Genomic DNA, 71,278 nt, shown 5'->3' on the forward strand with positions numbered 1-71,278 from the left:
AACATATTTTCTTAAAAACTACTTCTTGAAAAGTATCTGTAGATATTTATAAAGAAAATGACTCATGTCGATAAGAAAAAGAAGTTACTTTTCCTTTTGGTGAAAAATGTTTTTCTTTCTTAAGCAAACACTTATATTTTCAATAATAACTTTCGTCATATTCAAATAAGATATCTATTTTTACTTCTTATATTGGGCAACGAATGATTTCCTATCACCCATCTTTAATATTTCTTTCCAAAAGATGGAATCTGCTAATAGGGATGGAGTTTCTTTCTGCTTCCTTTTACTTTATAGTTCACTTTTTCCATTGGACAAAAAGTGTATCACCCATCTTGGATATTTTCCTTCAAAAACACGGCATCTGCTTAATATTTTGAATAGCTAGCAATTGAGATTCATCCACAATAGCAAAAAGATGGGTGTAATTCCAACACAGTATGTCTGTTTCAAGTGAATATTTTAGTCTCCGATCATACAAAAAATATCTTCATAATTTCACAACATAGCACCATTTGGAATACTAAGAATTCTAATAAAGGAGGGGGAGAGATGAGAAAAACAGACAAAGCACCAAATGTATAGACAAGCATAAACCAGATTACAAGGGGGATCTCAAATCTGGCTTTGTGACCCATTAATCTCCTTATCATGTTATTGGGGTCACTGTAAATTTCTATTTTTAGTCTTTCGTGATGGCGACTCGTAGCAAAGTGTATCTTTACCCCCCAAGTTGGTGTAATTGTTTTGCCAAGATTTACAGTAACCAGAGAAGCACATCTAGTAATGCAGCCTCTCATCATTTTTATTAACACTCAGGCCCTCTATTCCTTTAAGGGCGGCCTCGAAATTCTTGTCCATTTTAGTGGAGGAGCTGCGCTTCTGATCTGATGACAAAATTGGTGAACTTCTCTGCGCAGCACTGGTAGTTTTACGGAGATGTCCTGGACTGGCATCTGTTTTCCGGGTGTGAGAGGGATCAGGTTCACCACCAGTGAACACTGGGTCACGACTGCTAGACACAGCTGGATGCCTTGATGATCCACTTGTTCGGAAAAAATTAGAACTGGATAACTGCAACAAGAGCTCAGTCAAAATTCTTTTATCTTCGCTGGTTGTCAATAGAATCACAAAACATGAGAATATATTAGCCTGTAATCTGCAAACTGTACTAGATTTTTTATCGCGCTAAATCCTGCTTCTACCATGTGGAATGAATTTTTTCTCAGGCAAGCAGTTATATTGACGAAAGAAAATGTCAAATGATGGAAGGTTTTGTGATGTCTACTAGGAAAAAGTGCAATGCAGATGAGAGATAAATACAAATAAGTAGTAACCAAGAAAAAACGACACAAAATTGATGATTTTGGTAAATTAAAATGCCACAAATTATGCCATCTATAGCTTAACAAAGTTGGTCGCACTCACAATCTTGTGCCGACTGGTAATTCTGTAAAAGTGTCACAATTTACTGTAAAACAACAAGAGCGACAGAGCGAGGACTCACCTCTTTACCCGTGGATAAATCATTGCCAACTGTCCCTTTTTGCTTAGCTAAGCTTCCAGAGTTGAAATGCAGCCCTGTGTTCCTATTACGTGTAAGATTTGCTGAAGAATAACCATTAGGCCGACCTTCTTCACCACCTGCATAATATGTCTAGCATGTAATTTGCAGGTCCCAAGGAAATAGCAAACTAGAAGATTGCATATTAGAATTACTTCCCTGAACAAAATTAACTAAGATTATGAACTAGTGAACACTTCACATGCTAATTGTACTTTTTCCATTAAAGGCTAGAGATAACATTTATTAGGAATGATCTGAGGATGAAATTCTATGGACAGTAAGTAGTAAACAGCAAAGAAACTTATACAAGCTTTGTTGGAAGTAATGTCCAGTTTCATTATAAGTCTACCATCGGCAAACCCCAAAGCTCTAACATGCACTGATTGCTCATAATTTTCTTTTATGCTTGAAGTAGAGATACATAAGAGACCCACCTGATTGCCTCTCAACATTAGCAAGAGCATGAGGCATCCCTGAACTTGGTCCAGCAGTACCACCCTGTACCAAAATTACCATTTCATTTCAACATTTTGAGGCCAATTAACACACAACTGATCTGCCTAAGTCACTCACAAGAGCACGAGATGGAGGATTGGCAAGTTGTGACTGCTGATATTTCAAAATAGTCCAGTCAAATACATAATCAAACTGAAAACCTGAAAAGACGAAAAAAGAGGAGAAAAAAGCAAAAATGAATAATACAGATTCTAGAAAAAAACATTAATTGAGCTTATACAGCTAGTATTATTGTATGGAAAGCAAGAAATAATCATACCTTCACGAATGAAAAGGTCACGAAAAATTCTCTTGAGATAAGCATAATCTGGTTTATCCTCAAATCTCAGTGATCGACAGTAGTGAAAATATGATGCAAACTCTGTAGGATAGCCACGACACAATGTCTAGAAAAGAAAAATTTGTGTCAGCATCATCATTAAAAATCATATCGCTAGCATAAGAAAAATGTTAAGAACATAAAATGCCTCTATTGATGTTGAAACTTTCTTCTCACTGATCCTCTCATACTTCTGTTTCTTTGTGCCTGCTTTCAGCCCCTGCCAAGGAAGACTACACATTTTGAAATCAGTAAATAGATATGTCAAGAAAGAAGAGTGAAAGCAAATTAAAAAAAAGGAGATATACATAAAGAGATTCTACCTTCCTCTTAAGAAATACATTAGAACATAACCCAGTGACTCCAAATCATCCCTTCGGCTTTGTTCTATAGGTTTGATAGCAACAAAGGAATCAAGGATAGCTTCAAGAATAAGCGCAATCCACATACACAAAATTGTACAAAAGTTTAAAAAACCAAAAGCTTACCTATGCCAAGGTGAGTATTCATGCTTGCATATCTGGCAGTTCCTGTCAAATTTTTGTTTTCTCTGTATTTGAAAATTAGAAGAATAAAATAAAATTACTCATTCATTATCTAGAGATAAATCATTTTCTTAGCTAACAAATCGCATGAGAAAAGAATCTCAAAAGTGTACTATAACGGAACTGAACACAAAAAATAAATACTACAACTTTGACAAGCTCAAAAATCAAATAACCTACCTCAATACAAACCAACCGCAATACTCTCCTCTCACTACTTAAATTTCAGTAAATAGTGTGTCTTTCGAATAAATAATGAAAACATCTCCATGGCAATTAGACATGGTGGCACTAGATTGATGAAGCCTTCTCCTTCCACCAGTAACTCAGAGAGAGAAAGAGAATCAATCAAGGGAACTTAGGAAAATGAACTCTAACCATAGGAAAAATTAACCAACATGCCTCGACGTCAAACTAGCTGAGGTTGACGATATTATGATTTGACTATTTTTACGCTGGCAGTCAACTTACTGTAACTCTCCTCCTTTATCTGGACTTGAGAAATAAGTTACCAAATTTTTCTCTAACGTCACTGCCTAACCGGAGTTAATGAAAAAAGAGATAACTAGAATACATTATAGAGGTATAGGACTTGAATGGAAGCCAGCATCTTGACCTATTATAATTTTTAAGAAATTCCGATAATATTCTTGTTTAAATAATTCATTCTCACTCTAGAAAATTAGAAAATGAATATAAGCAAGCATTTGAGCTGGAAAGACAGGAGAAAGATCCACAGCAGAAGCTATAAATGATGTAAGTTTCCTTTTTTAAGTTAATAATGTATATTTCATGTTTTGTCTGTGTAGGAGCTTACTCACCTATTTTATAACCTTTAGCATCTTCTTGATGCCTTTTTAAATGTAATTTCTTCCTTCATTAAAAACATAGTATATTTCATATTCTAAAATTCATAAGCCATTTCATCTGCTGCTTCTTGCCTCTTAAGTGGGAGTCAGTATTGTCAAAGGCAAAAAAGCCTAGAAAAGAGTCAAGATCTTCTAGGGTTTTAACTTTTAAGTACAAAGATCAAGTGAAGTGTGGGCTTGAGAAAGATGCCAATGAAGGAAAAAAATGTGTACTTCAAGAAAAATAGTTATAAATACAAATAATAATCATTTGGATGAAAAAGAATTGTTTATTTAGATGAACGGTGAAACTCTTTTACAAAAATATCACATTTTAACATCACTTATTTCACTTAGATATCAAATTTGATATCTAAGTGAAATCATGTTAGATAAGATGAAAAACCATTTTAAATTTCTGATGCAGTTCTAAGTTTCTAATGACTAATTTGCTTATACCAAATTTCTGATACCAATTTGTGATATACTAGTGATACCAACACATATAACGATCCTAGTAACTCTACATCACATTGTGTCAATACCAAGAAATCTAGGAGACCCAATGTAGCTGGTAATTTTGGACTCGCTTGGTGTTTGACTAGGATAGTATCTTATGATTTAAAGAGAGAAAAGAAACAAACTGAAATTCCCTATGTCTTTACTTACAACTCCCTCAAACCATAAGCACTTGTTTTACTTTTCTGTTTGGGATGTCTACCATCCGTTTTCTTTGAAAGTAATTTCTTGATTCATTTTACATGCCAAAAGAGGTTTTAACGGATAAATATATCATTCTTCTCAGTAGACCTTTAACCTCTACTTTGTTCTTCTACAACACAAAAGTCAAACTCTGGTCACAATAATTCCCTACAGATATTAAACAACTCTTATCTTGAACTCTACTGTTAATAAGTCTCACAAGTCAAAAAGGGACAAACTAATTGAAATACAGGAGTATCTCTGAAGGAGGAAGAAAGGATCATAGTGTTATAGAGTTGATGCAAACTAAAAGAATTCATCTTTTTTGTCCCTTCATAGAAAAATCTACAACAAGACAAAATAGAGCTCATACTTGTTATGAAACCATCCTCAATCCCATAGATAGAAGATTATCTTATCCTCTCTTGAAAAGTTCAAAGGAGCTTACCTATATGATTAATCAAAAAATAGATGGGGCGGGGTGTTTTTGGGAGCTTACCTATATGGAATATGCTGATGGGTGGTGGAGTCCCTATACTTCTTGGCCAGCCCAAAATCAATTACATAGACCTATATGTAAAAAATGGTAGTGATGAATCAATAATTTTCCTACCAGCAACAAGTGGATGTATAGCAACCAATAGCTTTGATCCCAATACCTGATTTGCACGTCTTCCTAATCCCATCAAGAAGTTGTCTGGTTTTATATCTCGATGAAGAAAAGATTTGGCATGTACAAATTCAACTCGATTTATCTGAAAATTGAGTACGACGAAAACAGGTTTATAGATAGTTAACGAAATAAATAACAAGTGCAAAACTTCACACCTACCATCTGGTCTGCAAGCATAAGAACAGTCTTTAAGGACAGCTTCCTACTGCAGAAATTGAAGAGATCTTCAAGACTAGGTCCCAGTAAATCCATCACAAGGACATTATAATCTCCTTCGACTCCAAACCATTTCAAATTGGGAATTCCAGCTATCAACGTCAAAAAAATTCCAACTGATAAGGACAAGGTATAAACATCGTGTAAAAGAAGCAATAGTAACCAACAAGAGAATGAGAAATTACTTCCTCCTTGTAGTATTTTATACAACTTTGATTCATATAATAGTTGAGGATGCTTTGTCTTCACATTTTCCTGAGTAATAGAAACAGCAAAAGTATTTTAATCGCAATGACAAAAATGTTCCACCAATCTTTGAACATAAATAGGATTTCTAGTGTTCCACAAGCTAATAACTATTTCAATATCATGTTAGGTTATTTAGATCCTTTCATTTGTTTCAGCTACTAAAAACCAGGGGGGTAAAAGAGCTGCCTGGGAATATCCATTTACTGTTGCTGGTGTAAATATTATATTCAGGATTATGCAGCTTCTAGATCTAAATGCAAGTGAGGAAAAAGTTAAAGTAATTCATACTAACAAATAATGAGAAATACTCCAACTTTTAACTAATAGCAGCTCGAATTCCTTACTTAAGCAATCAGGAAGCTACAAAAATACAGAATTATACTAACAGGTACGTGCTGAATGTTAAAAATTTGGAAAAAAGCAAATGAAAATTCAATATTTACCAGCTTAACTCCAACCTCTTCATTAGTCTGAACATTAGTCCCTGAAAATGACAAAATTATAATTATCCACAAATGAAAAACAAAACAAAAAAATTAATTACAAAGAGCAAAATTGAAGAATGTGTATACCGAGGTAGATCTCACCAAAGGAGCCGCTACCGATTTTCCGGCCCAAACGAAACTTATTACCAACACGAGGCTCCATTAATTAGAGGCTCGATGATTAATTAGGAAAATAATTAAACGAAAACCCAGTTATAAATAGGAAAACTTTGAATCAACAAATTAATCCACAAAAATGGATCCAAAGAAGAAAAAAGCTATTATTAGGTTTATCTTATGAAAGAAATTAATGGATAAAATATGATTTAATATATGCAGATTTCAGCTTTTTGTCTTGTTGTTCCCTCGGAGGTCATGGCGTTGGAGCAGGAGAAGAATCATCTTTTAATCTTTTACATTACTGCTTCAGCTTTGCTTTTGATCCAACTCTCTCTCTCTCTCTCTCTCTCTCTCTCTCTCTCTCTCTAATCTTCTTCTTCCTACTGCATTTTACGTTTTCCCTTTTTTTTCGCGGGTATTGAATTAAGACCCAACTCCGTTATTCCATTTTTAACCTGTCTTTGGTCAATTAATTTTGCCTTTAATCTCGAATTAGTTAGATAAATCCTTTATATTCAGCTTTATGTGGTGTATTCCATCTTACTTTGATAGTAATTAATGGGGAAAATCAGAAATAATGGAGTATAATTTATCCTTGGTTATTGAAAAATAGTTACAATTTTAAAAGTAAACGAAATGTAGTCACTTGTTCATGTAACGATAAAATATGTACAAAAATACCCCTTAAGAATCTGAAAAAATTTAAGCATATTGTGATGGAGTTCGAATTTTTTACATATGAGATTCCAATGTAATATGCTGGAATTTTATAATGTACTCGAGTTTCAACATAATATGCTACAAGTTTATACACAGTAGTTCCATAATCTAGCATATTATACTGGAACTTTCCGTTTCAGCTAGGATATTTTTGTCCAAGTAATAGTGATTATTTTTCAATAACTTTACAAACACCGGCTATTTTCGATTATAAGTCTGAAAACTCACTAGCCCATGCTAATTTCGCGTAATTAATTTGTATTAAAGGAATTCTAGAAAAGCATTTGACCAACACAAGATATAATGTATGCATAACAATTAAGCTTAATTCCTCCACTTGTTGTGGCACGTTTAAAATCAAAATTACATTTTTTTCTAAGTGTTTAACGGAAAAATTAGATAACGTTAGATTTGTGTGTGGTTCTAAGGATATGCGATACAATTCGATATAAATCGCGTAGAGAAATGGAAATATATGTATTGTTGGTTGTGAGAATGAAAATAATAAGCAAAAAAGAATGAATAAGTAAAACAAACATAAGGGGATAACTATCAATATAAGAAGTGATCTTCCTTTCTCCTGTTTTTCCTCCTCTCCCCTTTGGCTTACAAGGATCCCCCTTTTATAAAAGAGGGTTATTATAAAAAATAATAAAATATATAGTGGAAGGCCCATGGTGACTTGTCTCTTCTTCGATTCCCGCCAAGATTCTCTCTCTTGGTGCGGTTGCAACGGCTCTTGTCTGTGAGCTCGGTACTAGCTCGAACTCGTTACTGGGTCGGGCCCTTCGGTCTCGGATCGAGTTCGACCTTCGAGATGGACGTCGCGTATTTCCGACCTCGAAGCAGTGCCTTGCGGATCAATTCGGCCACAGGCTCGATAGGATTATCGAGCCGCCTCCTCGAGTGACCTTCGGGCTCGAGGTTCGTTAGTACCGACCTCAGAGCTCACTCCCAAAACTTCATTCCGGTTTTTTAACACTCGAACTCGATCGAACGTAGGAAGGCCGAAATCTATTTCGACCGTATACAGATAGTCCCCTCGTTTCTCGGAAAAGGATGTGGCGAGAAACGACATGATTTCCCAGCAGCTCGATCAGATATACACTGATGTTTTTATCGATCCCGACCATGATGTATGTAATGCTCGATCATCTTATGCGTCTTTACAGTCCCCGACTTTATCGAGGATACCCGAATTTTTTCTTCCCCTGTGGGAATTGTCAGTTACCTTCGGTCTTTGGTGACCGGAGAAGATCAATCAGTGATGAATGCGACGGAGCCCGCCTGTCTTTTCAGCGAGGCCCAACATGCTTTGAATCAGGTAACTTCTGATGGCGTTTTCGCCGCCTCTGTACAAAAAATTTGTAAATACAAATATTTCTTCTTTTTGAAGAGAAATGACCTTTCAAACTAAATAGATAGTTTGAATTTAAATCTCTGTTGCTTTCGGGCCTCGTGGGTAGTCCCCTTTGCTTTATCGGGCTCGAGCGTCCTTCAGCTTAAATAGTCAAGTGTTTATTCTAACTCGAAGAAATGAGTAGTTTTGCTCGAAATAATGTAGCCCGTAGGCGTAATAGTCGAGCGAGTGATTGCTCGAACTCGAAATAAAGGTAGCTCGTAGGCTTGGCAGTCAAATGAATGATTCGAACTTGATGCAATGTAGCCCGTAGGCATAATAGTCGAAGTAGCCCGTAGGCTTAATGGTCGAGTGAGTGATTGTTCGAACTCGAAATAAAGGTAGCCCTTAGGCTTGGCAGTCGAGCGAATGATTCAAACTCGATGCAATGTAGCCCATAGGCATAATAGTCGAAGTAGCCTGTAGGCTTAATGGTCGAGTGAATGATTGCTCGAACTCAAAATAAAGGTAGCCCTTAGGCTTAGCAGTCGAGTGAATGGTTCGAACTCGATGCAATGTAGCCCGTATGCATAGTAGTCAAAGTAGCCCGTAGGCTTGGCAGTCGAGCGAATGATTCGAACTCGATGCGATGTAGCCCGTAGGCGTAATAGTCGAAGTAGCCCGTAGGCTTAATGGTCGAGTGAGTGATTGCTCGAACTCGAAATAAAGGTAGCCCGTAGGCTTGGCAGTCGAGCGAATGATTCGAACTCGATGTGATGTAGCCCGTAGGCATAATAGTCAAAGTAGCCCGTAGGCTTAATGGTTGAGTGAGTGATTGCTCGAACTCGAAATAAAGATAGCCCGTAGGCTTGGCAGTCGAGCGAATCGTTCGAACTCGATGCAATGTAACCTGTAGGCATAATAGTCAAAGTAGCCCGTAGGCTTAATGGTCGAGTGAATGATTGCTCGATGCTGTTTGCATAATAAATCTTGAACATAGGATATTGGTAAATAAGAGAGCTTTCTTTGCAAGTCATTATACATGGGTTTGTGCTTTGCGTCAAGGCTCGGGCCAACTGTATAAGCATGGTTCGTTTTGACCATTTGGCCCTTACAACGTTTCCCGTTGAGACACTGTTTGTCATGAAATAACGAAGTAACTTCTTTCGCACCGAACTTGATAATCATCACAGATGCGTTCAATGATAAAGCCCCCATGTGTACGAGGTTGATTTTAAAGAGGCCTCGGATACTCAACAGTAGTATCGTTTCCGCTATATGGCTGGTATCGATCTCTGGTCGACTTTTGCTTTTTTGTAACGGACGTAGAAGTCAACTGGTCATCTTCGACTCTTATTTTGGATTGATATCGATTGTGCACATCGGTCCAAGTAATAGCTGAGTACTCAATCAGATTTTGCTTCAGCCGCCGTGAAGCCCTCGAGCTTCGCTCATTTAGACCTTGAGTGAAAGCTTGAACAACCCAATCGTCTGTGACTGGTGGCAGATCCATTCGTTCCGTTTGAAAACGAGCTACGAACTCCCTTAGCATCTCGTTATCCTTTTGTATTACCTTGAACATGTCCGACTTTTTGGTTTCGACCTTTATGGCTCCGGCATGTGCTTTTACGAAACAATCTGCAAGCATAACAAAAGAATCAATGGAGTTAGATGGTAAATTATGATACCATATCATTGCCCCCTTTGACAGAGTTTCACAGAATTTTTTCAATAATACAGATTCGATCTCATCATCTTTCAAATCATTGCCCTTGATGGCACACGTGTAAGAAGTGACGTGCTCGTTGGGGTTGGTCGTTCCGTTATATTTGGGTATTTCAGGCATACGGAATTTTTTGGGGATTGGTTTTGGGGCTGCACTCGAGGGAAAAGGCTTTTGAATGAATTTTTTCGAATCTAGCCCTTTTATCATTGGTGGAGCTCCCGGGATCTGATCGACCCTGGAATTATATGTTTCTACTTTTTTATCGTTGGCTTCGACTCGTTTTGTGAGTTCCTCGAGCAATTTAGTAATTTCGGGAGTAGTCCCCGATTCTTGCTCATTTGACTTCTCTATGGCTGGTTCCGTTCTGTGGGTTACTTCTCGAAGCGGATTGGGCTTCGGCCTGCTTTGTACCTGAGTTTGGCTCTGCAACTGAGCTATCGCTATTTGCTGGGCTTGCAACATCTCGAAGATCAACCGTAAGCTGACTCCGATCTCCTCCACATAATGGGTGTCTCGAGCTACGGATCGAGTACCGCCCTGAATGCTTCTTTCCGGTTCAAAACGCTGATTCGCCCCTAGAGCTATTTGTGAATTAACATCCAATGGTACTTCGGCTCGAATTTCGGGTGCTTCGATTCGAGCCTTATTTCCATCATCGAGTGGCCTTCCGGCCCCGGATGCTAAGTTGTTGGTTTCATGTTGAAGGCCGGCTTCGTGGTCGATAGGTGAAGCCATTGCTGATTTGAAGTTGCAAACTGGCGTGTACTTTAGATTTATATCAAACGATCACTGTTACCCTTAGCCCCACGGTGGGCGCCAAACTGTTTACCGAAAAAATCGGATAACGTTAGATTTGTGTATGGTTCTAAGGATATGCGATACAATTCGATATAAATCGCGTAGAGAAATGGAAGTATATGTATCGTTGGCTGTGAGAATGAAAATAATAAGCAAAAAAGAATGAATAAGTAAAACAAACATAAGGGGATAACTATCAATATAAGAAGGGATCTTTCTTTCTCCTGTTTTTCCTCCCCCATCCCTTTGGCTTACAAGGATCCCCCTTTTATAGAAGAGGGTTATTATAAAAAATAATAAAACATATAGTGGAAGGCCCATGATGACTTGTCTCTTCTTCGATTCCCGCCAAGATTCTCTCTCTTGGTGCGGTTGCAACGGCTCTTGTCTGTGAGCTCAGTACTAGCTCGAACTCGTTACTGGGTCAGGCCCTTCGGTCTCGGATCGAGTTCGACCTTCGAGATGGACGTCACGTATTTCCGACCTCGAAGCAGTGCCTTGCGGATCGATTCGGCCACGGGCTTGATAGGATTATCGAGCTGCCTCCTCGAGTGACCTTCGGGCTCGAGGTTCGTTAGTACCGACCTCAGAGCTCACTCCCAAAACCTCATTCCGGCTTTTTAACATTCGAACTCGATCAAACGTAGGAAGGCCGAAATCTATTTCGACCGTATACAGATAGTCCCCTCGTTTCTCGGAAAAGGATATGGTGAGAAACGATATGATTTTCCAGCAGCTCGATCAGATATACACTGATGTTTTTATCGATCCCGACCATGACGTATGTAATGCTCGATCATCTTATGCGACTTTACAGTCACCGACTTTATCGAGGATACCCGAATTCTTTCTTCCCCTGTGGGAATTGTCAGTTACCTTCGGTCCTTGGTGACTGGAGAAGATCAATTATTGATGAATGCGACAGGGCCCGCCTGTCTTTTCAACGAGGCCCAACATGCTTTGAATCGGGTAACTTCTGATGGCGTTTTCGCCGCCTCTATACAAAAAATTTGTAAATACAAATATTTCTTCTTTTTGAAGAGAAATGACCTTTCAAACTAAATAGATAGTTTGAATTTAAATCTCTGTTGCCTTCGGGCCTCGTGGGTAGTCCCCTTTGCTTTATCGGGCTCGAGCGTCCTTCAGCTTAAATAGTTAAGTGTTTATTCTAACTCGAAGAAATGAGTAGTTTTGCTCGAAATAATGTAGCCCGTAGGCGTAATAGTCAAGCGAGTGATTGCTCGAACTCGAAATAAAGGTAGCCCGTAGGCTTGGCAGTCAAATGAATGATTCGAACTTGATGCAATCTAGCCCGTAGGCATAATAGTCGAAGTAGCCCGTAGGCTTAATGGTCGAGTGAGTGATTATTCGAACTCGAAATAAAGGTAGCCCGTAGGCTTGGCAGTCGAGCGAATGATTCGAACTCGATGCGATGTAGCCCGTAGGCGTAATAGTCGAAGTAGCCCGTAGGCTTAATGGTCGAGTGAGTGATTGCTCGAACTCGAAATAAAGGTAGCCCTTAGGCTTGGCAGTCGAGTGAATGGTTCGAACTCGATGCAATGTAGCCCGTAGGCATAATAGTCAAAGTAGCCCGTAGGCTTGGCAGTCGAGCGAATGATTCGAACTCGATGCGATGTAGCCCGTAGGCATAATAGTCGAAGTAGCCTGTAGGCTTAATGGTCGAGTGAGTGATTGCTCGAACTCGAAATAAAGGTAGCCCGTAGGCTTGGCAGTCGAGCGAATGGTTTGAACTCGATGCAATGTAGCCCGTAGGCATAATAGTCAAAGTAGCCCGTAGGCTTAATGGTCGAGTGAGTGATTGCTCGAACTCGAAATAAAGGTAGCCCGTAGGCTTGGCAGTCGAGCGAATGATTCGAACTCGATGAAATGTAGCCCGTAGGCATAATAGTCGAAGTAGCCCGTAGGCTTAATGGTCGAGTGAGTAATTGCTCGAACTCGAAATAAAGGTAGCCCTTAGGCTTGGCAGTCGAGTGAATGGTTCGAACTCGATGCAATGTAGCCCGTAGGCATAATAGTCAAAGTAGCCCGTAGGCTTGGCAGTCGAGCGAATGATTCGAACTCGATGCGATGTAGCCCGTAGGCGTAATAGTCGAAGTAGCCGTAGGCTTAATGGTCGAGTGAGTGATTGCTCAAACTCGAAATAAAGGTAGCCCGTAGGCTTGGCAGTCGAGCGAATGGTTCGAACTCGATGCAATGTAGTCCGTAGGCATAATAGTCAAAGTAGCCCGTAGGCTTAATGGTCGAGTGAGTGATTGCTCGAACTCGAAATAAAGGTAGCCCGTAGGCTTGGCAGTCGAGCGAATGGTTCGAACTCGATGCAATGTAGTCCGTAGGCATAATAGTCAAAGTAGCCCGTAGGCTTAATGGTCGAGTGAATAATTGCTCGAACTCGAAATAAAGGTAGCCCGTAGGCTTGGCGGTCGAGCGAATAATTCGAACTCGATGTTGTTTGCATAATAAATCTTGAACATAGGATATCGGTAGAGAAGAGAGCTTTCTTTGCAAGTCATTATACATGGGTTCATGCTTTCCGTCAAGGCTCGGGCCAACTGTATAAGCATGGTTCGTTTTGACCATTTGGCCCTTACGACGTTTCCCGTTGAGACACTGTTTGTCATGAAATAACGAAGTAACTTCTTTCGCACCAAACTTGATAATCATCACATATGTGTTCAATGATAAAGCCCCCCTGTGTACGAGGTTGGTTTTAAAGAGGCCTCGGATACTCAGCAGTAGTATCGTTTTCGCTATATGGCTGGTATCGATCTCTGGTCGACTTTTGCTTTTTTGTAACGGACCTAGAAGTCAACTGGTCATCTTCGACTCTTATTTTGGATTGATATCGATTGTGCACATTGGCCCAAGTAATAGCTGGGTACTCAATCAGATTTTGCTTCAGCCGCCGTGAAGCCCTCGAGCTCCGCTCATTTAGACCTTGAGTGAAAGTTTGAACAACCCAATCGTCTGTGACTGGTGGCAGATCCATTCGTTCTGTTTGAAAACGAGCTATGAACTCCCTTAGCATCTCGTTATCCTTTTGTATTACCTTGAACAGGTCCGACTTTCTGGTTTCAACCTTTATGGCTCCGGCATGTGCTTTTACGAAACAATCTGCAAGCATAGCAAAAGAATCAATGGAGTTAGATGGTAAATTATGATACCATATCATTGCCCCCTTTGACAGGGTTTCACCGAATTTTTTCAATAATACAGATTCGATCTCATCATCTTCCAAATCATTGTCCTTGATGGCACACGTGTAAGAAGTGACGTGCTCGTTGGGGTCGGTCGTTCCGTTATATTTGGGTATTTTGGGCATACAGAATTTTTTGGGGATTGATTTTGGGGCTACACTCGAGGGAAAAGGTTTTTGAATGAATTTTTTCGAATCTAGACCTTTTATCATTGGTGGAGCTCCCGGGATTTGGTCGACCCTGGAATTATATGTCTCTATTTTTTTATCGTTGGCTTCGACTCGTTTTGTGAGTTCCTCGAGCAATTTAATAATTTCGGGAGTAGTCCCCGATTCTTGCTCATTTGACTTCTCTATGGCTGGTTCCGTTCTGTGGGTTACTTCTCGAAGCGGATTGGGCTCCGGCCTGCTTTGTACCTGAGTTTGGCTCTGCAACTGAGCTATCGCTATTTGTTGGGCTTGTAACATCTCGAAGATTAACCGTAAGCTGACTCCGATCTCCTCCACGTTATGGGTGTCTCGAGCTGCGGATCGAGTACCGCCCTGAATGCTTCTTTCCGGTTCGGAACGCTGATTCGCCTCTAGAGCTATTTGTGAATTGACTTCCAATGGTACTTCGGCTCGAATTTCGGGTGCTTCGATTCTAGCCTCAGTGCCATCATCGAGTGGCCTTCCGGCCCCGGGTGCCAAGTTATTGGTTTCATCTTGAAGGCCGGCTTCGTGGTCGATAGGTGAAGCCATTGCTGATTTGAAGTTGCAAACTGGCGTGTACTTTAGATTTATATCAAACGATCACTGTTACCCTTAGCCCCACAGTGGGCACTAAATTGTTTACCGAAAAAATCGGATAACGTTAGATTTGTGTATGGTTCTAAGGATATGCGATACAATTCGATATAAATCGCGTAGAGAAATGGAAGTATATATATCGTTGGCTGTGAGAATGAAAATAATAAGCAAAAAAGAATGAATAAGTAAAACAAACATAAGGGGATAACTATCAATATAAGAAGTGATCTTCCTTTCTCCTGTTTTTTCTCCCCCCTCCCTTTGGCTTACAAGGATCCCCCTTTTATAGAAGAGGGTTATTATAAAAAATAATAAAACATATAGTGGAAGGCCCATGATGACTTGTCTCTTCTTCGATTCCCGCCAAGATTCTCTCTCTTGGTGCGGTTGCAACGGCTCTTGTCTGTGAGCTCGGTACTAGCTCGAACTCGTTACTGGGTCGGGCCCTTCGGTCTCGGACCGAGTTCGACCTTCAAGATGGACGTCGCGTATTTTCGACCTCGAAGCAGTGCCTTGCGGATCGATTCGGCCACGGGCTCGATAGGATTATCGAGCCGCCTCCTCGAGTGACCTTCAGGCTCGAGGTTCGTTAGTACCGACCTCAGAGCTCACTCCCAAAACCTCATTCCGGCATTTTAACACTCGAACTCGATCGAACGTAGGAAGGCCGAAATCTATTTCGACCGTATATAGTAAGTCAACATCAATTCCAATTGATTATATGTCATTTAATTGGATTTCATGTATTTATATGTACATCATCCTCTTTACCGTTTTAAATTATTATAATATTGCATAATTTTTATATATAATCAAATGTATCGTATGATTTCTATTTTCTTATCTATATATACTATGCTACTTGAGATTGACAACAACCACTTCAATCCCAAATTAGTTTAGCGTATCATTTGATGCGTAAAACTCTCAAAATCAGATGCTCTATTTGCTAGTAACTTCTTCAAAATTGAAAGGAGAAATGGAAATATAAAATAGATTTGATAGTAGCCAACCGCAACCAAACCAATGTAACGGATTAGGTAGTTTGGTCTTGAATTAGTATTTGGCTCACTCTACTAAGTTTAATGTGAAAGTTGTTAAGATTTTTAGGTAAAGATCACTCAACTGAATTAAGTTAAACACACGTTTGCAGTGCTCAATTAGTCATCGAGGTAATCTTGACAACAACTTCATAAATTATTGACTTCGAAAATGTTTAAAGGATGACTAATCTTTTGATAATGATGTCATTAGAAGTAGAATAAAATTATAAAGAGGCCACATATTCGTATGAATTATTTCGATGATTATAACAAAAAACATATGGGGAGCCTTGGCAATAATGGTAAGAGTTGCCGCTGCGTAATCAGGAGGTCACGAGTTCAAGTCATGAAAATAACCTTTTGCAGAGATACAAAGTAAGATTGCATACAATAGATCCAAGTGGCCTGACCCTTTTCGGGACCCGCACACAGCGGAGACTTAGTGCTTCAGGCTGCCCTTTATCCTTTTTCTATTAATATAACATTTCAATGAAAGATTGTATACAATATATCTAATGTGGAATGGCCCTTCCCGGGACCCCACACATAGCGGTAACTTTGTACATCGGACTGTCCTTTATTCATTTTGTATTAGTATAACATTTCAATAAAAGATTGCATATAATAAATCCAATGTGGTCTGGACCTTTCCGAAACCCCGCTCATTGCGGGAACTTAGTACATCGGGCTGCTCTTTATCCTTTTTCAATTGTAACATTTCAATGAAACTAGTCCACAGGTAAGCAAAACCAAAATAAGAAACCAAGAGAAATGTGTCTTAGCTATTTCTCAAAACTATACATGGATGTATAAGTATTGTAATTTGTACACTGCAGCCAAAGTATTTCGTAACTAATGAATGACCTCATTTGTCGATCACTATACTGGACAATAAAAGAATCTTACAAATCAAATTAGAAGGGCCAGGGGGGGAAAATTGCAAAATGGCCAACCTCCATTTCTGTTAGTAATCAAAATCGGGGAAAGGAAGAAGATAAAGCAATGCACACAGTTATGCTTATGTTTACTCGATCTGTGCATTCTTTTTCTGCAGCCTTCCTTTCAAATTCCTAATTTTGGCATCTACTCGTGCTGTGAAACCGATATTTGTCTTCTGTCTTGCTCTAGTTTGCTGTCTCTTCCACATACGCTCATCTTTAACGTCTTTCTTATAATATTTGATTTCTTGAATAATGTGATGATCCATCGGATGGAACGATCTCTGGAAAGCTATGTGGGCAAGGTAAGGCAAAATGCAGGCTAAAGTTACTACGAGGGTGGTACACCAATAGATTGGCGCTGGACCTAACTCTTCCTGCAGGATTCTGAAGGCATATTTAGCATAATCTGGTAATACCATACCGTAGAGTACAAGAGATAGGTACCAAACAGCTATGCTCCCCCAAATAAAAACATGTTGTATCCATGTGAAATGACTCATTGTGAGCGCGATCTGGCAGTTGACGGCCCAGATGATGCAGGTAAACATTGAAGTACCAAGAATAGTCAAATCAGCAGTCTGGCCTTCAGCGCAGAATGCTTGATCATAGAAGAACATAATGTTGAGGAAGAAAATTACGAGGGAGGTGTAGACACCGTTGCCAAGCCACCCAATTATTCTATACCAGTCAAAGAACAAGTTTTTGGGTCCTTGCTGGTACAGTGCAGGAAACTGCAAGAGGGCATTAAGGTTCTATAAAATTACGGACCTACACCATTACTTTTTAATTTGATAGGAATTCCAAGAGAAAGTTATTGGCGGAGGACTCACCTGTAAGCAAATTTCAGAAGACACGTCCTGCTCGAATACTCCGAGTGCAATTACAGGCAGTGAGGTAAGAAGCACATTGAACAGAATCATATACATATCATTATAGACCGACTGTCCAGAAAATCCAGCGAAAACCTCAAAGTAAAAAAGTGTGAGGCCAAAAGCTATATTCTTATAGAAGAAGTAGCATATCTGCACACAGAAGATAATGGTGCATATTAGATGAAATTTGTAAAAGGATCAAAGAAATGTAGTGCTTAATTGTTTTCTTGTATCTGATGAGGACATTTTATATTATCAGGCCACAGATGTATTTCATGTTCTATGCATAAAACGAAACAGATATATACACAATTACCATCTGAGCAATTCGTTTGTAGCACCAGTGCCCATGTACAACGAGAAGTCGCTCCAAGAACCGAAACTGTGCAACAGCAAAATCACTAGCCATCACTGCCTGCAAGAAGCTGATAACCATTTAAGCGGAGCTACAGCAAGAGGATATATACTCGGCAACATGGAAACGTGGCCTTAATTCATTCCTCAAGAATCAAGAATGATGTAAGCATCCTTTTAAACTATTCAAGTAACCTTTTTGTTTTGATAAGTGAAACATTTTTTCTAGAACCTTTTTCTTTTTAATAAGTGAGATGTTTTTTCTCAATAACCTTTCTTTTTGATAAGTGAAATGTTTGAGTAAACTGTTGTTAACTTCTAATTACAACATTGATCTACTAAGGCAAATGAATCGAGTATGATCTTCTGTCCAAGAAGAATGTAAAGTTGCTTTTAATAGACTAATACGCCAAAAGACCCGCTAAACCCATCACCAACCTGCATTCCTTCTGCACCGCTAATGCCAACACCAATGTCTGCTTCTTGAATCATCCCAACATCATTTGCACCATCACCAATTCCTAGAGTGATTTTTCCAGTTCCCTCCTTCACTAACCTGGTTACCTGAAAAAATATGAATAAGCTCAACTTACGAAGGATAGTCGGGATACAATTGAAAAGGCAAATCAAGTTTGACATTATCTTACCAAAGCCTTCTGCTTAGGAGAGACACGGCAGCAAATGACTGAAGCACAATCAACAGCTAAATTCAAAAATTGATGCTTCGTATCATCCTCCAATGCAAAAGATAGTGTTTTCCCGTCAATTATCAAGGCAAATGCGGCATGGGGATCCTTTTCAAGCTTGACCATCTGGGAAGCATTTGTGATTTGCTTCACAATGTTCTCCTTTATAGCCTGATCATGACAAATAAATGGAAGCTGTCATTAATCATAATAAATTTCGAGAAGAACTTAAACTGTTTGTTTTCAACAAACCTACCTGTTTAGAATCTTGGGCCACTGAGTCTGCATTCATTGTTGTTATGCATATCTGTTTCATTCCTTGTCGAAGCAAACTACACGCATACCTGAAAGAAAGGAGGTATTTCCCATTAGCAGTTGTCGTCCACCGGCTAAATAATATGAAATGGTGGATGCCATTTCTCTGTTTTGAGAGACAGACCCTATGTTTATGGCTGTTTCCATCTTATCACCTGTCAAAACCCAGATCTTGAGACCAGCTTGCGCCAGTTTATCAATGCACTGAGGAACCTGGTCAAACATATAGAATGAAATAGTTGAAAGGACAGTGAATTGGAAATGCACATTTTTCATTTTCTAGTAAGTAATTAAAGGAACATACTCCCTTCTGTAGTTTATCCTCCACAGCCGTAGCACCAACAAGGATCAAATCCTTTTCCATCATATCAGATACGCGTTCAAGAATAACATCTCTATCCCCACCAATTGAAGTTTTTGCTTTAGTAAACTCTTCATTCCAAGTTGAGTACTCTGCCTCATCGAGCTTCTTGTAGGCAAGCACAAGGGTACGCAAACCTGCTTCCCCATATTCGTTCAAATGCTTTGTCATAGCTTCCTCAAACCTCCTTCCATTCTTTGCTAATCTATCATAGATGATGCTGCATAATCCAAAATAGACAACATTTCACTTGAAATTTAACCAAGAAAGGGCTACATTGATAAACTTAACAAATAGCAAAAGCAAGGGAAATTCATCAATTATAATATTTCCTACTTCATGCAGAAAATGGACCAAGCTCTTAGAAGATCTCTAATCCCATTTCCAGCTGACAAATAGGGTCGGGTAGAAAAGAAAAAGCCGAGAGGATTAACACTTCAGAAAGAAAATAGTTTCACCCTCATGCATACAAGAAGTGAGGATATAGGGGCAAATTTTGAGTAATTCATAAAAAATGTATTTACTATGTATCAAAAAGCTTTTGCCTATTTCCCTTTTTGGGATGTCTTAGACTACTTTCCTCTGACAAGAGTGGGTTGCTCTAGTGGTGAGCACCCTCCACTTCCAACCAAAAGGTTACGAGTTCGAGTCATCCCAAGAGCAAGGTGGGGAGTTCTTGGAGGGAGGGAGCCGAGAGTCTATCGGAAACAAACTCTCTACCTCAGGGTAGAGGTAAGGTCTTCGTACAAACTACACTCCTCAGACCCCACTAGTGGGATTATACTGGGTTGTTGTTGTTGTTGTTTTAGACTACTTTCCTCTGACAGAAATTTTTAGTACATTCTAAATACCACAAGAAGTTGTATATGATACAGGTCTATCCTCAATTATATTCATTTATAGCACAAAACTCAAATTTAGATCCAATGCTTCTCAAACCAACATTAAACAACTCATAGTTTCGACTCTTTTCTTGTTAATGATACCCAGTCAAAAAAGAGACAAATAAATAGGGGTGAAGGGAGTTGCTTGGAATTTACAGACGTGCCGACTGTATTTTTTATAGCAGAAGGGCTCTTGAATCACCAACTTTGAGGGATGCAGCAGCTAAAATTGAGAATAACAAAGGGTAGCAAAAGAAAAACCTGTCTGCTCCTTTACACAAGAGAAGAATCTGGCCACTCTCATCCCGAACGATGACAGACATTCGTTTCCGCTTGCTGGTGAAGTCCAAAAGATTAAGAACTTTGTATTCCCTGGAGTAAATGGAACAAAATGTAAGTGTACTACAAGGGTAATGCAATTCTTGGAAGCAACTTGAGAGAATTTGAGACTTGATCTTACCTTTCAACTGGATCTTGAAAAGAAGGGTATCTTTCTCTTACAAAAACACTCGCATGAGTTCTTTTGCAAAACTCAAAACCGAATTCTCTTGCTGCAACAAGAAATGATACTTCGTCTGGAGACTCTGATTCATAACTAAAGCTTCCGGTCTCCTCATTTGGCTCAGGAATAGCAGCATGACAAATTGCAAGTATCTTAAAGAATAGCAAGATGACATCTGCATTTGGCTCTTTCATCCAACTTCCCTTCATAAGGCGGCTATCCTCAAAGCTGAACCCCTTTATTGCAGGTTTAAGGTTGCTTCCATCTTTAGAGGTGACAACCGTCTCTAACTGGACTTCCGATGCACCAAAACCATTCCCACCATCAGGTTTCTGTGAAAGTTCAAGATCTTTCCCGCCCATGTCCTCCGCCAACTGCTTTGCAGCCGCAAGTTCAACATCACTAGCACGTGTTCCATAAGGATTACCGGCAATAGAGCATTTTAGGAAGTCCATTTGGTTGCACGTCAAAGTGCCCGTTTTGTCCGAGAGGATTGTATCAACCTGCCCAAGCTCCTCATTTAAGTTTGAAGTACGAGCTTGAGCAGGAGTTCCTGACTCATCATCGTACAAACTGATATCCTGGTTTATGAACGATGCCTGTAGGACCTTCACGACTTCAGTGGAAACATAGAGGGATATAGGAATTAAATAACCATACAAAATAAGTGCAGTGAACAAATGCAGAAGGCCAGACAACTCAGGCTTGCTTAGATCAGTCGAATTATTGGAATTGTCCTTAGGTTGCAGATACCACCATTTTGGCAGGTCGATTTTTACGTTTATGGCAAAGCCAATGGAACTGACAAATGATATCAAGAGAAGAAGGGCAAAAAGGAGGTAAATAATCTTGTCCATCTGTAATTCAACCCTGCTCCTCTTTGAAGGAGACTTTGTAGAATTCTGCATAACTTTGCTATCATGACCAGTGAATATTGCGACTCCATAGACATAAGCAGTATTCCTAAGCTTTGAATCCCGGAGGAGAATCTGACTAGGATCAAGAGGATAAACCTGACGATCATATTCAAGGTTGCCAACAAAAGTGTAAAGGCTAGGATTAGGATCTTCACATTTTATGGTCGCGCTGAATTCCTTGAAAGTCTCATCTTCATCCAAAGGTAAGGTAACCTCCAAAGCTCTTCTTACCTTCAAGTTTGTCTCTCCGTCCAAGTTCATAGTTTCCACATAACAAATTCCATCTTCGTAACTAGATGATAAAAGAAGTAAATCAGCTGGAAAAAAATGATCCTTTTTCACTTTCACGACATCTCCAACCCGGATCTTCATCCATGGCGTATCTTCAAACACACCATCAATCTTGTGTACACTAGCTTTTCGACGATTTACATTCATATCTTGTATGAATCGCTTTGAATCTTCCAATCCTTCTTTCGCCATACTCAAACCAACAACAAAGACCAAAGGAGCAACCGTACTAAATGGATCAAATGGAGAAAGATCCGTTGTGAGTGTTAGAATTGCACACATGAGAAAATACAAGTTAGCAACACGCCTGAATTGCTCGAATAGGGCCTTAGGTAGGAACGTGATGACATTGTACTTTGTGGTAGATACGAAATTGGAGCGATACTTGAGAGGTTTCTTTTCATGGAGTTGAGGTTTGTTGCAATGGACTACTCTTGAAGAAGTTGTGCCTAAATCACGAGGACCCTCTTCCTCAGACGTAGGTGGCCGCTTACGACAACCAAATGTGTAAATACTACTCTTGCGAATCTTTGCTCTTATCCTGCCACCCGCCATTCTTTTCCCCTCTAGCCAATGCACACATCAGTTGTATCACCACATTATAATATTCAACAACACACAGCTATAGGTTGCCTTCTCCAAGACAATTGAACGGCATTCTCAAGCAGAGCATCATAGCAAGAGGAATAAGTGACAATTCACGTTAAACAACGTCGAGATTTAACCTGAAAATACCCAAAAACCAGACATTTTGGCATCAACATATCTGAATAAAATTTGAGCCCATAGAGCAATTAAAATAAAATCGACCAACCCACAAACATTAACACGGAAAAGAAAAGATTGAGAGCTGAATATTCACAAACCAACAATATAGGTACGTAATGCCACCACATATTATATAGCAAGAAATTAAAAGAGAATCAAGAAGAGAGAAAATCACAAATGACAAAATTCAGCTATTGTAGAGAGCATTTATAACATGCACAAACACAAGGTATTGACCCACAAAAAGAAACATCCACAATTACACATTCCAAGAAGGGGTTGGAGGGAAATACATTGTGTTAACATGCACGTCTAATTCGTGAAAAAATACACAGAAAACAAGAAAAATGGAAAGGAAGAAAACAAAAACTTACCTGAAGCAGGGAAAGGTGTCAAGAAAGAAAGAAAATGGAGATTAGAAAGAGAGACAGAGGAAGAAATGGAGCTTCTGATTCAACAACGTGTGAATGTAGGAGAGAGAGAGAGAGAGAGAGAGAGAGAGAGAGAGAGAGAAGAACGATATTTTTAACGAATGAGAAGAAAAGCTAAGTCCTCTCCGTCCTAAGTCCTCGAGCAATGTCAGTATTTTACGGGGCCTCTCTCTTTCTTTCTACTACTACTATTCACTTTTCTTTTTATTTTCTTTACATTTATATTTATAAATTATAAATGTGATGCCTATATTCATTTGTTACTTCTTTTAATTTGGATCCTCTCCTATCTGCCTAACTCCGTGTTTATTGTGAGTGGAAATCTCTACAACGGAATACGAAATGGATAAATGTGGTTGATTTTACTTTTCAAAACTAAACTAAGTATTGTTGTAACGCTAATTTACCCGAATTGCAAAATTCAAGCAAACGTCTATTTTTACTGGCTCTACTTTAGATAGATTTTTATATCAAAATCATCATCACCCTCTCAATTTCAGTGGTTCACTCCATTAGTCAGCAAGTAGTAATCACAAGTATTTGTTGTTTTCCCTCTGTCATTTTCTCTTCTTTCCTTTTCTTGTTTCCCCTCAAGTGTCACTTTCCTCTTTTCCTTGAAGAATGGTCTGTACTAATTGCATAATTAAGCTTTAGCATATTCTACTAGTTTATTCTCAACTTAGGATAATATTGAGACTGTGAATTGATTAATCTCCTTTAGAGTTTGTCGAAGAATTGAGATTGAATTTGACCAAAGTTTTGTCAATTTCATCTTAAGAGATAACATACATGAGAGACATGACCACCTCACTCTCTTGAAAACAACAAACATGGCAACTCTCAAATAAGAAAGAGAAATGTTTTTTTTGGCACAACTGTTTTAAAGAAATACATGACCTAAGACACGATTTGTTTATGATTTATTAGACTTTGAGCGAGGTAAAGGAAATGGATGACAGAAACACAAATTAATATGCTGATCCAAAATGCATAATGACTGGCCTCCACTTACAAGAATAGTTTAAACCGGAAAAATAAGCAGCAGAATATTTGAAATGGTAGTATAAAATTGAACGATACTCTATAGATAAGCAACATATCACCATCCCAAAGAAAAATGACTACAAATATAATCATAAAGAATTATGCCAAAAATAATCGCTCTCGCTGACTTAGAGTTTATTCATCTGAGAAGTGATCTTGTCAAATGCTCGCGTGCTGTTGCCAACGCTTGAGTTATCGTCTGAAAATTGCAACACACATTAACATACACGTTTTAAAATACTATATTAAAAGTACTCCAAGTAAACAGGTTTAACTTTTTTTTGGGGGGTGGGGGGGGTGGGGGGCTTGCGGCGTAGTTGTTGTAAAACTAACTATTATCTAACAAGAAAATGAATTTACTATGAACATTGCCAAAACAATTGCTTTTCTTTATAAGCTAAACAAGGCACGCCAGAGCATTTTGGGACAATCCAGGAGAGTTCTAACTACAAACCTTGACTAGAAAACATGGAGTGCAAAATGGTTCTAGCTAAGCTTAGAGTATGAGATGTCTTAAGCCTGTTATTTTACCTGTTCTATAACACATGAAATTCCAACGGACTTTTATATGAAGCCAAAGAAAGGTAAAACAATTCTACACATGAGAGAATTCTACCACAAAGTATGATTCGGCAATAGAAAGAATGTGTTGCTTACCTGTTCAGACAAGGGTGCTCCATCATCCATAGTATGACTGGAAACTTTTCCAGCAATAATATTACCATCAGTTTCAAGAACCATCCTGCAGCATACATTCGAAACACCAATACCTTTTAGTAAAACTGTCGCTTATAAAAGTTGGACGATAAGGCGAAAATGCAAAGTGGTTAATAGGATGAATATGGTATTGAACCTTAACAGTAATAGTAGTTAATTATCTATCTCATAAAAGCAAGCAGATATCTCTAGACCAATAGAAGTATCCTCTAACAAGGGAGCTAGATTGCAATGAGGTATCAGCATTTGAAGAAAAATTCTTTCGGTGCACCTATGAAATGAATGTTCAATTTACCCGAAATATTAAAACCTGCTCTTCCATCATGACAAATAAGAAGATGAGAATTAAAAAAAGGGCAAACTAATTCTTGGGTTATGGCACATTGGAGCAAATTTTCCTGGTCACAACAACATAAATTGAATCTACTCTGATGTACAGCAAACTAGTTGTTATACTTCTACATCCTCCAACTAGCAGCAATGGGTTCAGCTTTCACATGAAATATTCTGTCTGTTCGATCTCCATAACACCCAAAAGCTGATGAAAAGAGCATGGCAATTAAGTCTAAAAAGCATGGTGCTCTACCTTTTCCAGTTCTCTACTTGTTTTAAGCTTTTTCTTTAGATAGAAGGAGGAAGGCAGGAAATGCAAAACTACTGAGGGCAACCATATCCATGGCCAAGTTAAAAAAGCAGCATGTTGCAATACTGTCAATTCACTCCATATTGGCGCTTTTAAATATGTGATAAGGCATTATTTAGTTTTTGTAAGAGGATTGCAATGTTGTTTTTCCATGGCCTCACAGTCAATAAAATGCCTCCATAATGCAAGCCACTGGTCAATAGTACAAGAGTATGGATAGACAATGCTAAACTATGAACTTATTATCTTTCTTTTTTTTGTTTGATAACCCAGAAATCCTTCGTGCAGTGGCGGTTCATAACTATGAATTTGTTATCTATCTATACACAAATGAAGACCAAATGCCCTAGAGTAACTACCAGTCTCTCCTGTAAGAAGTCTGTATATATGTGCTCAGAGGGTTCTCTTCTAACATGCAAAGCCCAAGGCTAAATTCTTATTTGCATTTAATTTTTCACTACACTCACCTCCCAAATCATTGCGCCAATTATCTCTTGTTTTTATATTCTTTTGGCTTGAACAAGTAATTAATTTATAATTCCACTTTGAATTAGAGCATATCTGAATTGAAAGATTAGTTCAATTACACATGCATCTAATATGCCACAAGTTCTAGCATCTATTAAAATGTAAGGGGTCGTTTGGCAGGAGGTATAAGAATAGTGTTGAATAGGATGTATTAGCAATGCTGGTATTAATTATGCTGAGATTATATCTTATCCACTGTTTGGTTGGGTGCATTAAAACATTGCATATTTTCTAAAAAAGTTACTGTTTACAAAAATACCCTCCAAATTCTTTAACTTTATACACTTTGAGGGATTTGAAGGGCAATTATATCTTTAACCATGCTAATGCAAGTATTAAAAACTCTTGCATTGCTAATAACATGGTTTGCTATGTATTAGTTATACATAGGATGATACCAAATATGATGTATTAGTTATACATAAGTTGAAAAAAAGTAACAAACAAAGGATTAGTAATATGCAAAGCTAATGCTTGCATTGTTTTTTCTAATACCTCCTACCAAACGACCCCTAAGTATTCTTTGATCTTGGAAAGAATAGCATGACAATTTCCTTAGTAGCAACAGAACACTAAACAAAGAAGGCGAAGGAAGGATGAACAAATAAAAAATGGAAAGTGAAAACCAAAGACAGTAACATGCGAGAATACAACTAATAGAGAGCCAACGACTTACCCTCCATCCACAATCTCGTCAAGGCATAAAAGAATGAGATCTAAGTTCTCAAGTGCCTCCCTCTGTTCAACGTTATTCCTGAAATCATTGCACGGTGAATTAGGCAGCAAATTTGCACAGATCAAAAGACCACAATCCTAAAGTCCAGGAAACTTTCAGTGCCTTCACTATCAATACCTTAGGAGAAGAGTAACTGCATCAAAGAAACCCTGAAGAACAGTGGCTAGAACTAGTTCATTTTCATCATCACCTCCAGTCACAAAGAAGTGGAGGTCTTGCACAAACTTATAAACAATAATGTTGTTTTCTAACATTGTTATTTCAGCTGCAGATCAAAACTTGAAAGATAAGATCAAACAAATTAAATTTAGAGGGTCCTAACTACAAGGGATTCATATTTGACCCAATATCCAGAGTATTTTAACCTAGAATATCAAACAAAAGTAAAAATCAAACCTTTTAGTCAAGCAAAACAGGCCACTAAGCAATCCACTAAATGTTTTTAAAAAAAAGCAGCCCGGTGCACAAATAATGTTGCTAATCTTAGAATTTAGATCCCATAAATTTCAAATACTAGCTCCACTTTTGGAGGTAGCTGTCCTAGCATACCGAACCCATAAAGTTCAAATCTTGGATCCGCCTCCTTCCTATATAGGACAGCAAAATGCAAGCGTATTTTGCGGAGGCATGCTAACTATTTCAGATAAGAACATCAAAGATCATGCAAGCAAAAACAGGTCAATAAGCAAATACCTTCAGTGCGAGCATTAGTCTTTTGAGTCTTGGTAAAAATGGACTTTTCAAAGGCAATCTTGGCGCTGTTTGTAGGCCAATCATCGGAGTAATATTTAACAGCTACACGCTTTCCTTCCGAATCCAAAAGAAGTATGTTCTTTACCACAGGACAAGAATCCTATACAATCGAATAATCATCATCACTCACAGCAGGCAAGTTCCTAGCTCATTAACTCAACAGGTACTAAATAACACATGACAGAAATAGTCCCAAGTCCATGCCTATATGTATGTGCGAGATCTAATTTATGAAAATCAAATGGCTATGACTAATTAAACCCAAGATTAATTACAATCGCAACCATTGATACGTAAAATAGAAATTTAGAGATTAATTACAATCGCAACCCAAGATTAGATCATTATACAATTGAGCACTGAAAGCTCAGATCCTGCGAAAACTGTAATTTTTTTGTTGAAAAAATCCTGTTTTTGGAGAATTAAAATCGTGCGCCAAATAAAGGTGCGAGAGATAAAGAGAAAGAAGAACGTACATAGTTTAGAGCCATTGATGAAAGAACGATTCACTACGGAAAATTTTTTCTTCGATTTGCAGTGATAGAGTAGCTGTTCGCTTCAGATTTGGAAACTTATGGGGGTTAGAATAAGTATTTTTTTGGTGAGGATATAATTGGGCCGTTTAGACGGAAACAAATTGGGCCCTTAATGAAGGACGACGATCCTTTTGAGACTAAGATAAAGCCCAGCCCAATAGTCTATAGGGAATCAACCTTTTTTTGTGTGTGCATAATTTACAATAATTTCCGAGAAAGAGGAGAGATCGTAGAAGAAATATAAGTTAAAAAAGGGAGAGGGAAAAGAAAAGATACGTAGGTTATAGTAGGTTTTTTAAAATTTGGCTATAATGCCAATATTTTTGGGGAGAAATTCAAAAATAGTCAGATTTACAAGTGGTCATTCAAAAATAGCCACAGTTTCAAAAGTAATCGAATTTTAGCCACTTTTCATGTAAAGATAAATTTGAACGAAAACACTTTTAAGAATCCGGAAAATACTCCAGCATAATATATTGGAATTCCAGCATAATATTATTGAAACTCTAATATACTATACTGGAGTTCCAGCATAAGTATACTGGACTTCCAGCATAATATACTGGAGTTCTAGTATAATATACCGGTCCAGCATAATATGATGGAAGTTCATACACAGGTGCACCGATCTCCAGTATATTATGCTGGAACTTTCCGTATTGCAGCAAAATGGTGGCTATTTTTCAATGACTTTGCAAACACTGGCTATTTTGAATGACCAGTCCGAAAATTGGCTAGCCCGTGCTATTTTTACATATTTTTGGGCTGCCTTTGCCAACATAATTTAAGGCCCATAATTTTTCAATTCCTCTTGTATGTTCGGTGTCAATTTCCCGTCTGATATGATGTATGCTTTTATTTCATTTTTGTTTTTCAATTAAAGATAATTACTAGTAGTAACAAGTAAAGGACCACTAATTCATTTTTTCTTTTTTATTTCACTATTTTCGTCTCTTGTCTCTCATTTTGCTAGTTGATGAATCATGTCGATTAGACTATCCCGTTATGTTTGACCTGGTTGCCACTTAACGAGTCAACTCATATAAAAAAAAAATTATGTTTTACCTTATTTTTGCTATTTTGAATTCTAATTATATTAATTTATCCGTGTAAAAGATGTATAGTATATAGTTAGTAATATGCACGAAAGATTTAACTGGACAACAACAATAGTGATCAAGAAGTTATTGGAATTATAACTGATTCGAGTTACAACTTATTGGCCGCTGAACTCTTTTCAGCTCAGGACCAAATAAAACAAGATGCTAAGTATATGTATTGGTTAGCCGATATTCCAGTATTAGATCCAAAATTAATTGAGCGAACTTTAGTAAATAAAACGGTTTAAATCACTTTATAATAATTAATAAGCATATCGCGTGTGTAATAAAAGTTTATAGAGGTTGTAATAATTAATAAGCAAATGGATTTGAAAATTAAAGTTGTGTTTGAACATAAATACATTTTGGATTTTTTTCTGGATGTTCATAAGTGATTTGAAATGAAAATATTGAAAATGTTATAAAATAAAAGCAACTTAGTAAAACATGAACAAGACATGTTGTTATGAAATAAAAGCAATTTAGTAAAACATGAATAAGAAATAGAGATAGAGAGAAGGAAGGGATTTTCTTCTTCAATTGTGTGTATTTTCCTATCTATTACAAGGCCTTTATATAGGCATGAAAAGTAAAGAAAAATATGTCATTGAATATGTCATTAAGCATAGAAATATGTCATTGAATATGTCATTAAGCATTTGAGAAGATCATGGAGGAAGAGTAGACATCCACCATAATTTGATTTTTCTTATAACACTCCCCCTTGGATGTCCATAGATAATGTACCTCGTTAAAACCTTATTAGAAAAAAAAACCTATGGGAAAAAAAATCCTAGTGAGAGAAAAAGAGTACACATATTTAGAAATACGCCTTTTGGTTGCCTCGTTAAAAACCTTACAAGGAAAACCCAGTGGGACAAAACCTTGTAAGGAAAAAAGAGTACAACGCGTATTAACTCCCCCTGATGAGAGCATCAATTCACATCCTTGAGCCTTCGCATCCCAATCTTGTACACTAGTTTCTTGAAGGTTGACGTCGGTAGAGATTTGGTGAACAAATCAGCCATATTATCACTTGAACGGATCTGTTGCACATTGATATCACCATTCTTTTGAAGATCATGTGTAAAAAATAACTTTGGTGAAATGTGCTTTGTCCTATCCCATTTTATGAATCCTCCCTTCAACTGGGATATGCATGCTGCATTGTCTTCATACAAAATTGTGGGTGGTTTGTCACACTTCAAACCATATTTGTCTCGAATAAGGTGTATTATAGACCTCAACCATACACATTCTCGAGTTGCTTCATGAATAGCAATTATCTCATCATGATTAGATGAAGCAGTCACGATTGATTGCTTAGTCGATCTCCAAGATATGGCAGTGCCTCCATATGTAAACACATAGCCTGTTTGAGATCGAACCTTTTGTGGGTCATATAAATACCCAGCATCGGCATAACCAACAAGATCGGGACTGCAATCATTTTCATAAAATAATCCCATACCGATAGTCCCTTTTAGATACCGCAATATATGTTTGATTCCATTCCAATGTCTCCTTGTAGGAGCAGAGCTATATCTTGTTAAGACATTAACTGAAAAAGTTATGTCAGACCTTGTAATGTTAGAAAGATACATTAGTGCACCAATTGCACTAAGATATGGTACGTCGGGACCAAGAAGCTCTTCATTCTTTTCATAAGGTCGGAATGGATGTGCTTTATCCATATAAAATCGCTTTAAAATTATTTTAGTGTATGTTGATTGATGGACAAAAATTTCATCTTTCATATACTCAATTTGTAGACCAAGACAAAATTTTGTCTTTTCAAGATTTCATTACAAATTCTTTCTTTAGATAGTCTGCTACTTTAGGAAGCTCTACTGCTTTAGGAAGCTCCCTAGGAGTTCCAATGATGTTTAAATCATCAACATACATGGTGATTATAACAAATTTAGATCCAGATATTTTTATAAAGATACAAGGACAAATTGAATCATTCTTGTACCCTTCTTTCAACAGGTACTCACTCAGGCAATTATACCACATGTGCCCTAATTGTTTCAATCCAAACAATCCGTATAAATTTTTTTGAAGCTTTATTTAATAAATTACTTGGAAACCTTAATATGCTTCAGAATAATTTAAATCCTTCAATGATTTCCATTATACGCATATCACGTTTTTCTTGTATTGCCAGATTAAAACCTGAAATGGCGACATCCACCACAGGAGAACATGTCTCTATATAATCAATGCCAGGATATTTGCAAATCTTCTTGTGACACAAGTCGTCTTTATGTCTATCGACTTGATCTTCTTCTTTTTTTCACACAAGAACACATTTATACCTCAACTGGCTTTATACTTTCAGGTGTTGGGACTATCCGTCCAACTTCATATTTTTTATGTGAAATCAATTTTCATTGTGTATTTTTCATTTGGCCAATTATTTATCTATCCAAATTTCATGATAGATTTGAGCTCAAGATCCTCGTCAATATTAATAATATTGAGCGCTACATTATATTAACAATATCGTCGACGATCATTTAATATCGGTTCTACTATTATTCAATAAAGACATAACTTATTGAGATCTCTTTATCTTATTATTTTGAGGTACCTGAGCCTCTCCCATGAGGTCTTATGAAGTGTTATGTCGTAGTGCTCTTCTAGAGCACTTGCCTCCTTATTATGACCATCTTGAACATTTGCTCCTCTCCTTCTTCAAGGAGTTTTATCTTTGGAACCGATTAGTCTATTATGCTTTATGCATGCCATGGACTCTATTCATTATGGACTTTATTTTATTTGGAGCATTAGCAGTTGAATATGACATTTAGCTTTGGGTCAGCAAATACGCCCGGTAATATTTTGCAAATGAATTATCACTTGAACTTCAAGTTCACATTTTCTCGTACGAGGATCTCGATGTACTCATAATAATTTATTACATGCATTACTTTTTCAGCTGCCCATTTTCTCCCCCTATTGTTGGGATCACCAACACATATCCCTAGCCTTATTTGGGGATCCATCTTTGTGCACTGTGGTGGAACAATTAAATCATATAGCACATTCATATTTCTAGATGGAAATTATTTGGTTCCTGACCCTGAACCGATTGTGATAAGGAGAACTTATCATAACTTGGCTAGATGCTTATAAGTGCTGTTGTATATTAAATAATACATCAAATACCAAATTTTATTTTTAGCAATTTTGTTCTCATAACCAATGGTTTAGATATAATTGGAGGCATACAATTTCTACTAAACCAACTTGGATTTAAACCAATATTATCAAGATAAATCATCATAATTTATATTCTGGAACTGTGCTCTAATAATTTGAGCAATCAATCTTGCAAAAGCCAAACTACAAGTTGATAACAAATTCATATGTGACCATAAAATAGATGCATCTATGAAAATCATATAATAGTAAACGGTCCACATGGAAGGTGACTGGGCCCATATATTTATCACCTTTTATTCGTTCTAGAAATCAAGGGATTCAATCCCTAACCTTAACTGGTATATCATGAGAATAAGCAGCACAAGAGAATTCTTGAAGAATCTTATATTTATTCAATATATGCCAATGTAATTCTCAATTAATTTTTTCGCATCATAATTGAACCGAAATGGTCAACCGGTCATGCCAACTAATATTTATTTCAGTAAACCTCTAGTTTACTTGTGGCTTGTGATTGCATCATCATGCTTATACTTGTGTAGTACAAATAAAAGAAAAATCAGGTAACCTTTCCTATTTACCCGGTATGATTATAGTAATATAAAGATATTCAATCTTCTTTTCATTTATAGTCTCAATATGCCAACCACTTTGGCTAATATATTTGTAAATCAAAATATTTGTTTTGAGACTTACTATAATATTAATGTTATGAACAATTTCATTCATCCGGGTAGTAACAAATTAGTTCTTTCAGAGCTCTTAACTATTTTTGTACTACAAGATCTTTTGTCACACCATCCATATAATGAATGTCTCCTTCACAAAGAGAATCATATCATAATAATTGTAATGTTCAAAATCATCACAAGCAAAATAATTTTTTTTGCTTTAATTTTGCTTTTAATAACTTTCATAAGGCATGGCAAAATATATTTTGGCGTATCATATGCATGCGACCAATGATATATTTATGTAACTACACAATAATATTCATTATCTTTCTTTGTCTCAAACCTCCCTTAGAGGTGAGTTGTAGTATTTATCCAACTATGCACAAGTACATTATTATGCATAATCTTTATCATATATATATATTTTCACATTCACTTTCAGGAATGAGTATGCAATCTCAATGTTTATCACAAGTCACATTCTCTTCAAAGAATTTCTCCCTTTTTATAATTACCATAGTGATAACTATTATTATTTTGGCCTTTCGCACGCCCACATTCATTGGTCAACCACTTGTCTTTATTTAGACTTATCATGCACTGCTATCACATTCACTTCAAGAATGGAGCAAATCAAGTGGGACAAGCTTCATGCTTTTTCATGAAAATTACATTATTTTTTCTTTAGTTATTATTATTATCAATATGGTGCATTAGGACTCAAACCCAATGCCTTACCCATATAAAGGCATGCTAGGCCATAATGCGTTGGAACTTGAATCCAATGTCTTTTCATCAACATAGTGCGTTGGGACATGAGCCCATTGTATTACCCTCAAACTTTGGCATAATGGGCCAAAATTCACTAGGACTCGCACTCGAGCCTTTAAAATATTATTACTTCATAATTATAGGCATAAGTAAATTAACTTTCAAGAAGACATATATAACTATTTCAATCTTGAAACAGTTCCTCTGCAACAAAAATGCTAGTTAGGATATATGTCATTTTGTTTTCAAATGATACAATCACTTTTATATTTTAATAAATTAATTAGGGGAAAGGTGCAGATAACCTATAACCACTTATATTTCAAAGACTATAAGAACTTCACCAAAAAAATTCAATACGGAGGAATGAGCCTTATGTTTCCAGCAAAAATATTTAAGGCTTAATGCATAACTGTGACTATTATAAATTATAACTATAATGAGTTTATATTGATTGTATATTCGAATGCTAAATTTGCAAGGTACTGTAAAATCGCCTACATATTTGATAATTTTGCTTTCAATGAAATACATCATGTGATGGTAAAAATATTATTACTAAATTACCTTAATAATTATCTATCATAGTATGTAAAAAGGTCAGAACATATATATACGTTAGAATATTATCTTTGTCCTATAAGAGATGTAGCAAATAAAGACATACCTTTCCAGTTCTTTATTTCACTGGATACAATTGAAAAAAATATTTTACTAAACACTGCACATAAAGTTAATGCAAAGATATGAAAATATGAATGGGTTTAGATGGATGTAAAACTTATCTTTGTATTATCATCCAAGACATTTTTCATTGTACTTGATCTCATTGCCTGCTTATAACTTACATAGTCTTGACATAGAAGATTATGAAATGAGCAATTCGTGCTGATAACGTGTTATAAAATAAAAGCAACTTAGTAAAACATGAACAAGACATGTTGTTATGAAATAAAAGCAATTTAGTAAAACATGAATAAGAAATAGAGATAGAGAGAAGGAAGGGATTTTCTTCTTCAATTGTGTGTATTTTCCTATCTATTACAAGGCCTTTATATAAGCATGAAAAGTGAAGAAAAATATGTCATTGAATATGTCATTAAGCATAGAAATATGTTATTGAATATGTCATTAAGCATTTGAGAAGATCATGGAGGAAGAATAGACATCCACCATAATTTGATTTTTCTTATAACAGAAAAATAATTTTTTGGAGAGTTCCGAAATTCAATTTAAGTGAAATGTAAAATTTTCATGATAAAAAAAATGAAAATTTCCGAAGAAAAGTGAAATTATTTTTATGGCCAAACGGGTGCTAAAACTGAATAATAGCAATTAAATCAATCCTTAAACCAAGTGTGAGAACAGCAGTCTGGTGAAGATAAACTGTTGGGAGTAAATTTAAACCATTAATGAAAACTGCATTACTCTTTGTTTTCTACACAACTATTACTAACATCAACAAAATTTCTTAAAGCCACTATACACACTCACAAGTCGTAACTCATAACAACATAAAAATAATTCCAACTTGACATAGGACTAAATCCAAACTGATAGTAGCTTTCTTTTTTTGTACTAATTAGACGAATATTAGCCAGAATAAAAGATGGTCTAAGGAGTATAAAATTCAGGGCCACACTTGCATCTCCAGCCTTCTGGCTCATAATTAGTGTACTGAACTCCAACTCGACCTGTGTTGGTTGGCACTTGTATGGCTTCACAAGGCATACATCCATAGCATTTGTGTTCACAACTCGGCGGACTTGATCCTATCATTTTCTTCTCTTCTTTACTCATATCACTATATTCCTCTGTTTCTTTCACTTGTCCTTGTCCTTTATTGCTCATGTTTCCCTTTAAAAGAAAAGGCAGAAAAAACTTGTTAGTACATTTCAATGCATTAATCAAGAATATAAGAGAAAACTAGTCAAAGGATGTTAAAAGTTACCTCATTTGTACTCAGTTTGTTCTGCAAAGAATGGAGATTTGGTGCCAAAGGCCTGCTTCTAACACAGATTAAACAAAGTGCGAATATAATTAAGACAAAACTGAATAATTTACTCTTCATTTTCTATCCGCACACCAAATGTTTGTATAAATGAGGCAGTGAAGGTCCGAAAGAGAGAGACAGAGGGAGCAGACAAAAACAGAGGATTAGAATAATTGGAGTTTGATCATTTGGTTCACTTCAAAAGAAGTCCATATCATGATAGCTTTATAACAAGATGATAGTAAAAGATGAGAGACTCAAAATTCTCAAACTCCCATTTCCCAAAAAGCAATCCTTCCAAAGCTCCTTGGATTTTTCTAAGGCTTCTCTCTGAATTGTATTGGTAAAAACGAAATCTTTACTTCTCAAACAAGTGATTCTAGCAAAAAGCCTACAACTTTACAACTTTTTCTTTCAATTTTTATTCTTAAATTAATAGTGTAACAGTTGTACTAGTCTTATTTTGACAACTCAATTCACCTTATGATTAATCTATTTATTCCCCCTCATTTCTTTGTTCCTTTAAGTACACGTTGCTTCAAATCTTGAATAAAACTGGAAGTAACCTTTTTAGGTTCTGAGTTAAACCTGAATATACAGCAGCCTATAAAAATTGACAGGTTATTTAACAGGAAAAATTGTGGGTGCCTAGACTGCAGAGCCTCCTATTCCCCCTTTTGGTCATATTCTGAAACTGGACAAGAAAGAAAATCTTTCTTTAAATTCTTTTCTGTTTTTAATTCATGAAATTAGTACACCGTATCAATGTGTGATATATTCATAGCCAGTTTGGCAAGCTGAAAAAATACTTATTTTGAATTATTATTTTTTTCACATGTGTTTTTCTCAAAAATATTTTTGGTGAAAAACAATTTGTATTTGATTAATTAATTTGAAAAGTTATTCTGAGCAGCAATTAGTGTTTGACCAAATTTTTAAAAACTGTTTCTAAGTGTATTTTTCTCAAAAATATTTTTTGAGAGAAGTTACTTTTTTCTGTTTCTACTCAAAAACACTTTTTTTTTCTTTCATAAGCTTGGCCAAACACATAACCTTAAAAAAAAAAAAAAACTTTTTTCACTTTCAAAGAAGCTCGGCCAAACATGCTGTCAGTACAAACAAAAAAATTAAAATTTTGTGTTAGTGAACAAAACTTAAACAGAAATAAAATGTATGAATAGTTAACTAATTTCATGAATAGGCGAAGCACTATAACCAAAAAAGCTTCTTCTCGTTATTCAAACAGAAGAGCTTGATTTTCTATTGGACCAAAGAAATGAACCCCTCCATTGACTTTTTAGCATTAGCCTGGGCTAAATGTTAAACTATGTGAAGTAAGAGCAGCTGATAGCAGCATCAGCATTGAATAATGAGTTCTTCTTTTCAAGTGAAAAAAGTGCAATAAATAAGGAAAGAAGAATGAAGAGCCAATAATTAAACAAGCTTTTTATTTGTTCTTTTAACATTTGAGGTAAGAACTGCGAATTTAAACCTGGGAAGCAAGCACATATAAAAGGAAAGCTGATAGGTACAATTCAATGCACACTTTTAAATTTCTTTTGCCATAGTACTAGCTGATGAGTGGCAGTGAAATAGCATGTACAGACAAAATCAGGTAGTAGGATATACTCGTAGGTATTATTTTAGTACGTATTAGTAATTTGGTCAGTGTGGTATTGCAGGAAATGGTTATTAGTGAAAATGAGGTATTTTTGCGGGGGTTAAAAGTATGCAATGAGACAAAGTCACAAAGGTTAGTTAAACAACGTTGTGTATATTTCAGAGTGCTGGTTTCATTTTGGTACCTTTTTTTAAAATATATTTTTATTGACGTCAATCAGCGAATGATTTGATGATACACTGTGGTCTCTGTCATTCACTTCTCTGTTCAAGATTTTAGGTCTTCTTATACAGTTTGATAATATATTGGTCTTAAAATAAAATAATGCATTAAGGAGAAAAGAGGCTATACACCAAAAGACATTTCACTACTAATCCCCAGTTCATAATAAGTGATATTTTAGCATTTTTATTTAAGTTTCAAATAAGTGTCCTTTTACACAATCAAGAAGAAATTAATTTTATTTTTTTTAAATTTTTCCTTATTTACATATTTCAATGTGTTTGCCAAAAATTAAAAAGTCATTTATTATGGACAAGAGGGAGTAATATTTTGGTGCATCTAGTTCTTTTATCCAACTAGCTGGCCATCTCGTCCCATTCAAATTCTGTCTGAAATTTGTTGTTTTGATCTTTCTTTGTGCCTATTCTCACATAGGATCATTTGGTAGGAGATATAAGAATAGTGTTGAATAGGGTGTATTAGCAAGGCTGGTATTAGTAATGATGATATTAGTTATATTGAGATTATTTCTAACTTTGGACATTTTGAGGGATTTAAGGGGCAATTACGTTTTTAACCATGCTTATGCAAGTATTAAAAACCTTACCACTGCTAATACCATGGTTCGTTATGTATTAGTTATACATAAGATAATACCAAATAGGATGTATAACGTATTAGTTATACATAAGGTGAAAAAATATACCAAACAAGGGATTAGAAATGCACAAAGCTAATGCTTGCATTATTTTTTTTAATACCTCCTACCAAACGACCCCTTGTGCATTAAGCAACAAAACAGTGATGGTAAGAGGACATGTTGCGTCTAGTATAATTTTTTAAGAGCTTAAATTATATACATCGACAATATTAAAAAAATTATACCATCAAGTCACTCTTTTTTATTTTCAAGGTTATAAATCTCGTATTTTAAGGGGACTTACTTGTAAATACCTAGTCTAAAAAACTTATTATCTAATGTATTATTTAATTGTTTTTTAATTTTCGAGCCAAGAAGCTGGAGTAGCTCAGTTGGTTAGAGCGTGTGGCCGTTAACCATAAGGTCGAAGGTTCACCCCCTTTCTCTAGCGAAAATTTTGTTTGTTTTCCTCTTTTTCGGCTCTTCCTCTTGCAGTAGTTGTTGGGCTGGACTTTAGAAGATTCTGGGAAATAACCACAATTTCATAATGTTGAAATGGTCATGATAAGTGATAACTTGTACCAGTGGCAAGCAATGGATTTTTATTTTTGTGGCAAGCAATGGATGACGTAGTTTTATTACACTTTTAAATGACGACGATAATAATAACAACTTACTGTGACTTTTTGTCGCTCTTTTTAAATTACGTAACTTTTATATAAACTAGACCAACGATAAATGATTCCAAAATAGAGTCAAATGACGGAGTAGAAGTGGTAGTAGTAAAGTTAATGAAATTTAGGGGTATTATTACTTTTAGTCCGTACCACAAATTATTTATATTTGGTAGCCGAAAAAGTATATAAAAGTTGTATAATTTTTGTATAAAACATACATGATGTATATTATATATACAAATATATATATATATATATATATATATATTTTCCGACTATTATTTTAAGAACGGCTATACATTATCATTTTTCCTATAAGGAGAGCAAGCACATCACAGAAATTCACATTTGCGTGTTTCCTATTATATCCCACGAGATCATTTATGTCAAGTAGCACTATTTTTTCCTAATTGTCAGTTTCCTCACAATATTAATACATATATTTGATAAAAAAAAAAATCAACGAAATAGTATTGCGTAATACCGCTTCGTTATAAGTGCATCCGCCCCTGTACACCACTTGCCAGAAGAAGATCTTAAAGTTTTTTAGAAAACCTACATTGAAACAAAAAAGAAAAGTAAGTTCTTTATTCTATTATTCAAGCTTTTTAACCATTTGTTATTCGAAACTCACTTGACTCTACTAATCCAAATCTGCGATGCGTAGAGCCCACTTGAAAGAGGAAAAGAAACAAAATAGAAGTTTAGGGAATAAGAGAAAAGTTGGAAGAAATTAAAGTATAACATTCTTCCATTCATAGCAACCCAATGGAAGGATCAAACTTATTCAAAGGTCACGTACAATAAGCTGCAAAAATTGACCTTTTATTCTTCCAATTACAAGTCTCTCTCTCTAGCTCCTTTCTTGTCCAAGTAGTATATAGTATTGCATTGATAATGCTTTTTAGTTGCACTGTATGGTTCAATTAAGAAGAAATGCATATTGAACTAAGAGAAAGGAAAATGGAAGCACAAGAACCAAATCACAAGCCCATTTCAGAAGAAGCTCTACGTATCCTTGAGGAATTACGGTTATTTCTAATCTCTATCAATATATAGTAGTATTAGTTTTGTGATTCTCGTATCTGTATAAATTTTTTCATCATCTAATTTGAAGGTCATTTTATTAAAAACAATAAAAGAAAAAATAATACTCTATACTGCTATTAAAATAATAGTCGATATATATTTTATACACTTTTACAATTACGTATATAGTTTCGGCCGCATGCTAAAATTGATCTTTGTCAAAAATAATATAGGTGGAAGGCATTAGATTTTGCAGCTCTTAGACAAAGCTCTATGTCTTTTTTTGACATTGGAAAGACAGAGACAACGGTTTCACGCTGGGCACGGGCAAAGACCATGGCTTCAAAGGTATTCTTTCACTTAAGACTTCAATCATTGTTACAATAACTTACCCACACCTACCTTCTTTTATAATCATGGTATTATTAGGTTGGAAAAGGCTTGTTGAAGGATGAGAAAGCTCAAACATTATATATTAAGAACTGGTTAGAAGCTGTAAGTGAAATTAATGAGTTCTTATTCTGAAATTCATCTCTTATACTAATTTTCTTGACAACATTTCTTTTATGCAAATTAAATTCAGATTGACCCACGCCACCGCTATGGTCTCAACTTACATCGTTATTACGATGTATGGTACAATACCGAAAGCTCACAACCATTCTTCTACTGGTATAATATTGACACTATATATACAACCAAAAAATGTTCTCTTGATATTTCTACTAGCTGAATTATATTAACTGGCTGACTACTTATATATTTTTGCGTGCAATATTTCAAAAAATACAGGCTAGATATTGGTGAAGGAAAAGAAGTTAACGCCGAGAAATGTTCAAGGAGTGATCTACAGTCCCAATGCATCACGTATCTTGGACCAGTAAGCCTTTATTGTCAACTAGCTAGTATGATTATAAATCGGAGTCGTAGTCAGAATTTAAAGTTCATAAATTTTGAAATTAACATCAAACTCATAATTCATTTTAACTATTACATTCACAATTAACTATTTGTATATTATGAATTTCTTCGTAAAAATATAGAGTCTAAACAAAAGTTACTAGATTTATGAGAATCCTTAGCTAACATTCTAGCTCCGCCCTTGTGCTAAACATGATCTCATCGAGTACTTAATTACATTACCACATGAAAAACACATAGTGTATCTGTTACGGATACATTGGTCACAAAATTATGATAAATTTATGATGGAATTCATTAATGTTGACTAAATTTGTGACGAACAAAAGGATTCGTGACAATTGCATCGCAAATTGGTGAGAATGAGAGTCTATCAAAATTATGTCACAAATTTGTGACCGAGCTATATATGCATGTCATAAATTTGTGACGAACGAGGAGATTTTGTCACGAATTTATTAACAAGATATTTTCGTTTTATAAAAATAAAGTCTATATATCAGTGACCGTCACGAATTTGGGATGAAAATGGGAATTTTGTCACAAATTTTACTAAATTTATAAATTTTATTACTAATATCGTTGATTATAAAGTTCAATTTGTGCATTTAAATATGCAGAAAGAGAGGGAAGCATACGAAGTAACTCTGGAAATTGGAAAGCTAATTTATAAGAAAACAGGTTCTTCTGTCGACACTAATGTTGAGGGTACACAATGGATATTTGTGCTCAGCACCTCAAGGACGTTATACGTTGGACAAAAGCAAAAAGGCAATTTTCACCACTCAAGTTTTCTAGCTGGAGGTGCTTCTCTTGCATCTGGAAGATTGGTTGTCTCTAGTGGGGAGCTCGAGGTACGTTAGCGTAACGATTTAAATTTATCACTATCGATATTCGATATTGTGAAAATAGTCATTAATGCTTGCATTAGGGTAGTCTGTCTACATCACACTCCAAGTGTGCGACCATTCCCCCTACGTAAAAGCGAGATTTTTTTAAGCAACGGACTTTCTTTACTATCACTATCAACTGTAACAAGTCATGTACGCTCTTTCGCAGAATACCAATCTATGTTTGTTATCAAAAGTTTGTTGTAATAAGTTTTTAGTAGTTAACTTGGTGCATGATCAATCAGTTTAATTTCTGCTATATGCTTTAGAGCTTTTGATATCTTTCTTTCTTTAGATTATAACAACATAGGAAATAAATCCTATGTAAAGAAGAATGAAGTTCCAAAATGGTGTCAATAAAAAAAAGAGTAATCTTTATATAATTAGTCGGCCAGATTCATCATTTATTTTTTTAGACGGTAACGGTATACATAAATTATAAACTCATTATATATAATTATATACAGATTATACATGAATTATATATATATCGCTATTTTTAATTTAAGGAGTTGGTTGACTGTTTTTAGGTTAATTCTTAAAAAAAATATTGTGCTAGTTTTTGCAACATATACCAGTTTGTTGTTTATTAGTCCTTTCTGCTTCTTGACAGGCTATTTGGTCATACAGTGGTCATTATAGACCAACAGAAGAGCATTTTGAGGAATTAATAAGCTTTCTTAAGGAGCACCATGTTGACTTGAGCAATGTTAAGGTCAATAGTAATTGATATTCTGCTGAAACATTAATTTTGTTTTAAATTAGTTAATCTACAAAATATAAATTAATGTGAGGGATTAACTAACTGTAATCCTTTTTTTTCTTTATGTAGAAATACGCAATAGATGATGATATCCCTCCGGGGATCGCCACAACCGACAACGACAAGCTAAAAGTCTCAAGCTTTACAAATGAAACAAAAGATGATTGCACCAAAATTTCCACTAATGAAACCATTCCACGTGCTGCCTAGCCCAAGGATCAAATTAACTAAGTAGCTGCAAATAAAAAATATTTTTGACTAATCTAATTTAAAAAAGAAAAAGAAAAAGAAAAAGCATAAAATAAAAATTTTAATATAGGTCGCCAGTTGCAAAAGCGACCTACATTTTGGAAGTTCTGCAATGTTTTTTATTAGGTCGCCATTAATGTATCTCACCTTCTAGCTCCGCCCCTAATTACAGAGTTGCTGCAAAGAAAAATGCAAGCAACTTCGTGTAAACACAAGTAAATACGATAGTAACTTTGAATGTCTAAGAAAATAAATATTTTTGTTCCCCTTTTTAACACAGTTGGAGTATTTTTGTTGTTTTATCCCAAACATGTTTTGTTTTAAAAATAAAACAGAATAATCAAAACATAAAATAGTTCTCTCACAATAATCCAGACCTAAAATAAAGGCAAAAGAAGTAAAAAATAATAATTTAGTCCAAACGCCACCTTTACCTCTGTTTGCATATGTCTATGGAAATTTGAATCTAAGATGCAAATTCAAATCGAGTTCACTTCAAACTTTATTTCGGGACATGAATACTTGAAATGCCATTTTGAAATCTTGGAAATTTGAAATTCTCTAATAAATGATCAGATGTCACGCTAAAATAGAGCAAGATATAAAGAGGAAGGGACACCAGCTGATTCAAAAGACAAGTCTTTTTTTGAAGTTATTGCCCGGTGGAGATGTCGTTTGGACATTTGTCATTAACTTTCATTACTTTGAACTCTCAATATTTCACACAGCATTTTCTTACCTTCTTAAAAAATATTTTCATGCGCTATTTGGTTAATTCGAATTCTGATTGAAAAGTCGAACTTAATTAAATATTACCTATCAAAGTTGATTCTATTCTCAATACTCGAATTCAATACCTATAATTAAAGATAGAAGAATACTTATGGTGATAACATTTCCCTACCTTATCAATGCATCATACTTTCATTCAGTAAAAGGACAATAAACCAATAATCTTTTTATTTGAAGACTATTTGATCTTAACATTTACATTTTATTGAATGACATAAGAAACATGCAAAACTTTCATCATCACGAATATTTTTTGATACCTTATAGTATATAACTTATTCAGAAATATACTTTAATTTCTTAAATCCGATGTCCAATCTTCGAATAAAATAACTAGGCACGCGAAGCCAATTTACCAAATCACCCACGCCGTAGTGGTGGGCATAATACCAACCGAACCGAAAAAATCGGCCGAACCGAAAATTTCGATTTATTCGATTTTTCGGTTTATTCGGTCGGTTTGCGGTTTATAATTTTAAAAAGTTCGGTATTCGGTTTGGTGGTCGGTTTTAATTAGGGGCGAACATACAGTCATATGTATGGGTTCCCGGGAACCCAGTAGCTTTTGTGTAGATGCTGTATTTGTATTAAAAAATCTATTGAATATATAACAATAATTATATGGGAACCCAATTCCAAAATGCATTTCTAGTCTAATGGTCCTGGAATCCCGATGTGGCCCGCTTCCCTTCTTGGTGATGCAAGTTTGAGTCCACTTTAGTCTATTTTTTAAATAATAATAATAATAATAGATGACTAAAGTGAACCTAAAAAGAAACAACCATGTCAAAAAGTCCCCAAAAGTTGCTTTGTCCCAAATACCCAAATCAAAACATTGAAAAAAAAAGTTAGGGTTTCAAATATCTTGTTGAGACTTGAGCCTCTGGTTCTTCGTTCTTCTTCAATTTTGACTTTTCTTTTGTTGCCTATCAAAGACAAGCAGTGATCCATTGTAGGTCCTCTCTCTCTTTCATATTTTTTTTAATTACTATTTTCCTCTTATATTATATTATATGAAATAATATTTCTTAACTATTTTCCTCTTATATTCATCTGTAATATTTAGTTTGTGTCTTATGATTTGTAAGGGCATTTTAGTGAGACTCGATGTGATCAAGAGATTTTTTAAGCCGCAGACCTCTTCAGGTTCTACTTCTAGTTCTCCTTCGCTAAGCTCTCCTTCCTGTCCAGTGATTAATGATAATATCAATTCTTCCTAACCATCACACAAAGATATTATATTGGATCAGAATCTTCTTAAACCTGATCCTGGTGAAAGAAAATAAATTTCAGAATTTTTTCCTAATCTACATGACCGAGTGAGAAGACATTACATTCAAAAAGGGCCTTGTCGGTCTCGCAATTTTATTTTTTCAAAAATAAATTTTGGTGGAAAATTGCGTCATTTTAATCCGGAATGGTTTAATACTTCATATTCTGGATGGTTAGAATACAGTATTAAAGAAGATGCAGCATTTTGCTTATGTTGTTATTTGTTTAGAAATGAGATAGGAGAATATGGAAAAAAAGTAAGTGATTCTTTTACAAAAGATGATTTTAGGGCTTGGAATAAAGGTATAGAGAGGCTTAACGCACATATGGGTGAATTGAATAGTGTTCATAATCGGTATTTCAAGATGATGCTAGATTTATCGAATCAAGCACAATCTATTTTAACATCTTTTGATAAGCAATCCGAGAAAACTAAAGGTGAGTATCGGGTTCGCCTGAATGCCTCAATTGATGTTGCAAGGTATCTTTTGAAAGAAGGAATGTCTATTCGGGGTCACGATGAATGTGAAACTTCTACAAGAAGAGGCAACTTCTTGGATCTCTTAAAATGGTATGCAAATAAGAAGGATGATGTAAAGAAAGTTGTATTAGAAAATGCTCCAAAAAATGACATTATAATTTGTCCAAATATAGAAAAAGACATTGTGAGTTCTTGTGCGAAAGAAACACTGAAAGCAATTGTTGAAGACTTGAACGGAGATTACTTTGGGATATTGGTTGATGAGTCTAAGGATGTCTCTCATAAGAAACAAATGACGCTTATTTTGCATTATGTCAACAAAGAGGGTAAAGTTATTGAGCGATTCCTTAGCATTGTTCATGTTAAAGATACATCTGCAAAGTCATTAAAAGAAGCAATTTATTCTTTTCTTTTGGAACATTCATTGAGTAAATCTCAAATACGGAAACAAGGTTATGATGGAGCTAGTAACATGCGGAGAGGAATTAATGGTCTTAAAACTTTGATTATGAATGATACTCCTTCAGCATATTGCATACATTATTTTGCTCATCAATTGCAATTGACTCTTATAGTTGTTGCAAAAAAAATTATGAGGCCAAATAATTTTTAGATATTCTTGTAAATGTTTTAAATATTGTTTGGGGTTCTTTTAAGCGTAAGGAGATGCTTCGAGATGATCAAGCAGAAAAATTAGAGGAACTACTAGTGCTTGGTGAAGTTCATACAGGAAGCGGTTTAAATCAAGAATTTGGACTTCAAAGGGCAGGTGATACTCGGTGGGGTTCTCATTTTAAGACAATGCATAATTTTATTAGTTTATTCTCATCAATTGTTCATGTACTTGGAGTTCTTGCAATTGACGGTTCAAATTATCATGAGAGATCAATGGCAAAAAGTCTAGTGGATGACATAAGATCCTATGACTTTGTGTATATGTTATATTTAATGTTGAAAGTATTGGCACTTACATATGATTTAAATATGGCTTTGTAAAAAAAAGATCAAGATATTGTAAGTGCAATGAAGCTTGTTGGTTTCGCAAAGAGACAATTGCAAGATATGAGAGATTCTAGATGGAATTCTTTGATAAAAGACGTCTGTTTATTTTATGTCAAGCATGATATTGTGATCACCGAAATGGATATGAATTATGTTCGTGAAAAATCAAAGCATAAGAAATCAAGTGTTACATATTTTTATCATTTGCGTGTAGAGGTTTTCTATGCTATTATTGATTTGCAACTTTCGGAGCTTAACAATCATTTCAATGAAGTAAATACTAATCTACTTCTTGGTATGGCTAGTTTGAGTCCAGATAATTCTTTTGCAAATTATGATAAAGACAAGATTATAAAACTTGCTACACACTATCCGAATGAGTTCACTGATTCTATACTTTAGGATCTTACTTTTGAGCTTGACATCTATAATGACTATGTGCGAGAGGCGGGCAATGAATTCTCTAACTTGAAAAGATTTGGAGATCTTTCAGAGATATTGGTTAAAACAAATTTGCACATGATTTGGAGACTTGTTTATTTGCTTGTGAAGTTAAGTTTGATATTGCCTATCGCTACTGCAACGGTAGAAAGAGCTTTTTCTTCGATGAAGTACGTTAAAAATGACTTGCGAAGCAGAATTGGTGATGAATTTTTTAATGATTGTTTAGTTTGTTATATAGAGGATGAAGTATTTGAAAGTGTACCTAATGATGCGATCATTGATTGTTCTCAAAACATGACAAGTCGTCGAGTACAATTGTAATGATAATATTTATATTCAATTATTCATATGTTGTCTTTAAGTATTTTGTTATTTTCTAAATATATGTTGGATATTGATACTCGTTCCTTAATTCGGTTATTGTAATATATTGACTTAAAATTGCGGTAGGAATCCATATACTTCAATTTCTAGATCCGCCTCTGGTTTTAATGGTTCAGTTTTCGATTAAATCGAAAAATTAATCGGACCTCTGCAATAAGTAGCTGACGACGAGAAATCCAAAAGAAAAATACAAGTTGTAAAAAACCCAGAGCCATTTCACGTTGATTCCTCAGGGGCACGAAGTAAAGCAAATATTATAATGAAGAAATGATTGATTAATTATTTTATAGTAATAATGAAACAAATGAAAAAAAAATATTCAGTTCTCAATTATATGTAACAAATCATGTGCAAGTTGCTTTTATTCATTATTTGTGCATCTATTATTTTGAGGATTATTTTTGTGTTGTAGATGAATAATCTAGTTCACATGTTACATGGCGTGCTTTTATGCTATAGCAGCCCTTAATTTTTAAATACTAGTGTCGAGTTGACTTAAGAATAATGGGCAAATTACTAATGAAAATAGTCACTTTCACTTTAATATATATACAACATATTTTTCTTTCTCTATTTGAAATAGAGTGAATGGGCAGTTTGTTGTTCTACCCAATTTTTTCTAGCTATGTTTTTCGCTATTGACAGTAGAAGCACTTGCATCGGCTGCAAAAAGTAATCTATTTTCGTTATTTTGTACTATTTTTGTCATGGCTTGAAACCGAAAACCGAACCGAACATGAATAAACCGAACCGAAGTTATATGGTTCGGTTTTGGTTATTAAAATCACAAATCGAAAACCGAATTAACCGAATCAAAATTCTACAAAACCGAACCGAACCGACCGATGCCCACTCCTATCACGTTGCACCTATTGGATTTTATCTAATTAGATAAGAGGTGTGAATGAGAAATGAAGGGAAAAGATTTAGAGGAAAACGAAAAGTTTGAAGTTGTTTTCTTTACTAATGCAGTTTGTCCCTCATCGAAAATAGGAAAGAAAATCTTTGTGGTTATATAGAGAAACACATCTTCTAGTACTTTCTGTCCAACGAAATTTGTTTACTCTCTCCTCTCTCTTCTACATTAGGGGTGTTCATAAAAACTCGAAAAATCGAACCAAACCGAAAACCAAACCAAACCGACCAAAAAAACCGATACTTTTTAGGTTTGGTTTGATTTTGGTTTTGAATTTTAAAAATCGATTAAATTTGGTTTTGTTTTGGTTTTAATCAAAAAATAAACCAAAAAAACCCGAACTAACTCTCTCTCTCTCTCTCTCTCTCTCTCTCTCTCTCTCTCTCTATATATATATATATATATATATATATATATATATATATATATATATATATATATATATATATATATATATAAAGTTTCTAAAAACCGACTATAGAAGTAGCTATTTAAATTTATTATTACACCTATGTATATGTATATTTTTATATAAAGTTTCTAAAATTTTATGGTACATATTAGTCGTTTATATTTTTAGTCTAGTTTTTTGCTATTAAAATAATTTAATTCTTTGCCTTTACATTCTAGTTTGATTGGAAGTTTTCTTTTGCTAAGTACAAGAATTTATTTCATGTTAAAAATAATCGATTTTTAATTGAGTACTTAGATTATTCATCACTAGTTGATTCAATTATCGTCAATATATCTTGGTAAATGATAGATTTTTTAAACAACAATTGGTTTGATAATGTTATATTGAAAATGTAGTCTCTGGAATATCTGTTTGGTAGTGTATGTCTCATATTTAAGAAAAAATTCAAAAAATAACCGAAAAAACAGAAACCGACCAAAACCGATAAAAACGAATCGATAAAAAACTGACTTAATTGGTTTGGTTTGGTTTCAATATTTGAAGAACCGACTTACTCTGTTTGATTTCTTTTTAAAAAAAATCGATCCAAACCGAACCATGAACACCCTTGTTCGGCATTAAGTAAAGGCGTGGGGACTTACTTTGATTATTAATTGTACTTTACACGCAAATTTATATAAGGCATGTTTTAACTACCTTTTTTCCGGAAATTCCTTTCACTTTCCCACTAATATTCGTCGTATGTGTCAGCTTAAACTAAGGGGGGAGGGAGAAATGTCAGCTTATTACTACGTCGTTCCACTTTCCACTAACTATCCGTTACAACTTTCCTCTTTTTCCTTATCATTTTCGAATTTTAAAATTTAAAACCCAAGAACCTCCATATATCTGTAGTAATTAAAACTCCACAATCCCTTCGAATTCTCAAATCGCAACGTTTCTCTTTAATTTTTCAGACAGCGTTTTCTAAAACCCCTTTGTCCCTCTTTACTTCTCTGTCTGTTCTGTACTCCCTCAAATCAAAAGTACCAGTTCACCTTTTTTTCAAGGAACACAAAAACATGGGTGGTTCAGGGAAGTGGATTAAATCATTAATCAGCTCAAAAAAGAACCAATCCAACGATCCTGTAAGCTCGATCGCTCGCATCTATGAGTTGAATATTTCCTTACTCTGGTTCTATGATTTTCTTGACATTTTTTGTTAATTATAATTGCGTAGGAGAAAGGTGGTATCAAGAGTAGAAAATGGAAGCTGTGGAGGAGTGCTTCTGGAGGAATAGCTATGTCGTCCTCGAAAGGTGTAAAAGGTGGTGGCCATTTGGGAGATTCAGAAGGGTCAGAGTCTTCGTTCATGTCCGACACTACTTTGGCTGCTGCAATGGCTACTGTAGTCAGAGCTCCACACAAAGATTTTATTGTTGTGAAAAAAGAATGGGCTGCTATTCGAATTCAGGCTGCGTTTCGCGGTTTTCTGGTAATTTTTATGTTTTCCCTTTTTGCAATTATCTCCACACAAAGATTTGTTTGTTACTTAGATATGAACATGAAAACAAAAACAAGAACATACTCATTGTAATCCCACAAGTGGGGTATGAAGAGCTTAGATAGTACGCATACCTTTCCCTTGTAGAGAAGCTGTTTCGAATAGACCCTTGTCACGAGCAAAAAATGAGGAAAGAGCAGTAGCAACAACAAATAACGAGAACAAAATAAAATAAAACAAGGCGGAAGGAACAACATGAAGATAGAAATCTACAATATTAGAATACAAGACTGCCACTAATAGCACGGTAATTGTGCGGAAACCCGCACAACTACCTATTAACCTACGACCTTAATCTTTGACCTCCACACCTTCCTATTAAGAGTTATGTTCTAGGTGAGCTTAAAGCAAACTCATATCTTGCCTAATCAACTCGCCCCAATACTATATGAATATGAAAAGAAAAGTATTTTTTTTCATTAATCTAGATGAGTGTATAATCAGGAGCCAACTTTCTCTTTCAAAGATATGAAAAGAAAATGAATTTTTTTCATTTAAGTGTTGGGAACGACAAAGCACAACTTTGGAGAAAATGTTGCTGAAACCTGAAAACAGAACCAAGAAAAGTTGCAGTTCTAGAAACACATCTAGATGAGTGTATAATTAGGAGGCAACTGTCTGATAGGATGTTGATCGACAAAAGCTTACTCGTATTTGAATGATAATACTTCCATTGCCAAGACCAGAGGCGGACTCAGGATTTGAAGGTCGGGGGTGCACTTTTGGATTCAACCAAAATCTACTTTATATATAGGGTGCCCACTACATATACATGTATACATGAAATTTTGCCGAACTTTACGGGTGCCGGTGACCCCTCTCAGTATAACATATGTTTGCCTCTTGCCAAGACCAAAAAACTAGACCTAAAATGCATTACAAAGTTAATTCCTTATGGTTTTCATGCTCGTCTGAGATGAGCTTAAATAGAGCGACATGATTAATGTTGATTCATACAACCAAACCAAAGTTGCTTGGAATTGAGGCGTAATTATTGTTGTATGGTATTCTTGATCTCAAATTTTCAATGTAGAGACATTCCCATGCTATATCCTTGTAATTGTTTCCTCCCGCTTGACCTTTGGCGAATGGTTTATGCAGCTAATGAGTTTTTTTTTTTTGTACTGATCGAAAGGCAAGGCGTGCATTAAGGGCATTGAAAGCATTAGTTAGGCTACAAGCTATATTTCGTGGACGACAGGTGAGAAAGCAAGCTGCTATGACCCTCAAGTGCATGCAGGCTCTCGTTCGAGTTCAGGCCCGAATGAGAGCCCAATGCACTCAAACATCCCTTGAAGGAGATGCAATGAAAGGATCTCTTGCTGATAACTCTAGCCAAGCTGATCCAGTTAAGCAAGCTGAGGTATCACTAGTTTCACATACAAATTGGATTATTAGTGTTACATGAAAGTTTCTAACTTTGGCTTTCTCAGGGTGGATGGTGTGATAGCCCTGGCACAGTGGATGAAGTGAGGTCTAAGTTAAAAATGAGACAAGTCGGCGCAATAAAGAGAGAAAGGGCCATTGCATATGCACAACAGGTAATGTATTTGTTTTCTAAAACATCTTATATGACAGTGGTTTATAATTAGATGTAATTGTTGTCTAACTTATCTATTTCAGAAACTGAGAACAAACCCAAGCCCGAATTCAAGAGCAAGGAAAGTGGAAACCTTAAGTAAGATTAAGGCTAACGGGGATTCAAATTGGTTAGAGCGTTGGATGGCGAATAAGCCTTGGGAAAGTAGATTAGTTGACGAATTCCATACCGATGCATCGGGGATGACCCCAAGTTCTAGGAAGCATGAAGATTATGCGGTTGGATCAGAGCGAAGTTCAGTGAATATTAGACGAAATAATGTTTCTACCAGGATATCTGCAAGAGGACCAATGAGTTGTCAAATTGTCAATTCATCTTCTGAGCCTTATTCGGAGTATTATCCGTATGATGATAGTACGTCGTCTTATTCATCCTTGTCAACTTCTGAAGAAGGAAATAGCAAGAAGCCGAGTTACATGAATCTCACGAAGTCTATCAAGGCAAAGGTTAAGCAGAGAAACACCAATTGTTTGTCTCAAAGTATGCAAAGGATTTCAACTGATAGCTTACAATTCAATAGGAAATCAAGCCCACTTTCGAGGGTGATAGCAAGGAGAAGTGCTGATTGTGATCTTTATTCAGTTGACCTGTGTAAGGATCTCTACCCTCCCTCAAATGCATTCTGATCAACTAATTAAATTAGAAAAATGAGGGCAATCGATGTTATAGAAGGGGGTGTCGTTGGTAAATTTTCTTTGTTCATTTTACGCAACAGCTTGTTGTCTTGATAGTGAAGGAGTTTATTTTGTTTACAGAATATTAGTCTTAATCTATACACAGTCGCATTAAGTGAGTTTTTACTAGCTATGGTGAGAGACTCTAGAAGTTTGAGTAACAATGTCAAGAGTGATTTTCATGTATTATACTGTGTGATATTGAATGGTTGTTTTGGACAGTCTATTTGTCTCTGGTGTGATGTGAATAACTGTGTAAAGGTATTCAACAGTTGAGTCTATTCTATCTCTATTTCCGTATACGGTCGAAATAGATTTCGGCTTTCGTACGATCGATCGAGGTCAAAACGTAATAGATCGGAGTAAGACTTCGAGAGGGGTTCCGAAGATGGTACAAACAAGCTTCGAGCCCGATGGACTGATCAATGTCGAGCTCGATATTATTATCAAGCTCGAATCTAAATCGAACTATGATTCAAAGTAAAGTTATCGAGCTTATGATCCAGAGACCGACCAACACTGACTCAGAATCAATGCAAGGATCCGAGTCAGAATCGAGCTCAAGTCAAGATCGAGAGCTCGAGTCAAGACCGAAAACTCGAGTCAATATCGAGCTCATAGACAAGAGCCGTTGCAATCCCACTAGAGGAGAGAATCCTGGCAGGAATTATAGAAAAACTGATTTATCATGGGTCTCCCACTATGTATTTTTAATTATATCTAAAGTAAGATCCCTCTACTATAAAGGGGATGGTTATTTCTGTAAAGACCAAGTTTTTGCTTACATTGTAATTCAAGCACTATATTTTCCTACGCTGAAGAGTTGTTCTTTTAAGCATCATAAATTGATTCAACCTATTCAGTCCTAAAAATCTTCTTCTTTACAACCTTGTTTATTTTGTACTCTTTGCAATCCATGTTTGATATTTCTATTTATACCTACGGTTTGTATTAAGCTATATCACATATCCTTAGAACTACGTACAAATTTAACTCTATCCATTTTTTTGGGTAAACAGTTTGGCGCCCACCGTGGGGCTAAGGATAACAGTGTTTGTTTGATACAAATTTGCAATACACACCAGTTTACGCTCGTCTTTTGAGGGTGTCTTTGACTTCGAATCAGCAATGGCAAACCCTCGATTAATGGCCTTCAAGACGAAACCAATAACTTGATGCCCAGGGCCGGAAGGCCGCTTATCGATGTCGAGTCGAAGTACCTGAAGCTCGAGCCGAAGTACCGCTAGATGTCAACTCGCATGTGGCATTTGAGGCAAACCAACGTTCTGAGATTGAAAATAGTATTCATGGCGGCACTCGATCCGCAGCTCGAAACTCCCATAACGTGGAGGAGAACGGAGCCAGTTTGCGTATGATCTTTGAAATGTTGCAAGCCCAGCAGGTAGAGATAGCTCAGTTGCAGAGCCAAACCCAGCTACCGAGCAGACCAGAGCCCAGTCCACCTCGAGAAATTGCCCACCGAACGGAGCCAGCCGTAGTAAGGTCAAACAAGCAAGAATCAGGGACTACTCCCGAAATTGCTAAAATACTTGAGGAGCTCACAAAACGAATCGAAGCCAACTATAAGAAAGTAGAAACATATAATTCCAGGGTCGATCAAATCCCAGGGGCTCCGCCCATGATAAAAGGGTTGGATTCCAAGAAATTCGTACAAAAGCCTTTTTCCTTGAGTGCAGCCCCAAACCAATCCCCAAAATATTCCGTATGCCCGAAATCCCCAAATATAACGGAACGACCGACCCCAACGAGCATGTCACTTCTTACACGTGTGCTATCAAGGGCAATTATTTAGAAGACGACAAAATCGAATCTGTGTTAAAATAATTCGGAGAGACCCTCTCGAAGGGAGCAATGATTTGGTATCACAACCTACCACCAAATTCCATCAACTCGTTTGCCATGTTAGCAGATTCTGTTGTAAAAGCACACGCTGGCGCTATAAAAATCGCTACAAGGAAATCAGACCTTTTCAAGTTAAGACAAAAACATAACGAGATGCTGAGGGAGTTCCTATCTCGTTTTCAATTGGAACGGATGGATCTGCCACCAGTCACAGACGATTGGGCTGTTCAGGCTTTCACTCAAGGTTTGAACGAACGAAGTTCGACGGCTTCACGGCGGTTGAAGCATAACCTGATCGAATACCCAACCATCATGTGGGCCGACGTACACAATCGGTACCAATCAAAAATTAGGGTCGAAGATGATCAATTGGGGTCTGAACCCGCTGCTCGAAGGGACATTAATCGAGAACAAGGTCAGATCGGGGATCGATATCGACCATATAACGGAAACTGCAAAATCAGTGATTCGAGACATAACCTCGGACAAAATAACAAAAGAAATAATCGAGGTCAAGGGTCCCGAGGGCTGATGAACAAAGGTAGGTTCGACAGGCCTGCCGGATCTAGGGAAACGCCTCGGTTATCGAAGTATAACTTCAGCATCGATGCATCCGCCATCGTGTCAGCTATCGGACGCATCAAAGACACTAAATGGCCTCGACTCATGCAGATCGATCCTGCCCAGAGGAATCCCAATCAAATATGCGAATATCATGGCACCCACAGCCACAGAACGGAAAATTGCAGGCAACTTAGAGAGGAGGTAGCCCGGTTATTCAACAAAGGGCACCTTCGAGAATTTTTAAGCGACAGGGCGAAGAACCATTTCAAAAACAGGGATTTCGGCAAGCAGAACGAACAAGAAGAACCACAGCACGTCATTCACATGATCATCGGCGGTGTCGATACCCTTCAAGGGCCGGTGCTTAAGCGCACTAAGACATCGATTATGAGAGAAAAGCGATCTCGAACTCAGGATTACGCACCCATAGGAACTCTATCTTTCAATGATGAAGATGTAGAAGGAGTCATACAACCTTATAACGATGCATTGGTAATATTCGTACTTATGAATAAAACTAAAGTTAAGCGTGTGTTAATTGATCCAGGTAGCTCGGCCAACATCATTAGATTGAAAGTCGTAGAACAACTCGGTTTACAGGACCAGGTCGTACCTGCAACCCTGGTTCTAAACGGATTCAATATGGCATGTGAAACCACCAAGGGCGAGATAGTTCTACCGACAAGCGTGGCCGGGACCATCCAAGAAACGAAGTTCCACGTAATCGAAGGTGACATGAGGTACAATGCCCTTTTTGGAAGGCCATGGATCCGCAACATGAGAGCCGTACCTTCGACCCTACACAATGTCCTTAAATTTCCAACATCGAGAGGAGTCAAAACAGTATACGGAGAACAACTGGCCGCAAGAGAAATGTTTGCCATCGAGGAAGCGAATCCAATATCCCCGCCTTCGCAAGCAAAGAGATCGGGATCAAAAGGGGAACGAGATACCAAATAGCAATCACAGACATCGGCCTTAACCCGACCAGATAATCAGAAGATCGACGAAGATGATGATCAAAGGATCCCTCGATCCTTCGTGATTCCTAATGATTCCGACGCTACCAAATCAATGATTAAGGAATTGGAGCAAGTCACACCAATCGAGCACTGACCCGAATGGAAGGTACACCTGGGAATGGGATTGACCCCCGAACTCAGGAAAAAACTTATTCAATTTCTTATCGATAACATTGATTGCTTTGCCTGGTCCCATTTAGATATAACAGGGATCTCGCCGGACATAACGATGCATCGGTTAAGCTTGGATCCTAGGTTGAGACCGGTGAGGCAAAAGAGAAGACCCCAGTCTGATGTAAAGCACGCATTCATACAGGACGAGGTAACCAAAATTTTCAAGATAGGGTCTATTCGGGAGGTGAAATATCCCGAATGGTTAGCCAATGTAGTTGTAGTGCCTAAAAAAGGGAAAAAACTTAGAATGCGTGTAGACTATAAGGATACGAGATCCTTACTTTTCTCGATGCCTATTCCGGGTATAATCAAATCCAGATGAACCCGGAAGACCAGGAAAAGACTTCATTTGTCACCAAATATGGAATATATTGTTATAATGTGATGCCCTTCGGGCTAAAAAATGTGGGAGCTGCTTACCAACGCCTAGTAAATAAAATGTTCGAAGAACAAATAGGTAAATCAATGGAAGTTTGTATTGATGACATGCTAGTTAAGTCCCTGCGCGCAGAGGACCATTTGACCCATTTGCAGGAAACGTTCGAGATTTTAAGTAAATACAACATGAAGCTCAACCCCGAGAAATATGCTTTCGGGGTCGGTTTGGGCAAGTTCCTCGGCTTCATAGTGTCAAATCGGGGGATCGAGATTAACCCCAATAAAATCAAGACCATCGAAGACATCACCATCGTGGACAGCGTGAAAGCCGTACAGAGGCTAATAGGACGGATTGCAGCCTTAGGCCGATTTATTTCGAGATCGTCAGATCGAAGTCACAAATTTTTCTCTCTACTCAAAAAGAAGAACGATTTCGCTTGGACCCCAGAATGCCAACATGCATTAGAGGAATTAAAACGATATCTATCGAGCCCACCGCTGCTTCATACTCCAAAAACAGACGAAAAACTTTGCTTGTATTTGGCAGTATTGGAAATCGCGGTAAGAGGTGTCCTAGTTCGAGAAGAGCAAGGTATGCAATTTCCCGTTTATTATATAAGTCGGACCTTAGGAGAAGCAGAAACTAGATATCTGCACCTAGAAAAATTGGCGCTAGCACTGATAAGCGCCTCTAGGAAGTTAAGACCGTACTTTCAATGTCACCCCATATGTGTATTAACCACTTATCCACTTCGTAATATTTTGCCCAAGCCCGAGCTATCAGGCTGATTGGTCAAATGGGCTGTCGAACTCAGTTGGTATGATATCGAATATCAATCCCGTACGGCCATCAAGTCTCAAAATTTAGCAGACTTTGTGGCCGATTTCATGCCAGCCCTCATACCCGTAGTTGAAAAAGAACTCTTGTTAAAATCTGGTAAATCATTGGGGGTTTGGACCCTCTTCACAGATGGTGCTTCGAATGTGAAGGGGTCCTAGCTTGGCATCGTGCTGAAACCCCCCACGGGTGGCATCATTAGGCAGTCTATCAAAACTTCTAGGTTAACTAACAATGAGGCCGAGTACGAGGCCATGATTGCAGGTCTCGAGCTGGCCAAAAGCTTGGGAGCAGAAATGATTGAAGCTAAATGTGACTCTTTACTGGTAGTAAACCAAGTAAACAAAACCTTCGAGGTTCGAGAAGGTAGAATGCAGAGGTAATTGGACAAATTACAGGTAACTTTGCACCATTTTAAGGAATGGACTTTGCGACATGTGCCTCGAGAACAAAACGGTGAGGCCAATGCACTCGCAAATTTGGGGTCATCGATCGAGGAAGATGAGATCGATTCGGGGACTGTTGTTCAACTTTCGAGGTCTGTAATCGAGGAGGGGCACACCAAGATAAACTCCACAAGCATAACCTGGGATTGGAGAAATAAGTATATTGAATGTTTGGGAAACGGAAAACTCCCATCGAACCCTAAAGAGTCAAGGGCCCTACGAACCAAAGCTGCTCGATTCACGTTGGCTGAAGATGAAACATTGTACAGAAGGACGTTCGATGGACCATTGGAAGTATGCTTGGGACCGAGAGACACCAATTATGTTTTACGAGAGGTCCATGAAGGCACTTGTGGGAACCACTCCGGCGCCGAATCACTGATTCACAAAACCATCAGAGCAGGATATTACTGGGATAACATGGAAAGGGACACTAAGGAGTTTGTTTGAAGATGTGATAAATGTCAAAGGTTTGCACCGATGATCCATCAACCCGGGGAACAACTTAATTCAGTCTTATCCCCATGACCATTCATGAAATGGGGGATGAATATCGTCGGCCCCCTACCATCGGCCCCAGGTAAAGCTAAATTCATTTTATTTATGACTGACTATTTCTCTAAATGGGTTAAAGCACATGCGTTCGAGAAAGTAAGAGAAAAAGAGGTTATAGATTTCATCTGGGATCACATCTTGTGTCGATTAGGGATACCCGCAGAAATAACATGCGATAATGGTAAGCAATTTATCGGAAGTAAAGTAACAAAATTTCTCGAAGATCATAAATTAAAAAGGATATTATCGACACCGTATCACCTCAGTAGGAACGGACAAGCCGAATCAACAAACAAGACTATCATCCAAAACTTGAAGAAAAGGTTGAACGAATTCAAAGGGAAATGGAGAGAAATTCTGCCCGAAGTCCTATGGGCATATCGAACAACATCGAAGTCCAGTACAGGAGTAACTCCGTTTTCCTTAGTGTATGGCTCCGAAGCCTTAATTTCAGTCGAAGAACCCAACACATGGTTTTGATATACATCGGTGGAATCTAACCATGAGGTAATGAACACTAGCCTCGAATTATTAGATGAAAAACGAGAAGCGGCACTCGTTCGAATGGCTGCACAAAAACAACGAATCGAAAGGTACTACAATAGAAGAACCAACCTCCGCCACTTCAGGATCGGGAACTTAGTCCTAAGGAAGGTCACCATCAATACTCGAGATCCTAATGAAAGTAAGCTCAGCCCAAATTGGGAAGGACCCTATCAGGTCCTCGATATAGTCGGAAAGGGATCTTATAAACTCGGAATACTGGATGGCAAACCATTATCGAACAACTAGAATATATCACTCCTCAAACGATATTATTGTTAAGGTATGATTCTCTCTTTCCTTTCACCCATATATACATATTCGAAGCTAACCCATTGCAGGAGTTTGACCAAAGACGTCGAGACCTCAGGTTTTAAAGTACGTGTTGCACTCTTTCCCCCCTTAGATAGGCTTTTATCCCAAATGGATTTTCCCGATGAGGTTTTTAACGAGGCAACAACCATGTGCTACCTGAGGGCAATTCAACAGTATCCAAGGCTTCTTCATAATCAACCTCGAATATTGGGGGGGGGGGGGGGGGGGGGCATTAACCCTAAAATATATCAAGTTCTCTTGCAAGAAAGTTATTTTGTAACAACAGGGTTCCAATAGGAAAAGTTGTAAGAGCTAAATGGTCAAAACGAACCATGCTCATGTAGTTGGCCCGAGCCCTGACACAAAACATGAACACATGTATAATAACTTGCAAAGAAAAGTTCTCTTCTATACCGACATCTTATATCCAAGAAAAATTCCTCTATTTCGAGATTTATTATGCAAACAGGATCGAGTTCGAAACATTCACTCGACTACTAAGCCTACAAGCTACTTTTATTTCGAGTTCGAGCAAGCACTCACTCGACCATTACGCCTATGAGCTACATTACTTCGAGTTCGAATCATTCACTCGACCATTACGCCTACAGGCTATTTTTATTTCGAGTTCGAGCAAGCACTCACTCGACCATTATGCCTACGGGCTACATTACTTCGAGTTTGAATCATTCAATCGACTACTAAGCCTACAAGCTACTTTTATTTCGAGTTCGAGCAAGCACTCACTCGACCATTACGCCTACGGGCTATATTACTTCGAGTTCGAATCATTCACTCAACTACTATTAAGCCTACAAGCTACCTTCATTTCGAGTTCGAATCATTCACTCGACGACTAAGCCTACGTGCTACATTACTTCGAGTTCGAATTATTCACTCAACGACTAATAAGCCTACAAGCTACTTTTATTTCCATTTCGAGCAAGCACTCACTTGATCATTACGCCTACGGGCTACATTAATTCGAGTTCGAATCATTCACTCGACTACTAAGCCACATGCTATTTTTATTTCGAGCAAGCACTCACTCGACCATTACGCCTATGGGCTACATTACTTCGAGTTTGAATCATTCACATGACTACTAAGCCTACGGGCTATTTTTATTTCGAGTTCAAGCAAGCACTCACTCGATCATTACGCTTACGGGCTACATTACTTCGAGTTTGAACCATTCACTCAACGACTAAGCCTAAGGGCTACATCACTTCAAGTTTGAGTAAGTGCTCACTCGATTATAAAGGCTACGAAGTCTAAATTTGATCAAATTGCCTAAATTCTTGTGAAAATATTCATAAGGCGTAAATAAAATCTTCACAAGACAAGAAACAGAATAGAAGCAAGTCGGCAAAAAGGGATATTTTTATATACAAGATTCTTTACATAATTGATTACAACATTAAAATTGAGGACTAAGCTTCTTGGTTATCCCCAGGAGCGGTCTCTTCTCTATCGGGCTCCCCCATTCTCGGACCCGCTCTTACTCCCCTCATCATCATTATCATCATCATCATCGTCATCGAAAACCAAGGCTTCAGCATCATCTTCGAGTTCTTTGGCCCTTTTAATCTCTTCAACGAGGTCGAAACCTCGAGCATGGATCTCCTCGAGGCTCTCCCTTCGAGATCGGCACTTAGCAAGTTTAGCGATCCAATGTGCTCGAGTATCGGCGGTCTTGACTGCCTCTCTTTCTTGGACCTGGACAGCTTCAGCATCGGCCCGATAGACGGCCACGAGTGCATCCGCATCGGCCTTTGCCTTTTCGGCGTCAGATTCGGCCTTGGCAAGTTCACAGGCCAACCGAGCCTCGAGCTCCTCTATTCTTCTTGCTTGGACCGAGCCTTTCTCCTTCATTATTTAAAGTTGGTTTTCGGCCGATGACAATTGGGCTCGAGCAATTTCTTTCTCTGCAGCAAAGCGGTCAATTCCTTCTTTCCGCTTCAAAGACTCCATTTTTATCACATCGACTTCTTCACGGAGTTTTCCGATCAACTCAATTTTCTGCTGCAGCTGTGATACCGAAAAATTAGCCATCGTTCCGGTATCGAGCCCATAGGCTTTTAAAAGTATTATTACCTGCTCGGACAGATCGATCTGATCTTGGTGAGCCTTGGCCAACTCAGCTCGGAGGTTTTTTATTTCTTCCCCCCTTTGGCCTAAGAGGAGTTTTAGGGAGTTCCTCTCCTCCGTAACCCGTTTAAGCTGGACCTCGTATCGACGCAGCTCGGTTCGGGACTGAGAACAGGATTCTCGATAGACTGCCGCGGCTTGCAAAGAAGAAGAAACAAAGTTAGAAAAGAAAAGCAGACTTAAAGGTAACGCCATATAATTTAAGACTTACCTGATTCAAAGCCTGTTGCACTCCGTGAAAAAGATCTGATGCGTCACTTGTACCGGTAGTGTCCTCAACACCGATAAGTAGGTCACGAAAAGGATCCTCTCCATTATGAGGCCTATCTAATTCGAGGGCCCCCAAAGCTTGGGCTTCCCGAATCGCCCCTGCGAAAAAAGTAGGGAAGGTAGGCGAGTCTTCGATTGCTACTACCCCAAGTGAATCACCTGGGGCATTCTCTTCGGTTCGAAAAAATTTGAAAAGAGTCCCTTCAAACATATCCCCCATCCGTTGGCTTCGATGGGAGGCGTTTTCGATCTCTGACAACTCGAGGACTCTGCTCGAATCTTTCTCCGATATATCCTCAGTTCGAGGTAGAGTCTTATGAACCACCATCGATCCACTGCCCGTGGAACGTCGGTGGTCTTCTTCGTTCGGGCTGCCAGAGCAGACCCATCGTTCTCTTGTTCGGCTTACGACCCATCTTCTTCATCCCTCAGACACAGAACTGATTTTACGTTCAAATGAATGATACTCTTGTTCGGCTTACGAGCCGTCCTCTTCTTCGATTTTTGGTCTTAGAGGACGGGGGCTCTTTTTTTCTTATAATCTTTCACCGGCTTTGGGACAGAGGCCGAAGCCTCTTCCTCGATGAGGGACTCAAAACCGCATCTTTGCCCATACTGACACACGGAAATTTTTATTAAAGTGTGTGAAAAACATCTTATTCAAATTATCAAAAGATACGAGAAAGGTGCTTACCGTGATTTTTGGCCTCCCATCGGCCCTTTGACAAGTCGTGCCATGAGCGCTCGGCATAGGAGGAGGTCGAAACCAGATCACGTACCCAGTTCTTGAGATCGGGCACTGCGCCGGGCATCCAGGGAACTGCTGCATCACAAAAAGGGAAATATTGGTGAAGGAAATGAAAGGATAAAATAGTAGGAGATAACAGCAGAATTACACTTACGCTTCATGTTCCACTCCTCGGAAAAAGGCATCTTTTCGGTCGGAATCAGGTCCGAAGTCCTTACTCGAATGAATCTGCCCATCCAGCCTCGATCCTTATCCTCGTATATACTCGAGAACAGAACCTTGGTAGCTTGACGTTGGAGTTTTATTAACCCTCCTCGAAAAAGGCGAGCACGGTATAATCGGACAAGATGATCAAGGGTGAAAGGCATCCCCTCGATTTTACTCACAAAATATCGGATCAAAATAATGATCCGCCAAAAGGAAGGATGTATCTGGCCTAGGGTTATTAGGTATTTACGATAAAAATATATGATAACGGGGTCGAGGGGACCTAACGTGAAAGGGTAAGTATATACGCTTAAAAACCCTCTCACGTGAGTAGTAATATCCTCTTCGGGAGACGGCACTACTACTTCTTTGTTCTCCCAGTTACAATCTTTTTTTATCCGCTCGAGATGCTCCCGGGTTATCGAACAAATATATCTTGCTACGGGATCGCATCGGCCAGGAACCAGTGAACCTTTATTGAGTTTGAAATCGGAGGTAAGAACATATGCCGCCGGAATGCACTCCTCAGGCCGTGGATCCGCCTGTGTTTTGTCGGCGTCGGATTGGGAAGAAGAAGCTTTTTCTTTTTGGGGGATAATTTTTGATGTCTTCACCATTCTGGATTTAAAGAAGGTAACAAAGATTTGGTGGTTTAGAAGAAGAATCTTGCAAAGAAGAATCACAAATTTGCCAATAAACTTAGAGATTACGAAAAAGAACTTGGAAAATTTGGAAGATTGAAGATGTAAAAGTGGTAAATGATAAAAGGAAGGGATATTTATAGATTAAAGCAATGTCGGTTCAGTATCAGCGATGGCCGACCACCGTCTGACATGCATTAAAAGCCTTGAAAGACTAAATCGACGGGACAACTATCACGTGCGTCATGGTCGTGCCCAATGTAAATGTCATCTTATAATCCGATTGAGCCGTTGGAAAATAATATCATTTCTCACCACATCCTTCCCGAGAAACAAGGGGACTATCTATATACAGGCGAAATAGATTTCAGCCTTCGTACGATCGATCAAGATCAAAACGTAATAGATCGGAGTAAGACTTCGAGATGGGTTCCGAAGATGGTACAAACAAGCTTCGAGCCCGAGGGACCGATCAATGTCGAGCTCGATATCATTATTAAGCTCGAATTCAAATCGAACTATGATACAAAGTAAAGTTATCGAGCTTATGATCCAGAGACCGACCAACACTGACTCAGAATCAATGCAAGGATCCGAGTCAGAATCGAGCTCAAGTCAAGATCGAGAGCTCGAGTCAAGACCGAAAACTCGAGTCAATATCGAGCTCATAGACAAGAGCCGTTGCAATCCCACTAGAGGAGAGAATCCTGGCAGGAATTATAGAAAAACTGATTTATCATGGGTCTCCCACTATGTATTTTTAATTATATCTAAAGTAAGATCCCTCTACTATAAAGGGGATGGTTATTTCTGTAAAGACCAAGTTTTTGCTTACATTGTAATTCAAGCACTATATTTTCCTACGCTGAAGAGTTGTTCTTTTAAGCTTCATAAATTGATTCAACCTGTTCAGTCCTAAAAATTTTCTTCTTTACAACCTTGTTTACTTTGTACTCTTTGCAATCCATGTTTGATATTTCTATTTATCTCTACGGTTTGTATTAAGCTATGTCACATATCCTTAGAACTACGTACAAATTTAACTCTATTAGTTTTTCGGGTAAACAATTTCATATCAACTCTTCAGCATGTTGAGTATGTTCCAAAGTCACTCTTTAGCCTTTAGGACAACTTCAAAATCGCAATAAGCTAGTCTTATATCGTAACTCTAAGGTTCTGAAACTAAATTTATTGAATGAAGAGTTACCACAGCAAATTTCCAGCTTGATTAAAGATGGACCACAGGCGTCAACATCGTGGCCATCCGGTGATGGATCATGAACCACGAAATGATGACATGTCGTAGACAAGGGTGGAGTTAGAGGGGTGCAAGGGGTTTTGAACCCTCATTTGCCGTAAAATTAGACTGTATGTACAAGGTCAAAATTATTTGTTATGTATATATAGTAGATGTTGAGTCCGCTTGATATAACCTAAAGCTCATCGTGTGTTCAGCTCTTTATAATTTGAATCTTTTTAGTAAAAATTTTGGCTCCGCGATTGCTCGTAGGGCATGCAATTCTAATTGGAGAAGAAATGATAGATGAATCTCATATTGAAGGTTTCAAACCTCCTCCCATATTTCTGCTTCAAATAGACTACTCGAGAGAAGGATATCGTTGGTGAGTCCATCTCAAAAGAAGGACATTTGAGCGGTTTAGAAAAAAAATCTTGATTTCGTTAAAAAATAAATAAGTTTGACTATACAAAGATCTTGAGCTCGAACCTTATGTTATGCATGTGGAGATTTGAAACTTATTGTTTCTGTTTAAAGATTCCGCTTGGGAAGGAAACAATTGATAATAAGTGCCAAAATAGTACTGCTCTTGGAATTCAACAAATCTACACTGACAGTTGGAAAATAATATTTACATTTTCAGTGTAATATAATATGTTATAGCATAACTTGTATATTTTTCAAATTAGTTTTGAAATAACCTTTTTTCTGCCACGAGGAGTAAGAAATAAGCCAGAAAGGGTTGTGGTACAATTCACTATACATTTCCTTAGAGCATTTATTGGGGTGTGGGTACAAAATGTCCCACATTGACCGTTGTAAAGAAGTTAAATATAAAGTTTTGGGATATTATTAATAGGGTGAAGCTAAATATTTAGAGGAAATTGTACGAGCTCTGTCCAAAGTAGACTCTATCATATCATGTTAACTTTAAAAGTGTCTTTGGGTAGGTTTAACTCATTGGTATCAGTCGATGGTTCGACGGAATAAGTATAAAGATGATATATAGAGTGATGGTGTGACACTTAATTTACTACCTTTGCCGATAGCTTGGAGACCATATGCCAAGAAGAAGCTGGCCTATGAGCTTTACTGACCATAAATACTCGAATAATGATGTGATTGGCGTAGTGATAGCAAAATGGATAAAAAATAATAATTATCCACCCATATTATTCATTAAGAAATAGGTTGGATAATGAACTTTTTAAAAACGGGTCAAATATAGATAAAAATCATATTATTATCCACCTAGAAAATGGATAACAAGTGGATAACTAATGTTTTTAACTTTTACATTTGTAAAGCCTCAAATTAAGGGTTTCTCAAGTTTGGGAAACTAGAAATTTTCCCAAAAGTAATCATATTCAAGAAGCCACAGATAATATGGATAATCATATTATCCACCAGTTAACCCGTTTTTTATCCGTATTAAATATGGGTCGGATCAGATAATTTGTCCGTTTTTTTAATATCCATTTTTCATCCGTCTCATATCCGATCTGAACTGCGCGTTTGACACCCTAGAGTGGCACACAATTAATCTTCAAATAAGCTCACAACGCATCTTTGGACAAACTTATCTCACCAGCATCTTATTTTGAGTGTATGTTTACTATATTTGTTAGTAATTTCTTGTGATTTGTCCTCCATTTTGAGTTTTCCTTTTACTACTCTAGGGGCGGTCCGTTCACTTAATGTCTACTTAAACTGGAACACATTAAAATTGAAACAAAAATTAGAGAGAGTGAAAGTGACGAATACCAAAAAGCTATGATTTTGTAGAGAGAAGACAAGAATATTGATAGGAATTTCCTTCATATTAATAAGTTGAGATAAGAACAAAAGTGAAGCAAAAGGGGTGTCCCCTGATGGCTCAACTAATAAAGCAAAACAACACCTTCTGCCATTAATTGTTGCATGTGCAAACTAGAATTTCAAGAATCTTGTTTGGTCTTTTTCTTTTTCTTCCATCTCAAGCATAAAAAAAAAAGACTATTTCTTTCTGAAGCAAGACTTGAAAAACAATAAAAGACTATTTCAAACATTTGGTCCCAATTTTATTTACTTTTTTTGTTTTTGTTTTTGTTTTTACCATCAACTGACTTTGAATGCTCATTTTCAACGACGGTTATTGGAATATCTGAAGCATTTAATGCGGGTTTCTGCTGGTCGATATATTCCAAAACTGCGTACATGATCGAATGCCATTGACGAAACTGCTTCCTCCTTATAGAAATCCACTCATGTTAGGCTCTCCCCCTCTCCTTTCTTAGGGGGCATCCCATTGTAAAAAAGTTAAAAAAAAAAGAAGCTAAGGTTCTTCTTCTTTTAATGGCTTTCTTATGCTTTCTTGGGGAGGGATTTTTTTTTTTTTAAAAAAAATTGTACTATTTTCATATTACCATAGTTTACCGTCTTGATAAAAACTTATCTGTACCGGCAAGAGCGGATGCAACATAGAGTTATCGAATTCAACTGAACCTAATACTTTCAGCGCAGAGCATAAATTTATGTGTAAAAATCACTAAAATTCTAATAAATAGTAGATATGAACCCATAATTTTAAAAATATATGGGTTCAATGCAAAAAACTGTATATGTTAAATTCATACAATTAAAATCCTAGATCCGTCTCTGTATACTGGATGTTTATACCAAATCATACTAATCTATCTTGGTTAAGTAATAAATTAAGATGAGATGTATTAATTAACTATAGTTTAGTACAACAACAACAACAACATAATACCAGTGTAATCCCACAAGTGGAATGTGAGAAGGGTAGTATGTACGGAGACCTTACCCCTACTTTGTGACGGTAGAGAGACTGTATTAACTATAATTTATTGATCATGCCCAACTCTGCCTTATAAAAAGGACTAAGCGGTCGCTACAATATAATCCGATCTAAGAGTCCGGAGTCGAATCCTGCAGAGAACTAAGGTTTAGCTATAGCTGTTTAATATCGCTAAGAAATACAAGTCCGGACAATTTTAATTATGAAGCTTGTGATTTTTATTCTAAACTAATTAACAAACAAATCTAGAAAGTAGTAAATTATTAACTAACGAGAAGGAGAACGAAAACAAGATTAAGGAAACCTAGAGTTATATTTTTTTCAATTGTTGGAATCCTTTCGGCTATGTCTCCTATAATTTTTCTCAAGTATTCTATATTGACCGTGAGCACTTCAGGTGTCGTAATTCTCTACCGAGCAACTACAATAATTTACTAGACATATTCTCCCGAACTATGCTAGCTCGCACTATCTTATCGTTTACTATGACCACATCAAGGCTTTCTTATTCCTAAACCCACTTTTAGACCCGCCGTATTGATTTCTCACATACGTTAGGAGTGACGTTGTTCAACAACCACCTAAATATATACCATTTTTCAAGCAATACATAATAAATAGGTACAATCCATGGATGGCCATTCAATCAATTAAAATACGCACTTATTTGAACAAGTAGAGAAATTAAAGGGCTTAATTATATAAAACGTAATAAGAATTTATCCTACAAAAGGTTTCATAAAAACTCTAGATGAAGGGTTTAGCTCATGCAATTAATGTAGTACTAAATATCCTTCTCTTATTCTCTCACAGATGGTGAGAACGCGATCTAATCAGGTTCCAGACTAGAGAAGAGCTACTCCCCTAGTTACTAGAGGCTGAGGGAGGGCTTCAGCCCGTGGTAAGGGGTAAAGACGTCCCAGGACTGTTCCCATTATACCGCCAGTGGGTCCAGCAGAGAATCCCATTATTGAGGAACAAGGTGAGGTGCCTGTGGCAGAGCCAACTCCGGTGGATTTCACATCTGTACCGGGATTTCAGGATGTCATGGGTCGTATGCTGCGGTTCATGGACAATATGACTCAGGCCGATTTACTTCCGGTAGACCCAGCCATATCTCAGGCGGGCGGGGGAGCACAGACCCCTACCGCGCAGGCTAATGGACAGGCAGCTGCTGTATATCAGACCCAGGGTGCACTACTTGAGGGTGGAGCCCAGCCAGTGGCAACAGCTATACCTGAGCCCATGCCAGCTGCAGCCGCTGATCCTTAGAAACTATTGGACAGATGGACTAGACTACATCCTCCTGTCTTTGGGGGTGAGCGATATGAGGATCCCTAGGATTTCATTGATCGGTGCAAGGATAGACTTTACAACATGAGGATATTTGAGTCTCATGGGGTAGACTTTGCTACTTTTCAGCTAGAGGGTAGAGCCCGTAGATGGTGGTAGTCTTATGTTCTTGGTAGACCAGCGGGTTATCCTCCCATGACTTGGGACAAGTTCTCCCGTATTTTCCTGGACAGGTATATTCCACCCTCTAAGAGGGAAGAGTTACAGTTTCAGCTTGAGCAGCTCCAGTAGGGTCAGATGTGAGTGACCGATTATGAGACGAGGTTTTCTGAGTTATCTCGCCATGCCCTTATGATACTCCCTACTGAGGCGGAGAGAGTGCAGAGGTTTGTTGCGGGTTTACATACTGGAATTCAGGCCACTATGGCTCTAGAGGTTGAGATGGGTACTTCTTATGAGCTAGTCGTGAAAATAGCCGGGAGGATTGAGGGTGTGCGTCAGCGTAGCCGACTAGAGATAAGCGGTTTAGGCATTCTGGAGAGTTCAAAGGTGCTCCAACTGGGGGCAGAGGTCAGTTCGTGAGAGCGCAGTCCAGCAGGCCCCCATGTCCAGCACCACCGCCTCCTCGAGGTGCTCCAGTGCAACCTTATTTCAGTGATATACCAGAGAGTTCTTATCCCCCACCAGCTATTCAGGGTTCTTCCAGTGGGTATTCAGGTCACCATGGACAAATTCTTAGTCAACAACCCATTGTACCGAAGAGTTGTTACGAGTGCAGGGATCCCAGTCACATACAGAGATTCTGCTCCAGACTTCGGGGTAGGCCAGTGCAGCAGGGTCAGCAGCCTATGATTACCACACCAGTTGCTCCACCAGTAGTTCGACCATCAAGAGGTGGAGGACAGGTGGGTAGGGGCCGTCCTAGAGGTAAAGGTCAGCCAGACGAAGGCCAGCCAGTTGGTGCTCCAGCTCAGTTCTATGCTTTTTTGGCCAGACCAGATGTAGAGGCCTTAAATGCCTTGATTACAAGTATTATTTCTGTTTGCGGCAAAGATGCCTCAATATTATTTGATCCAGGATCTACGTATTCATATGCGTCATCTCTATTTTCTCCATTCCTGGGTCTTTTGTCGTGAGTCCTTGAGTACCCCTGTTTTTGTGTCCACTCATGTGGGCGATTATGTTATTGTCAATCGTATCTACCGGTCCTGTATTATTACATTCTGTAGTTATAAAACTAGAGCAGATCTTCTACTGCTTGAGATGACTGACTTTGAAATTATTCTGGGCATGGACTGGTTATATCCATATCATGCTATTCTATATTGTCATGCCAAGACTGTTACCTTGGCTATGCCAGCGTTGCCTAGGCTGGAGTGGAAGGGTTTGTCTGTTAGTTTATTTAATCGAGTTATTTCTTTTATAAAGGCTCAACACATGGTTGAGAAGGGTTGTTTGGCTTATCTAGCCTATGTTCGGGATACTACTGCAGAGACTCCGGCTATTGATTCACTGCCTGTAGTTCGGGAGTTCTCTGATGTATTTCCTTCAGATTTTCCATGTATGCCACCTGATCGTGGTATTGATTTCTGTATTTACTTGGCCCTAGATACCCAGCCTATATCTATCCCACCGTATCGCGTGGCTCCGAAAGAATTGAAAGAACAACTTGAAGAGTTACTGGCCAAATGGTTCGTTAGACCGAGTGTATCACCTTGGGGTGCACCGATATTATTTGTGAAGAAGAAGGATGGAACAATGCGGATGTGTATTGATTATCTCCAATTGAACAAAGTCACTATTAAGAACAAGTACCCGTTGCCACGTATTGATGATCTATTTGACCAATTGCATGGTACTAGAGTGTTCTCTAAGATCAACTTGAGGTCGGGGTACCATCAGTTGAAGATTCGGGATTCGGATGTTCCGAAGACTGCTTTTCGGACCAGATATGGTCATTATGAGTTTCTGGTGATGTCTTTCGGTTTAAATAACGCCCCAATAACGTTTATAGATTTGATGAAGAGGGTATTCAGGACATATATTGATTCATTTGTCATTGTCTTCATTGATGACATTTTGATTTACTCACATAGTAAGGAGGAGCACGCGTAGCATATGTGAGTGGTGCTTCAGACGTTGCAGGAACAAAAGCTATATGCTAAGTTCTCCAAATGTGAGTTCTGGCTAGAGTCTGTATCATTTTTGGGACATATTGTATTGGGCGAAGGTATTAAAGTTGATCCCAAAAATATTGAGGTAGTTCAGAATTGGCATCGTCCCACTTCGGCGACTGAGATTAGGAGTTTTCTGGGTTTAGCAGGTTATTATCGTCGGTTCGTGGAAGTTTTTTCATCTATTGCAACACCTTTGACCAAATTAACCCAGAAGGGTGCTCCGTTCCGATGGTCCGATGATTGTGAGGTGAGCTTTCAGAAGCTCAAGATAGCATTGACTACACTACCAGTGTTAGTGTTGCCTTCCGGTTCGGGGATATACAATGTATTGCGATGCTTCACGCGTTAGCTTGGGTTGTGTATTGATGCAGGAAGGGCGAGTTATTGCATATGCTTCCCGACAGCTGAAGCCCCACAAAAAGAATTATCCAGTGCATGATTTGGAGTTAGCTGTGATTGTTCACGCTCTTAAGATTTGGAGGCATTATCTTTATGGGGTGTCTTGTGAAGTTTACACTGATCATCGCAGTTTGCAGCATTTGTTCAAGCAGAGGGACCTAAATCTGAGACATCACAGATGGCTTGAGTTACTAAAAGATTATGATATTGCTATCCTGTATCATCCAGGCAAAACAAATGTGGTTGCAGACACCTTGAGTAGAAAGTC

At 37.4% G+C, this 71,278-nt stretch overlaps 7 protein-coding genes across 7 annotated transcripts; 4 read left to right on the top strand and 3 right to left on the bottom strand.

The window, feature by feature from the left end:
• Positions 1-410: 410 nt before the first annotated feature.
• Positions 411-6,686, bottom strand: LOC107761459 (casein kinase 1-like protein 2). Its single transcript, XM_016579677.2, has 14 exons — positions 6,208-6,686; positions 6,079-6,119; positions 5,572-5,641; positions 5,330-5,478; positions 5,157-5,252; positions 4,997-5,067; positions 2,891-2,952; positions 2,726-2,789; positions 2,551-2,635; positions 2,343-2,469; positions 2,141-2,223; positions 2,002-2,065; positions 1,508-1,644; positions 411-1,074 (listed from the first exon to the last, which is right to left on the bottom strand). The coding sequence occupies exons 1-14, from the start codon at positions 6,281-6,283 to the stop codon at positions 781-783; spliced, it is 1,419 nt and encodes a 472-aa protein (XP_016435163.2). The 5' UTR covers positions 6,284-6,686; the 3' UTR covers positions 411-780.
• A 9,940-nt stretch (positions 6,687-16,626) lies between these two features.
• On the bottom strand, positions 16,627-23,318 carry LOC107804555 (putative phospholipid-transporting ATPase 4). Its single transcript, XM_016628468.2, has 11 exons — positions 23,135-23,318; positions 20,743-22,717; positions 20,544-20,654; positions 19,342-19,618; positions 19,162-19,250; positions 18,979-19,066; positions 18,684-18,893; positions 18,475-18,600; positions 17,999-18,097; positions 17,641-17,832; positions 16,627-17,541 (listed from the first exon to the last, which is right to left on the bottom strand). The coding sequence occupies exons 2-11, from the start codon at positions 22,545-22,547 to the stop codon at positions 16,894-16,896; spliced, it is 3,645 nt and encodes a 1,214-aa protein (XP_016483954.2). The 5' UTR covers positions 22,548-22,717; positions 23,135-23,318; the 3' UTR covers positions 16,627-16,893.
• An 846-nt stretch (positions 23,319-24,164) lies between these two features.
• LOC107804557 (coatomer subunit zeta-1) lies at positions 24,165-29,796 on the bottom strand. Its single transcript, XM_016628469.2, has 6 exons — positions 28,089-29,796; positions 27,553-27,712; positions 26,977-27,124; positions 26,800-26,877; positions 24,893-24,977; positions 24,165-24,434 (listed from the first exon to the last, which is right to left on the bottom strand). Exons 1-6 carry the CDS (start codon positions 28,101-28,103, stop codon positions 24,375-24,377), a joined length of 546 nt encoding a protein of 181 aa, XP_016483955.1. The 5' UTR covers positions 28,104-29,796; the 3' UTR covers positions 24,165-24,374.
• Positions 29,797-39,897: 10,101 nt separating this feature from the next.
• LOC107804554 (IQ domain-containing protein IQM5) lies at positions 39,898-43,736 on the top strand. Its single transcript, XM_016628467.2, has 8 exons — positions 39,898-40,045; positions 40,277-40,391; positions 40,473-40,538; positions 40,627-40,715; positions 40,836-40,923; positions 41,585-41,818; positions 42,468-42,569; positions 42,687-43,736. Exons 1-8 carry the CDS (start codon positions 39,951-39,953, stop codon positions 42,825-42,827), a joined length of 930 nt encoding a protein of 309 aa, XP_016483953.1. The 5' UTR covers positions 39,898-39,950; the 3' UTR covers positions 42,828-43,736.
• Positions 43,737-45,256: 1,520 nt separating this feature from the next.
• Positions 45,257-46,407, top strand: LOC107804552 (uncharacterized). Its single transcript, XM_016628465.2, has 2 exons — positions 45,257-45,985; positions 46,069-46,407. Exons 1-2 carry the CDS (start codon positions 45,257-45,259, stop codon positions 46,405-46,407), a joined length of 1,068 nt encoding a protein of 355 aa, XP_016483951.2.
• A 27-nt stretch (positions 46,408-46,434) lies between these two features.
• On the top strand, positions 46,435-46,815 carry LOC142180403 (uncharacterized). Its single transcript, XM_075252621.1, has one exon. The coding sequence runs from the start codon at positions 46,435-46,437 to the stop codon at positions 46,813-46,815; it is 381 nt and encodes a 126-aa protein (XP_075108722.1).
• Positions 46,816-49,308: 2,493 nt separating this feature from the next.
• Positions 49,309-52,644, top strand: LOC107804551 (protein IQ-DOMAIN 8-like). Its single transcript, XM_016628464.2, has 5 exons — positions 49,309-49,699; positions 49,792-50,046; positions 51,251-51,478; positions 51,549-51,656; positions 51,739-52,644. Exons 1-5 carry the CDS (start codon positions 49,634-49,636, stop codon positions 52,339-52,341), a joined length of 1,260 nt encoding a protein of 419 aa, XP_016483950.1. The 5' UTR covers positions 49,309-49,633; the 3' UTR covers positions 52,342-52,644.
• Positions 52,645-71,278: the final 18,634 nt, after the last annotated feature.

This window comes from Nicotiana tabacum, chromosome 4 (assembly GCF_000715075.1).
Source record: "Nicotiana tabacum cultivar K326 chromosome 4, ASM71507v2, whole genome shotgun sequence".
NCBI lineage: Eukaryota > Viridiplantae > Streptophyta > Magnoliopsida > Solanales > Solanaceae > Nicotiana > Nicotiana tabacum.

Coding starts and splice junctions, on each gene's coding strand:
- LOC107761459 (XM_016579677.2), bottom strand. CDS start 6,283: ATGGAGCCTCGTGTTGGTAATAAGTTTCGTTTGGGCCGGAAAATCGGT. Junction 2,470..2,550: donor AAGTTTCAACATCAATAGAG/GCATTTTATGTT, acceptor TTTCTTTTCTAG/ACATTGTGTCGTGGCTATCC. Junction 1,645..2,001: donor TAATGTTGAGAGGCAATCAG/GTGGGTCTCTTA, acceptor CATATTATGCAG/GTGGTGAAGAAGGTCGGCCT.
- LOC107804555 (XM_016628468.2), bottom strand. CDS start 22,547: ATGGCGGGTGGCAGGATAAGAGCAAAGATTCGCAAGAGTAGTATTTAC. Junction 20,655..20,742: donor TTTCAAGATCCAGTTGAAAG/GTAAGATCAAGT, acceptor CATTTACTCCAG/GGAATACAAAGTTCTTAATC. Junction 19,619..20,543: donor TTGTGTAAAGGAGCAGACAG/GTTTTTCTTTTG, acceptor TGGATTATGCAG/CATCATCTATGATAGATTAG.
- LOC107804557 (XM_016628469.2), bottom strand. Junction 27,125..27,552: donor GACTAATGCTCGCACTGAAG/GTATTTGCTTAT, acceptor TTTGATCTGCAG/CTGAAATAACAATGTTAGAA. Junction 26,878..26,976: donor GCAGTTACTCTTCTCCTAAG/GTATTGATAGTG, acceptor CAATGATTTCAG/GAATAACGTTGAACAGAGGG.
- LOC107804554 (XM_016628467.2), top strand. CDS start 39,951: ATGCATATTGAACTAAGAGAAAGGAAAATGGAAGCACAAGAACCAAAT. Junction 41,819..42,467: donor TCTCTAGTGGGGAGCTCGAG/GTACGTTAGCGT, acceptor GCTTCTTGACAG/GCTATTTGGTCATACAGTGG. Junction 42,570..42,686: donor TTGACTTGAGCAATGTTAAG/GTCAATAGTAAT, acceptor TTCTTTATGTAG/AAATACGCAATAGATGATGA.
- LOC107804552 (XM_016628465.2), top strand. CDS start 45,257: ATGGGTGAATTGAATAGTGTTCATAATCGGTATTTCAAGATGATGCTA. Junction 45,986..46,068: donor AATTGCAATTGACTCTTATA/GTTGTTGCAAAA, acceptor GGTTCTTTTAAG/CGTAAGGAGATGCTTCGAGA.
- LOC142180403 (XM_075252621.1), top strand. CDS start 46,435: ATGAAGCTTGTTGGTTTCGCAAAGAGACAATTGCAAGATATGAGAGAT.
- LOC107804551 (XM_016628464.2), top strand. CDS start 49,634: ATGGGTGGTTCAGGGAAGTGGATTAAATCATTAATCAGCTCAAAAAAG. Junction 51,479..51,548: donor ATCCAGTTAAGCAAGCTGAG/GTATCACTAGTT, acceptor TGGCTTTCTCAG/GGTGGATGGTGTGATAGCCC. Junction 51,657..51,738: donor CCATTGCATATGCACAACAG/GTAATGTATTTG, acceptor TATCTATTTCAG/AAACTGAGAACAAACCCAAG.